Raw genomic sequence first — 60,948 nt, 5'->3', positions numbered from 1 at the left:
ACCTTATGAATTTTATAAGTGAAAATTAAGATTGATCTTAGTTTTCATTAATATTTTATGTTTATCTCTTATCTTTTTCTTTTTTAGAGGAGATTCAAATCTATATATAATAATTGTTACAATAATAATAATCCCGAACAAAATAGAAATTAATTAAATAGACAAAAAAATACCAAGAGGTTTTTGAATTAGGAATTGATTAAACACCTTTTGTATTATATACATAAAGGTATAGAACCTATATATGATTTAAAAGAAAAAGGTAAAATATATATTGAATGAGTGGATTGAAAAAGGGGGTATGTTGGTGTAGAATTTATTTTTATTTATAGGGTTTTGCAAGGAACTAAAACCATCCAAAGGGAATGGAAAGGCTAAATTATGCCAAAAATAGGAACGAAAGGAGGCAAAGCACATGAAACCCACTTGAGATGGGAAATTAAGGCATATTAATGCAAAACCAAGGCCATGTGAGTGTCGTCAATTTGTCAATTTTGCTGAGAAAATATTAGAAGAATCTGATGTGGGCTGGTTGTCGGAGAGTTGTTGTACGACCTATCCAATTCTTATATATGTATTTGCAAAATTAATTTTAAAACAATACCTGCTTCTCCTTTTTTTGGTTTTGGTTACGTAGTTTAGAATTAATATCCTAAACCCCCCATACGGCCATACCCATATATACATTTAATTACATTTTTTTTTTTTAACCAACCTTACCTTATTCTTCCAAAGGTATATGTGCATTGGGAATTGAATCTGATTTATAAAATAATTTGGAGGGGGAGAGGGGTAATTTGTTTAATACACAACTCTGATCCACTTGATTACGGCTTCAGCAATGATTGCAGTTGGAGTGGAATAATAGGGTATTGTTTAATTGTGTTGATGGGTGTAAACTTGGGCAAGAATCATTCGATCAGATTTGGTTTAGCTTTATTAGCGTATGGGCAAATTCTCAATCTCACCTACACTAAGGTTGTTTAGAGAGTTTGGGTTGGGAGATTTGTCGTTTTATTTTGCCTCAAAACTATAGGGTTTGTATAGACCTAGATCTTTATATTATTATATAGTTATTCCCTTTTTTTTAATATATGGTTTTGGTGATTCCAAAGAATGGTAACTTTTCTTTTTCTTTTTTCTTTTTTTTTCTTAACCAAGAAATTAAACCAGCAAACCTGCAATGTTACATCACACACAAGATACCAGCATAAAAGATTACTTGGAATAAAGAGTAAAAAAAAGGAAAGACAAATGCTTCCTTCCAAACCCTTAGTTGCAAGAGAGTTAATTATTGTATTAAGAGAAAACAGATAATCCCAAATGACTATCTCAAGCTTTAGTCTTTTTTGTGGAGAGAGACCTTAGAAATTACTTAACAAATTGACAACTTCTAAACAGTTAGAGACGATACAAGACAAATTGTAATCACTAGCTTCAAGAACCTTATTAATCTAACATAGCATCGTCTGGGATAATGAGCTTTGGTCCATCAAGACGGATGTGGTCTAAATGATCACGAAGACATCTAAACTCAAGCCTCTCAAATGCAACTCTAAAGGTGATATCAATGTTTGATTAATTTTTAAAAAGATACGAGAGGAAGTCACCACCTGATTAGACAAGGAAAATTAAGAGGAAGGGTTTGTGTGATGTCTTTTCCATTGGACCCCTTCTTTCATAACGACTCCCATGCATATGCTTATCATTAACTCACTGATGGACTTAATATCGACCAACTGCAAGTGGAACAACATCTTTTTTCTTGCTTTCAAAAGAATGGTAACTTTCAATGATGGGTCATTGGTAACTTTTATTTTATTTTGATGATGGAAATATTCACTACTCACTTTCTAATATCATATCATATCATATCATATCATATTTGTCTTTTGGCTTTTGTGGCTTCAAGCTGTTATTGATCAATTCCCAATATATGAAGGGAAGTTTCTGTCCACTTTTTGTATCCTCTTTGCTTTTGCTCTTTAGAGGAATTTGGAGAGTCATTTTAGAGAGTCCACGATATACATGTATTAATAGATAAATGCACCATAGACTACACCTAAATATGTGTATTTTATTTTACAAACAAATAAAAAATAGAATATATTTTTTTTAAAAGAATTGTTACATAATAAAATTTCATCGACAACTAATAAGTGCTAACAAGGAAGCATTCAAAATTTTCTTTTACTTTTTGCAAATTTAGGATGTCTATGATATGTTTGAAAGGAATAATAATAATAAGTGGATTTTTCATAATTAAATAATTTTCCACAACAATAATAAAATAAGAACTAATTCCAGAGTCCTAATAAAATAAAGTATCATTTTAAAATTGTCCTGCTGCTAACTGATGAGCTTTGATATAATACATCCATCTAAAAGGAAAAGAAAAAGAAAAAACTCAAAGTATTCCAAACACGTAACACCCTAGACACTTAACACAAAACTAATTATTTATTTGGGCTGCCCACAAGAATCTGCAATAAAATAATCAAATAAAAGTAGCAAATATTTCCCCCTTTTTTAAGAATCAAAATTGTAAAATATACATGAAAACGCCCAACTCACCTAAAACTATAACCCAATGTTTGAAAAATTACGGATTGTGTGAAATATTTTAGTAAGAAATCTAAATATTGTTTAGAAAATAAAATGAGAGAATATTCCCCCTAATTATTAAGCATAAGAAAATTAAAAAAAAAAAACAGAAAGTAATTGAGAATCTTTCCCTTTGGAAAATTGAAAGGGTATCCCATCCCACTATCCATTCCTTTGACACGCAATTGGGCATAGCCCCCTCGACCCACCTTTAATTTTTCTTTTCTTTTTTTTTTTTTTTTGACTTCGACTCCCAATTATTTACACATTTTTCTTTCGGTGCATCATAATGCATCATTATGTACCTCATTAACTTCACCATCTTCTCAAATAATTACCATTCAAATTCATAGATTTTGTTGCAACTACAACTATTATGTTTAACAGCTTCAACCAACACCTTCTTCTCATACAAACTCACAAATATATTACTTTAAGATTTCACATAAAAATTAAGATATGATTTTCGCCCTATTAAAAATATAGTCAAGAAGAGTCAATTAATTATAAAAATTTCAAGTATAATAAAATTGTAACTACCCTCATTCAAATTTTTAACACTGATTTTTTATATTATCTAAAGTCTGAATGATCAATAACCATTAATTTATTGGACAAAATGAGAAAACAAAAATTCAACCTCCAATAGTCCTTTCGTTATTTCGAACTATATCAATCAATTGGACTTTATATGTTTTTTTTTTTTATGTGCTTTGGTATCATGTACGTGAAGATGATTCAAACAAACTTTAACTTCTTTTCTTTTTCTTTCTTTTTTTAACTTATTTTGTTTGAAAGTACAACAACAACACTTAAGAAATGTATGCAACTTGGTACTTTATTCCACCAAATTCATAGGTTGGGTAATTTTCAGCCATCACCCTCTTTCATAAACATTAAAGAAAAAAAAAAACAGTGAATGTGAATGCTTTTGAGGAAATAAATAAACTTGCTTTTAAAGGGGTTTTTGAAATGTCACTTTCATTCGACATCTTAATTATTGTGTTTCTTAATAACCCTTTTTTTAATTAATTTAGTGACACTTTGATTGAAATCACATCCTTAGGTCCAATTTTCATTTGGTAGGCCTAAGTGGTACTCCCACTTTGGATGACTAATATTTATCAATTTTTCATTGTGCCTTTGAAGACAATATTTTCGTTTTATTTATTAATTCGTCTTCATTAGTTAATTAATTGTTGATTAAGCTCTTAATTTAGTGTATGCCACCATAAATGCTTGGTGGGTTAAGTCAAATCGTTAGCCCTATCCATAGTGGTAAAGGGCACTTTGTTTTGTTTTCTTTTTTCTATCCAAAAGAAAAGGGGAAGATGGATATGCCTTTTCATCCTTAGTACTTTGAGTGTTTTTCAATCTAGTTTTCTATTGTTTTCCAACTTTTAATTTAATCCTCCGAATCAGCATATTTAAAGTTTAACTATACGACACTGTAATTAATCCCACATGTTTAGCATATGTTAAAAGCCTAAATTCTATTGTTATAAAATAATTAATTGTATTATTTTAAAATTTAAAATCTTTATTTAGCTTCTGAATTTATGAAAATGGTAAAATATTCTGCATTTATTTTTAGACGTATTTAATTACTTCATCTACCAACAAAAATAACATAATTGAATAATATTAAAAGAAGAACACGAGAGGATAGATTGAAATTCTTTTAAGCAATTGCGACTTTATTGAACAGTATCTAAATTAAATGTAAAGGACCAACAAATTAAACGAGAATCTTTAATGGTTTGGTAAGAGAATTTCCAACATTTTCTAGCTTTCTTATGTTACAAAATGAAAAACTAGTTTAAATGACTGAACCCCCTTGGAAATATTTATAAATGAATAATAAAATTATATTGTAATTATTTGATTTATTTAAATATCAAAATATACCTTTAACTCATTAATGTAATCACAGAGTATTTCACACAATTATTACATCTCTAATATTGATATGCTATTAATTAAATGTTAGGAACAATATCATTTTAAGTGTTGAACTTGAAAACTTTTGATAAAATTTTAATAGAATTACATCATTGTCTAACTTAGATATAATAGTTAAAATGATCACCTGTGCTTTTGGTTTTAAATCCTCACGGCTAGGAACAGTCTTGCAGCAACTGTTTGAAGGTTTTCTTTTTCAACTATAACTTCTACTTCAAAATTGTGTTCCTGTATGAACCCCCAAACTTAAGAGTGATAAATATAAATTTAGTAGTCACTTCTCTAAGGATGATACCAAATTATGGATGATTTGAGGGGCTAAAAAAGATCGATGAACAAATTATAGAAAGCCCATCACTATTTCTAGGAAGCACATACAACAACAGAGGAAGTCAAAAAACCACAAGTGTGAGTTTTAACGAATACTTTATTATTGTATTTTCAAAGGACTGTATTATTATTGTTTTTTTTTTTTTTTTTTAATGAAATGCTTGAAAAGTTGAATCTAGTGATACTACTTTTGATGCTGATTAATATATATCATGATTAAACTTGTTGCTTTCGAACTCATTTTATTTCTTTTGTGGAGTACATTTGATGGGTCAGTTTTGTTGAGAACTACAGATTTCAAGGACACCCTTTCATCTATAAGTAAAGTTTTGACCAACACTAATAGACAATTGCAAGTCATAACACCCAGTAAGAGGAATTAGAAGACCTCATTGAAAATTTTAAAATTTATCAAAGTAAAAAGTATGAAATGGTTTACTTTGGACCTAAATCTTTTGGTTTAAAAAGATTGGACATGGTTATCTTTTCATTTGACTGCATTACTGTAGAGAAATATACATGAATACAAAACTAATGTAAGTAGCATTTTGATATTGTTTTTAAAAAACATTAGTATAAATTAAATAACAAAATATAATGGTTATCAAACAACCTCCAAATCTAACTTGTGTTAAGTTTGATTTGGTTGCATAAAGTAAAAATGAATAAAAGATTAAAGGGATATAATTAAAGAAATTGATCATCCTTTTAATTTATAGGTTGTTGAAAAGAGAAAAAACAACAACATTCAGTTGGTTCTGTGTTTAAGAATATAGCGGAGCTGATGTTTTTGGGTTTGAATCCTTGCATCCAAAGGTTTAATCTTGAAGCAATTTTTCTGAATCCCTCTTGGCCATTCAATACATCCATGTGTTCCTCTTCTGATATGCGGATTTTGCGAGTTCCTCCGACTCACTGACTCATTACACCCCCCCTTCAACTCCCCACCTTCACTCGACACTGTCCTATTCGAATACCTTCCACTACTTCCATTAACCTTCTTTTTCGAACGATCTTCAAATGGGTTCTCCACAATCTCTGTTTTTCCTTCAGAAACAAACTCATTTTCTACTGACTGATTATTATTATGATTATTAATCTCTTCACATTTCTCCTCCAATTTGCTCACATCCTTCAAATCTTCAAGCAGAGACAGAACAAGGCTCTGTGTTTTCTGCTCGTAAAACAACCCCTCGATTTCTTCAATGTCTAACGATTTAGCAGCTTCGTGAATCAATTCACCTCTCTTTATCTCCATCTCATCCAATTTCTCACTCCTTGACATCAGAAAATTCTCAAGATCGGTTATGAGTTTGTTCATTTGAATGTACTTATCTTCTAGAGCCAATTTTGCATCAATCAGCTTCATTTGAATTCTTTCTTCTCGCCATACCTCTGCCATTTGTAACATGTTTCTTTCTTCCTCTAATTCTTCACATAATTTCATTGATTCCCTTTTCAAAGATTCCACTTTTGCTTTGTCTCCCACAATTTGTTTCGCCATCTCCGTACAGACCTCCTCAAGTAACTCTCTGTTTTTCTTTTCTTTCTCGTATTCTTGCTTGTATTTCTCAACCTTCGCTTTGGCTTCCGCCAAGTCCTTTATCAAATTAGCTTTAAGAGCTTCTGTTCTGTGATGGGTTTTTCTTTCTTGGTTTAATTCCTCGAGTTTCAAGTGCCTTCGATTCTTCCATATGGCTCTATTTTCTTCTAGCTTTCCTCTTAAGTGTTCGATTTTTTTCTTCGAGTTTCGTTGCCGGGATTCTAGCTTTCGGATCCGTGTTTGGGCCAGTGCGAGCTCTTCTTTCAGATCAGAAGCGGTGGAGGCCGTCGTGAACGGTTGATCTTCGCTGCCACAGTGGCTGTAAAGTCTACCGAACTCCGCCGCCTCTGCTTCGTTTGGGGTTTCGTGGTTCCAATTTTCTGTCGCTGCCTGTCAGTAATTGAGTTTAAAATTTTAAGTACTGAAGTAAACACCAATTAATTTGTGTAATCTATGGGATTAAAGAAAAAACAAACTTATGTTATAATTGGGTTAATTGGATAAAGAATTGGTTTGATTCGATTCCATTTTGATCTTCTATCAAATCCTTTTGAAATTAATTGGTTTGTTTTATTGTAGAAGAAAATACGAATCAAAGAAATGGAAACCTGGAAATATATTTGATTTGATTCTTTTGGTTTCTTTGCATGTTTTGTGCTAGCGTTCAATCATTTTAAAGTACCCTTTTCTTTTTACTGTTTAATGGAATGGGTTAAATGAAATGTTTGTTAAAAATAAAACTGTGTACAACTCATTTACATTCATATGAGTGTAATTCATTGGATGATAACAACACCAATAATCATCTAAAAGTTGATCATCCAAATATTTATACATACATACATATATATATATATATATATATATATATATATATATATATATATATATATATATATTCTAATTTGTTACCCGTAAGGATTAAAATTAGGTTAAAAGGGTAAAAAAACTCTATTAAATGCTTGAATTTGTACAAATGTTAAAATTAAACCATAATCACACCATAATTACATGGTAGAAGTTGTAACAATTATATAAGGAAGATTTTCGTGATTTGGTTTTAAAACATTCGATGAGAACTTCTCCGTATAAAGATAGATAAAAGATTTTATTATGCATATTTTTTTTATCTATCAAATGAAATGATATGTTTCATTTAAAATCTTTAATTAAACATGGTTGGTGTTTTCTGTAAAGATAATTGATTGTCAATGTTAGTGATGATGCATAATGGAAAGAAAAGTTAAAAATGAGATTAAATAAATGTTAAAAATAAACTAAAATGTAAATGCAAAGAAAAAAAAAAAACCAATTGATCCAATCAGAGTGGCGAGTGGGTATGTAATTCCGTCGAGTATATTCCGTTCTAGTAATGAATCCATAATATAAAATCACACACACTAAAACTTTTTTCTTTGTCGATCCATATCCAAATCGAAAGTTCTGAGAGAAGAATATAATGATTAAATAAGATAAAGATAAAGTCATAATAGAGTGGCCAAAGTTTATAATTATGTAGATTAATTGGCGTGACCGAATCATGTAAAAAAATAATAATAAAGACAAGTTGGAAACAGAAATGGAAATGGGAAAGGTACCTTCATCTTCATTCCTTTATTCCAGGAATCAATACAACGACGCCTCTCATCACGACGCCCATCCCTTATTTCTCCCTATAATTTTTCAATTATTATCATTAATTCTAAAATCAACCTTCTGGGTTTCTAATTACTGCTAAAATCACAACATCTTCAAGTTCGAAATTAAATCCATCAGTTATACCTGAGACTCTCTCCGACCGCCCCCTGAAATTTCCTTGTAATGAAGCTGCCAGAGGTCTGCGGCGAGCTTTCTGGCCTGAAATTGAACTCGATTACGTCCCCGAGATCCATGGCGTTCCTCTAACTTCCACCGGAGCAGAGGAGTCGTCATCGGGACCCCGAAGTTTGACCTGCGACTGCCCCCGCGGCGGCGTGGTGACACCGGAGAGTTTTTTGTGGGTGTTAGATTCATTGCACAAAGGAAGTTTTCTTGGCCATGAGAAAAGAGCTTTGAGTTCACAGAAAACTCCAATTCACAAAAACTTTTCTTTTTTCTTTCTTTCCTTGTTTTTTTAAGAGCATAAACATAAACAGACAGAGACAGAGAAACAAAAGAAATGGAGGGGATGGAAATGCTGTCGACAGGACAATATCATTTCCCAAAGTATTTATAATTTCATTTATTTTTTAATCTGTGAATATTCAGTGGGCAAAATGACATTTTCTTTTTCACTCTTAATTAATTACAAGTATATATTAGTGGTGGTGGTGGTGGTGGTGGTGACTGACATCCATTTCTCTTAATTTAATTAATGGTATATTATATATTAAAGGGGACTAAGTGATATTTAATAAGTTCATTTAAAATGAATTTCTCATTAATATTCGAGTAGAAAGTATGTGTATGTAATATATATATATATATATAGGAAAATAGGTATAGGTTTAAGTTTTAAGTAAATTTTTTCTTTAATATTCTTCTTTCCTTTTCAACGAAAATCGTATGTGGTGTCCACCATTGATCATGTATTAAACAGTTTAATGATAAGAAAAGAAAAAAGCACCATAAATATTTGTCTACATTATTTTTGCAAATCTGTCCATCGTATTTTGATTCCTTTAACTATGCATTTTTAATTTATCAACCCCTTCAATTCTTATATTGGACTTGATACTTTAAAATTTATTATCTCATCTTAACAGACCTCTAATCATTTTCTAAAAAATTTAGTTTGAATCAATAAATTTAAAGTTTATTGAAATTAGTAATATAAACTAAAATTAAACCATTTCTAAGTCAAAATAATATTATTATAGGAATTATTTAAAAGAAAAATTAACTATTTACGATTTATAGAAAAACCATTAAAATACATAAATTTATTATAGAGTTTAAATATTTTCTCCGTTTTTGCTACTTTTCACAATTTTTCATCGCCTTTTAATCTAAAAAGATTTTGAGTATATATATTTTTTATTTACACTTAGATTTTAATCTTTTATTTGTTTATTTATTTATTTATTATTATTACTATTTGCCATTGATAATGCATCAACACTTTCCCTATCTTACATAGTTACACTATCGCCCTTTCAATTAATATTTTTCTATTTTTGAAAATGTTCATTTTGAAGGACAATTGTCATGAATAATATAAAAAATGTTTATTATACCGTTGACAAAGCATTTACGCTTTCCCTATCTTACACCATTGCACTTCAAATAAATATTTTGTTATTTTTTAAAATATTCCGTTTAAAAGGGAATTGTCATGAATAATATAAAAAAATGTTTGTTATTATTACTATTTGTTACCGATAATGCATTAATGCTTATTGAGGTATTGCACTCTCAATCAACATTTTGTTATTTTTTAAAATGTTCCTTTTTTAAAAGGAAAATTGTCATAAATAATTTAAAAATTATTTTTTAATTACTTTTTTGTGAGGTTAAGAAGGAGGAAGTCCAAAAGAGATAGGTGCAGCCTAGTGCACCTAATCATATTGTACGGTATAAAATATATATTTGTACGAGTAAAAGAGGTAGGAGCAATGGAGTTGCAAGCTAAGTTTTGCATCGAATAAAAATATATTAATCTTATTTTTTAAAATAATTTTTTTATTCGTGTATGTGTTATTAGGTGCAACTTGATCTTTATTAAATATACCAAGCTAATCATTACTTTTTACTTAAATACCTTTAAGATTGTTTTCAAACAAATCGAAACTTCTACACATATAACAAAACATCACAATTTACAACTTTATCACGACAGATAGGTACAAACATCAATTTATTACAAATAAACCAAGATATTTTGCAATATATATGTAAAACTTTTGCAGTGAATTTATCCTATAAAATAATTTTCCTACTAAGATACTATTTACATAAATGTTTCATTAATAATTCACGTGGAACAGGATCGCTGAAAATTCAAAAGCCGAAAAATATCATTAAATATGAGAGACCCAAAGCTATCTAAAAGAGATATAAATCCCATTTATTCAAAGGAAGACCTCCAATTGACTGCTCCTCTTTCAACTACAAGTGCTTCCTATCACAATAATACAATTAAACATATATATATATATATATATATATATATATATATATATATATATATATATATATTATTTCATTCTCTGTGTGAAGATCGATATATCAAATGAACACAAATTTGTTAATTATCTCAATTTAAGCATAAAAATTTGACATGACTCAAGTCAAATCTCCCTAAACAAACTCGAAATCTTTATTAAAATTAGTGATGATTTTGTATATCTACTAAATATTGAGCTGCCTCGTTTCAAGTTCAAGCAAGAAAATTTCAAACTAAAAAAGAAAAGAAAAGACTTTATATGAGACTCCCAATTTGGGAATGATTTGAGAATTGTACTGTTCCAATACAATTTATGAAGAGTGAGAACGCACCCAGCAATCTGCAAACCATAATTTCTCCATCATTTTTCCAATCTCCATTTGACATTATTATGTACTTTATTTATATACCCTCTTTACATTATTTCATGTGCTTTCATTGCAAAAATAATATGCATGTGCTTTATATATTTATTTTAATTAATAATTGGATCGTTGTATGCATTATAATTATAGGAAAAATATATATTTTAATTCGCATGATTTAAGTTTAGTATAATTTAAAAAATTTGTCTAATCGATCTAGACAATTAGTTTTTCATTGTTATATATAATAAAAGACTAATGAGACATTTTAGTTTACAAGAAAGGAGAGAAATAAAAGATCCATACAATGCGACTAATTTCATGAATTCGTCATCTAGATTTAAACCTCTCTTAGTTTGTTTATACAGAACAAACCTTTTCTATGTGTAAATAGAAAAATAGTTGAGCAATTAGAAGAAAACAATAAAAAATAGTCAAACATTCACTTAAAAAGGTCTAATTAGAATTTTCTTAAAAGGGAAAAACTTAATGATACACAAAAAAGCATAGAGCAGATGCAATGAAATGACATGAAAAATAATTACATATATATAATAAATAACATGATCATGATAACATTTAAAAAATTTCTAGAGATTACATGCAATATACAAAGCCCACAATTTGGATCATACCGGTGGGCGGATAATGTGGGTGAAATGAATAAATTTTCCAACGCTTACCCTATACCCAATCAATAACAAAACTTTGGTCTCTATGTTTTAAAAGATGAAGCAACCTATCTTATTACACAAGAAATTAAAATCTTGTATATATTTAGATTAAGAACAATAAGACCAGCAAGATGTCTAATGTTGACTTATTATGCTGAAAATTTAGAAAAGAAGATATAGACTAATCCTTACCCTCTACCTAACATTCATTATCATCATATATCTTCCCCTTCAATTTAAAACAATTATTATTCTTCACTCTGATACATGACCTAAATTTTAATCAAATTGACCTTAAATAGCCGTGAATTTAATTAATTCCAATTGAAATCGTGTTAAATTTGATGTTTTATGTAGCTACGTGCAAGAAAAATATATGATTGATATTTGTTACACATTCAAATAATATAATATAATAATTGTGGTTTGGTTAGTAATTAAGATTCCAGTTTTATATTCCATTTCACACTATAGTAGTTTGTTTAAAATCCAACATTCTAACCTTCCTTTTCCAAATGTTTTTATATATATTAATATAATATGAATTGTAACAGCTAGCTAACAATGTAATTGTGAAATTAAGATATATATTTCTAATTTAGTATATATGCTATTTCCTTACTTCATCTCTCTAATTACTTTTTTTTCATTCTTTGCATGAATACAATCTTTACTTGAAGTATATATAGATGCATATTTATGGATTGAGAGTCAATAATGAAAGCAATGAAGATATCGTAGAAAAAACCAATGCGAATAAATGCATTGATTATATAGATCTCAATTATATTCACCTGAAAGCTGCATAACAAATAACTTCCCCATCAAACCAATAATAATGGACATACTTTCATAAATAAATAATGTTCTATTAGAAAAAGAAAAAAAACACACACACACAGTAACAAACGTTTATAAATTGATATGTATTACTTCTTTGAATTCAAATTCAAATTCTCTTTTAACTCCCCGTATTGTGATAATGAAATATTTGATATATTGATTAGTTATGCTTCTTCATACAAATGGGTTTTCGATCTTTAATTGTGAAAACTAATTTGATGGATTCATCATATGTTATCTTTGATGAAGATGATATTTCCAAGCTAGTTAAATTATTTAGCCTATATATATTGATTCATTAAGTAATGTTTTGTTGTATAGCTTTCGTGTTTACTTTTTTAGTTCGTCTCCCCCACTTGGCTATACCGGACTGTTTAACTTTTTTTTTTTTTTTTTTTGAGTTAAGTTATGCTATGTCATATAACGTGATTTTTTCACAGAATATGTACGTAAATTTTTTATTGTTACAGTTAATTAATATGATAAACGATAAAAATTTGTAAGATTTGATCGATTAGATTGTAATTAATAATTAATTAATATGATAAACGATAAAAATAGAAGATGGAACCTCGATAGACAATATTATTTTAACTAAATAAAAACCAGTGCAATGGGTGGGACAGAGACCTAAAATTATTTTAGGTTAGTTAGATTAGGGAGATGGCAAGTACATAAAAGCAAAGTAATTGTGACCGTTGAGATCATCATTTATCTGTAGGTCCCACAAATAAAAAACTTCCGTATCGGAGTTTGGTCAACCACCACCTTCCCATCAAATGCCACGTGTAAAAATCTAACAGTTAATTCTATTTACAATGTCGGATCTTACCAAATCTCTACCCTCAAAACAACAATAATACAAATATCCGCCAAGAGACACAATTACAAAATTAAATTCCCACCAATCACATGGGTAACTGTTGCAAAGGTCAATACTCCACTCCGGTGACGGGATGCAGCGATCGGAGGACTCCGCCGTTGAAGAACCACCGTCAGAGAAGGCACGAAGAAGGCAGTTCTTGTTGTTCTAAAGAGACTAATTTGAGAGAGGTGAAAATAAGGATGACGAAGAAGGAGCTAGAAGAATTGGTTGGATGGTTAAACATGGCGGATTCTAGCTTCGAACATGTTATGGCTCGCCTTGTCAACGTTATCAACGATCAAAATGGTGATAATAATAATGACCAGGTTGTGAAATTGCGTCAGCAACGTTCGTGGAGGCCTTCATTGCAAAGCATTCCTGAGATAATTTAAAGTACGTATATGTAGAGTATTTTTATTGCTTCTTTTTTCTTTTTTCCTGGAAAAACATATATTCTTCGGTTTCTTCTATTTTATTTCTTTAATTTGTGGAGCTCGTTAGTGGATTATTTAAAATACTACTATTGGAAATATATGAAGGGAAATAATCGAACGGATTCTAAGATGCTGTTTATATTTAACCCATCCTGTTATTAATTATATTTAGATGGAACAGAGATTAGTGTGGGGGATCAGAATTCAGTTTAATAGAAGTGAATACATGGGTTTTTTTTTTTTTCCCCCTCTTTTATACATCTACAAACCTAGCTTTAGAACGTGTAAAAATAATGTATCAAGAAAACTTGTAGAATAGAAATAGTAATTATAAATTGAGCTCATAACCGGACTATTTATTAAGATCATTCTTTTATATACCACTCAGTCAACCATGTTGTGAAGATAAGTTATAAACCATAATAATAACATTGAAAAAAGAATTGAGTGAGGGACCATATATAGTGCATCGTGGAACTAATAATTGGAATGAAACTTGAGACCTAAAATAATGGTTTCGATAATCGCCACACACACTTATTGTGGTGGATTTAATTTTTATCTAAAATTTGAACAACTTTCTAATCTAAACAACGTAGTTTATTGAAATATTTGTGATTGGAGAATATATGGTGCAAGTATTCTTCTCAGAGGCAGAAAAAAAAAAAAAAAGAAGACAAAGGCATATGTATATTATATATAGTTACAGAATTTTAACCTCCACATTTTGGTGTGCGATTTTACTTGTGAAATAAAATTTATGTTTGTCTCATTAGATTGTGTAAAAAATCTAGACACTTCGAATACCTTGTTGGGACATTTAATACGTTTTTATATATAAATCGTAATTAATTTGTACAATTCAAGCAAAGTCCACAAATTTAGATTTGCTAAATTCTAAAGCACACATAAACCCTAGAGAGTAGAGATAAATAAAAATGTAACATTGGGCGTGTTGCTTTGCTAGTTTGCTACGGTTGACAAATTGCATTAACTAATTAAGATGATTATTAAACCAACCATAAAATATTGTATTGATTTGTTTTTTCGTTGGACATATGTTTGTTGACCTAGTCCTTTACTTTTGAAATTATAAAGCATGTCTTATGTGTGTTTTGTTAATTATGGAATGATGAATGAGTCAAATGTACTGTATTATATACAAAAATATATTTGTTTGAATGGCAATAATCCTGATTCGGCATTCCTTATATATATAAGTTAATGCAAAACTTTGATAATTATGTTGTTTCATGACTTATGACAAGACCAATGTTTATCTTTAGATCCAAAATCCAAAACATAATATGGTAAATTTTCTTTTCTTTTCTTTTCTGAAAAATGTTGGTTAATGTCTGTCTCACATGCCGCTCACGTGCCCTACAATTATTATCTCATTTGGGGTTTGACCTTTCTTTCACTACAATTTTTCTTCTTTTCTTTTTTGTTTCCATTTATAAAACAATTTACCCTTTTTTTTATGAATAATAATTATAAGAGTAATTTTATATGGAGAAAAATATATTGAGCTATAAATCCTATGTTTAAGAAAAACAGTGGTCTACAATTATTTTTATTCCAAATAATATACGATTAAATTTGATCGGAATATCTATTTTTATAAAGTAATTGCAAATATAGTTAAAAAAGAACTAAAAAAGAAAATGTAGCCTTTTTAAAGTTTTATTAAAAATCAGTGTTTGTGATCATTTTTAAAGTTTAATTATGTGATAATATAGTTGAATGATCTAGCCTTCTCATTTATTTTTAAAACAAAAGTTCATTGAATATTTGTGAAATGATCATATTCATAAATATTATTATTCATATCTACATGTGCTGTGTGTTCTTTTTTCCTTTCTTTATTTCTGTTAGGATAAATTTTCAGCATATTGAAAATTAATTAAGCAGCACATGATGATATTTTATGAAATCAGACTATACATATGAGTTTTTGCGTTTCAGGGTGGTAAAATAAATTTATGTTAATTAATAATTTTTTTTAATCATAGAAAAACCTTCAGAGAAAACCTATTAAAAAATCCAAAACTCAATTATATTTTATCTTCTGATTCCATAGTCTAACACTAGATTACGAGAAAATTTGGTGTAAACTGAAAGTTAAAAAGTTAAAATCTTCATCTTTATCCTCGCACTTTGGTAAATAAATCAAATAATTAACAATGAATATGTACTTGCATTATACACGTCAATTAAAAGCTATAATCATGGCGTTTGGAAACTCCTAAATCATTCGTGCTTTTTGATATGAAAATAATCTCACCAATCATTCTGTAATCCAATATAAACTTTTGGAAGAAATTCTTCAATCTAAGTTTGTTTGCTTGTTCCTCTTTTTCTCCTTTTACAGATGAATAATATTTGACTATTTCAATGATGGGAGAGATTTGGAATTGAAAGAAAATTGTCTTATATAAAAATGTGCTTTCTCCTCTTCGTCATAGAATAACATATTTAATTAGTAATGTCACTTGGCTACAACTACGAGAAAAGCATTTTTATTATATATAATTTTGAAAGAAAGAAAAAATACTTTTTTTATCCTCGAATTTTGGCGAATATGTTAATCAATAAACTTAACCTTAATTTATAAGGATTGACGCAACATTTAAAATAATTGAGGATCTTTTTAGAAAATCAATTGAGAGAAAAGAAAAAACAACCTTAGGTAAAATTAAAGAACTGGTATACAATATTTGGTAATGTTATTTGACAATACAAACCAAAGCAGATAATCACTTCAATTATTTTTTATATTCATACTTAATTTAGAATTTCTTATAATATAATTATTTGAAAACACATATGATTTTGATTGAACCATATTTTTTTAATCTGAATAATTTGGTAATGTGTTGTTTTCGTTTTGGAAAATTAAGCCTACCATTCTACATATCTTTCAATAATTTGGATATTTATAAAGTGAGCAAAAATTCATAAACAAAAAATGTTTTTAGAAGACAGAAACAAAAAAACCAATTTATTATCTAACAATATAGCCTAAAAGTTGTGTCTAATGGCATTTACATAATATAACAAATTTAAATGTGATAATGGATGAATTGATAAATAATTTACTTTATCAAACTACATATGATAACTTTCTATGATTTGCAATTTGGGGCCTGAAAAGGTTGGTAAGAGTATTGTTACAAATAGAAAAAGAAAATATTTATAAAATATTAAAAAGAAAAATCAATTGAACTTTTATAGATTTTACTATATTTTTGTAAATATTTTCGACATTTTACCATTTTTGAAAACAACACATTTTAAAAAATTATCGATTTTTCTAAGTTTAAAATGTCATATTATTTACTTATTTTGTAATAAATAAAAGTGTAGGAGTCCTTTCAATCGAAATCTTAGAACCAAAAAAAAATAAACATATTCTTAAAAGTTCAACGACTTAAAAATATATCTGGAAAACTCTAGACAATGCAGGGACTAAACATACGGTTTCCTAATAATCTTTCATGGACTTGAGTTTGGTTTCGTAATCTTCTGAAACCTTCGAGGTAAAACTGAAAGAGGGAAAGAAAAAGAGGAATAAAGAAAAAGAAAACCGTTCAGAACATCATACTAAACACCACCCTCCATGTGGATGCTTATAAATATTTCTTTCATATAAGAAAGCTCATTAACAAAATTAAAGCTCGAAGGAAAAAAAATCAAGTTTCCAACGATTTGACTGATGAAAACTATGGTGAATTTTCTTCAAGATGATAATAAAACAGGAAAATTGGCAAACTTAGTTTGTTTCCGGCCAAACAACGACTTGTAGTTTCTGATCTGTGTAATAACTTGCTTGTAAACACCAACCTTGAGAGTTGAAATACTTGCCATTGCACTCTTCTTCAGCTTCTTCAATCTTTTCCCAAATCTAACCTTCAGCCTTCGAATTCTAATTCTCAGATACGAAGGTTTCCCCATGGAATCTGCTCTTTCCAACACTTTGTTGATTAGAAACTGTGCTCTTCGACGAATTATCTCTTCTGGATCTTCTTTATCAACCTTACAGTAACCATTCGGCCTCTTAGTAAGAACAAAACTCATTTCTCTCTTCTCAACTTAGAAAAATCAGAGACAGTTTTCTAAACTAAGCTCAAGGTGTAGGCAGTGGGGAGAGTTTGAGTGGAGACATGGCATTTTATGAATGAATTTATGAGGAAATGTGAAAGTGTGAACTTTGGCTGTGGGGTCAATGAAGAAGGTCATCCATAAGGCATTGAAAAAGCAAGCTAGCACAGCATGTGCTTTAAATTATGGAAGAGAGACTAAGCGGCTGCTGAGCTGGCCTTCAGATCATGTGTATATGATTCACATTAAATCTTAAACCAGGAAAATAATATGCATATCTTAACTTATAACCCTTCTGTTAAAATGATCAATCATATAAACAAAGGGTAAAGGAAAGTACTTAGCTTTTGTCAGTAATATTAAAGAGATGTTAATATAAATGATCCAATAAAACACTTTCTAAAGATCCCTGAATCGACTGTCAGATGGAACTCCCTAGTCAAAATTTGCAGCATGGAACCATCCAATTGGAATATAAAACAGACCAAAATTCCACCGACACAAAAAGTATCTTTGAAAAAAAGAATAGAAGTCACAATAATAATAAAGAAAATCAAGGTCAAATGTATGGATGAGACTACATGTCGCTGGATTTAGACTGTCCATTCATAGATATGACTTGAGAGTCAACTAGCTAAGAGCTATCTTTTATTTCTTTATTACTTGAAGAATCTTATGCATTAGACGATCAAATTTTCCACCGGCTAAGGGAGCCTGTCTAAGCTAAGACTATCTTCTGTTTCTTTATTACATGTTGACAAAAACAGGGCTAAGATAGTAGCTTTTTCCCAGGAACTGATAAAATATAGACCTACCTACTTATATGAAATACTGCAGATATGGAAGCGCTCCTATTATCTTCCAGCGAGTGAGTTGATTTACCTTAGCAGTTAGAACCAAACCCATCTGGAAGTTCAAGGAACACAAGATAACAAAATCTAGAGATATCATCATTCTTACCTTTCCCCTAGTTCATTTTCCTCTGTTCAAAGTGGAAAGTTGGTGCTTACAATTTTAAGGGGTACCAGCGACAAAAGTTTTGAGTGTCCTTGGGGAGGCTTCTGGTATAATGCTCCCTAGCCTTGTTAGCAATTTCCATTTGAACAAATTATCCTTATACAGATATTGGGGCAGCAATTCGTTTCCAGGGTGGCATTGGAAATATCAAGAATAGGAACACCATTGATACCCATTTCAAAGCTGCGCCGCTTTCTCTAAATTTAGCATCCATTCAGAATTTGCAAAAAGTTCATCAAAATAAATTATACCGGAAAATTTCCTGGTTGCCATGATCATCATTAATGAGAGGCTAAAGCTTAGTGATGAAGAATTCGAAGCCTGGTCAATGGTTTGTCGAGCATTCATCCATCGGCATCTGCTCCAGCCTGGAAAAACCTTGAATTTTGTAATTGTGGAAGGGATTATTGGATTGGGCCTAGAAATTAGGCCGCTGGCCCATGTGAAACGAGGGCTCCACGATATCAATTAATGGGCTGAGCCCAAGACAAATCTCATTCCATTTTTGTGGTAAATTATAATGTAACAGTGAGATTACTCGATTTACGAAAGCGATGATTGGTTCGTGGAATACACTCGCGCTGTTATTCGCGCCAAATCGTCACCGCCACGTAAAAGAGCAGAACGGGGAATAGCAAGTTTGTTTTCTTTCGCCGTCTTTCTCCTCCAATTTTCTTCCTTTCCGACTTTGCGGATCTCTTTCCCTGCTGGGATTTCGCCGGAGAATCTCTTTCGCTCCGAGCTCCGGTTCTTCTTTCAAGCTTATAAACATTACCCCTTCTTCGTCTTCGATCTTCACCTGACGTTTTTTTCTTTATAGGGGATCATTTCTTTCTGAGATTCGATGGCTCAAGCCGTTGAAGAATGGTACAAGCAAATGCCTATTATCACCCGTTCCTATCTCACCGCTGCTATCGTTACCACAATTGGTTGTTCTCTTGATGTATGTACCTTGACTCTCCTCCATTTCTAGCTGTAGCTCGTCTAGGTTTACCTCTTTATTCTTTATAGGGATCATCTCTTAAGTTATTGTTTGAAACGGAATGTCTTTAGAATGCCTTCACTGTTTTCTCTCAGTTTCGATTTTGATTTCTATGGATTCATTAATGCTTCATTTTTGCTATCCCGGATGATTACTGATATCGATCAATATTACTTGGGGGATTTTAGTTATTAGTAAGTCTGTGGATTTAGATATTGGTTGCCTATTATGATCATCGTTGATTTTATTGACCCATGGGGTTCCTGTATAAATTTCTTTAGTTGTGGTGTCAATGTTTCCTGATACTGGGTGGTTCTAAATGGGGGCACCATGTATTGTTGTTTCAGGTTGATTTCAATCGAGATATCATAAAATTATAACGTGTGGCTTATCCCTTTAATCTTATTTCTATTTGTTAGTCATCAGTATTTTTGTTAATTTTAGAGTTTAACAGCTGATTTATTGTTTTAGCTTATCATTTGGTTTATCCAATAATTTCTCATGGACTTGATATTCTACAGATTATCTCTCCGCATCATCTTTACTTGAACCCTATCCTTGTGGCCAAGAAGTATCAGTTCTGGCGTCTCATTACCAACTTCTTGTTCTTCCGTAAAATGGGTAATTATTGAAATTCAACCTTGTCTTGGCTTTTATGAATTTCGACTAAAGTGGTGCTTTATAGGTATCGTGGAATGATTAGAACTAGTTCGGTGACGGAAAATTTCTGAACTATAGGATGTAATTTATTCACTAGAAATTTACGCTATTATTTCTATACGTCTTCACAAATATGATGAAATGACATTTATTGTTATGTTAAAATATTATACTATTTTTTATGCTACTGCCTACAACATTTTTCCTACAAACTACTATATATTTTATCTTCCTTCCAATGTGCGATAATTTTGATTGAAGCTTTTGTGTACATGGCAGTTCCGTGTTATTTATTGGTTCAAATAATTAGATGAGCGATTGCAAATGTAGGTTGCTGACTAAAGTGGTTGTCTCGTAACATCGATTATCTGTCTGAAATTATAGACAATTGACTGCTGACATGAAGAAACTCATTCATTTACTTGAGCTTTTGTTATATTAGCCCCTAAAGCTTGCATTTATTTCTTCATGAAAGCTCTAATGCAATGATGAAGCTTTATTCATGTCTTGCTCCAGAACTAGAAGTAGAAATATATCCTTCATTTGGCAGCTGTTATAAACTGTACCTTAGTTGGCACCTTTAAAGCGAAATAATTACTATTGATAGCAACCTGTAAATTTGTATCTGATGCATCATGAAAGCCAATCATTAAGTATACTAGTTTTTCATGTTCATATAATTGTTAACTGTAGAAAACCGTTTTTTTTTTTTTTTGGCTTTGTACAAATCTTCCTTATTAGTTTCCATCTGCTGGCATTCTCTGATTATAGTCATTGGTCATCAACTTTTGATATAAGAGCTCATGAAGACTTGCATTGCATGAGAATGACATTAGTGTCCTTTTCTTGTTTATTGAGGTTTTATGTTTTATGAAATTCTATTCTATATGCACATGAGATGCAATTAGCAATTGAAGCAGTGCTGACCTACGTTGTGCAAGTTTGTTGCACATGTTCTTTTTATTTCATGTGGCAAAATTTTGAAGAAGAGAGTTCCTTGTTGGCTTTTGTTGTGGCAAAATCTCTAGATTGACATCACCATGTTTTGACAACTAACCGTGAACCTTTGAAGTTTTTTCCTTGAACTCACATTTTGGTTACCACTTTTATGTCCATCATTTAGTTATAAAGAGCTGGAAAATATGGCATGTTCAATCTTTCTCGACTCTTTCGGCCTTTCCTGTTTATAGACATATTGTATGGAGATATTTCTTTTGGATAAGACTGAAGACAACTATCTGATGTTCCACTCCTAATTTCTGATGTGTCTGTTATTGCCAGATTTGGATTTTTTGTTTCACATGTTTTTTCTTGCTCGATACTGCAAACTTCTGGAAGAAAACTCTTTTAGGGGAAGGACAGCTGATTTCTTTTATATGCTCTTATTTGGGGCCACGGTGCTGACTGGAATTGTTTTGGTTGGGGGAATGATACCTTACTTGTCTGAGTCAATTGCCGAAGTTATATTCCTTAGCAACTCTCTGACGTTTATGATGGTTAGTTTCTATCTCAGATTAAATGGGAGCATTCGTTTCTTTACTTTCTTGTAATCCTACTTTTTACTTTAACAAATCTTCTTATACACAGGTTTATGTGTGGAGCAAACAAAACCCATTCATCCATATGAGCTTTTTAGGCCTCTTTACTTTCACGGCAGCTTACCTGCCATGGGTGAGTCAAACTGGGTTTCTTTGAATATTATTATTCTTTAGTCATCCTTGCGTTGACAATTGTTTAGGAATTTTTCGATCCAACATTAATTCTTTCAAGTTTAAATCTCTATTCACGATAAGCATCATCTTAAGCTTCACGATAGAGTATTAAATTTGTTAATTTTCCTTTTTCCTTCGCAGGTTCTATTAGGATTCTCTGTACTTGTCGGGGCCAGTGCTTGGGTGGATCTACTGGTATGCCGTCTGACTCTGTATTTGGAATATAATTCTTCATAGTTCCTATGTTTGATCCAACACTATTTAAGTTCGCATAATTCACTAGACTTCTTTTGCTTACGGTCCTGAATTCTAGAAATGTCTTCTTAACTTGGAGTCTCCCAAAAGTTTCCATCCGCTTTTCTATGATATAGAATTTGTAACAAGTCAACAAAGTAAATCAATTTCCCTCGCTATGATTATTCAATCAAATTGTTGGGTACTTGCGGCGAAAAATAGTGGTCAATGGCTTTTTGATTTGCAGAATTGCTTTAAATTAATGAATCCTTTTCAATAGTAATAACGATTTATTATGTGGTTCAGGGTATGGTTGCTGGCCACGCATATTATTTTCTTGAAGATGTGTACCCACGAATGACAGGTCGTCGACCATTGAAAACCCCATCCTTTATCAAGGCTTTATTTGCCGATGAAGCTGTTGTAGTGGCACGACCTGCGGATTTGAGATTTGCAGCCCCTGCTGCCGAGGATATTCATCAAGATTAGTTTGTTAGACACTTGAACAGATCTAGTGATATGGAATTTTCCATCTTTTGGGCATTCATCCACCCTAGAAAGGAGCAACCCCTGATTGCAAGAAATTGTAATTTTCTTCTGTAACATAGCATAACCAATTCTGGCTTTATTTTCTCCCCCTCTTTTTGGTATTGCGTTTGTGAGATAGTGAATTGAATCTCAATTTCATTTCATTTGCATTGGAATTTCTTGATTCAATATTATGCAAATGAACAAGCAATTTCTTCGTGATCCAATTATTCTTGGAAGATTATAAACGAATGGTTATTGATTGAAGGCATCATCTTAGCCATAGAGGTCGAGGTTGCTTTACAAATGTTGTCTATTACATTTTCGGAAACTATGTACGTGCTTGTGTTTCTAAACTTCATAATGCAAATTCTTTTCATCTCAACGTGAAATGTCCAATAGAAATTTGTTACACCTGCTGGAGTAAAATCTCCACCTCGTCCATGTCATTAAAGGCTTGGAGAGCTTATATATTTCCGTCTTCCTAAAGCGAGCTTGCTTACATCCGCAAGTTCTAAACCTAAACTTTCCGAGCAATCATAGAACTCTTCTTCATGAACTGAGCCCCGTAGGCTGCTGTCGAGGCCACTGTTGTTGACACCACTAACCAACTGCAACCCAATCGAAGGGGGAGTTAGCTTATAATGATAAGCAGAGGTATCAAGAAACTAATAGCTGACATACCTTAAGAGCGTGACGTAGAGCTCAGTCTCCTGAGTTCCAAACTCAGGTTGAAGAAGCGCACCAGCGACCAATACCAATTGGAAAACAGTATTGACCTAGCACAATCATCATCCTTCATAAAACTTCCAAAATACTGATCTCATATTATATAGATTCCCAGTAGCAGTAGCCATGTCATAGAGCAATTGTAGTATGGGAAGTCGCAATTACCTTGCTAATAAAAAGAGGCTCAACCTTTTGGGGAGAGGTACCATCAAGATTGAAAAAGTCATCCCAGCTTCTCCACTGAAAGAATGTTATAATTCATTAACCATGAAACTTGCTCCAAAAAATCAGAGCAAACATCCCATCATGAAGACGGCAGAGCAAGGAGGTTTAGGGGAACAATATTCAATTTTTTCACCTTCCAACCCAAGCTATTGGCCCTTTGATATACAGCACCACTAACAAGTAAGACATCTCTCCCAACAACAAGAGCAACAAGTCCAGCTAACCATAGAAAAAAAGATCATGATTTATACTCATAAATGAAAATTTGTTCAATCTTCAACGTGGTATCTAAACATAAAACCAACCTGGCGGCATCAATGGATTAAGTAGGAAGGAGATTTGAAACAAGAAAATTTAAATCCGATGAACAATGATCTTCTCCAGTAATAGAAAGTAGAAGAGTATCCTACACTTAAAGAACTTAACAGTCCAACAGGAATCCAGGAATCACTGAGCATTAGATTAAAGGGAGTGGAACACTTACGATGGAGAAGATCATTCTGCACCATTGCTAAAGCAACACATCCTATAAGAACCTAATCTCACAACCAGAACCAAAGTAAATAAAAGCAACCCAATTCAAGCTACACGTAAACTAATAGAGATAGGGATTACAAAACTCACCTTGTCGGCCAAAGGATCCAGATAAGAACCCACTACAGAGTTTATTCCCATTTTCCTGGCGGTATATCCATCCAGCTACGAAAGAGAAGAAAAAAGGTAATAAGAATTATACAATCCATTTACGTCTTTTTTTTTTAAATTATTCTGATTGATTCAAAAGAGGTTGCATCAGCTCAATACCCAGTCGGTTGCTCCTGATATAGCTAATCCCACCATTGCCGAAGAATACCGACCATTTGATATCATCCTGTATCAAAATCCAATCCATCATTAACATAAAAAATGTACAGCAGAAATGCTAATAAAAAAGACAACGATCAGATGAGTCGAATGGGGAAAATAGAATAAGATTCAAATTACCATCCAAGAAAAGGACCGGAAATTAACCGGCTTAATGAAATTAAATTGGGTAAATTAACGAAGCCGTGCACCCAATGATCATTTCTTTTCTCCGAATTCAACCGATCCAACAAGTGTGGTGCGGGTGAAACTGACCCAAATCTTATTCTAAGAGGAAGTTTCGTTTTGCGAAGCAAATTCAATCGAGAATTGAAAGCTTCAACTCTGCGCAAAATAATCCCGTTACCCTGAACATAAAGGGGAGTGGCGGACTGTGAAAGCTTCCATGGGGGGAAGGACAGGAAAAGAGGACCATGGAAGGGAAAAATCAATTTAGAGAGAGGAGAAAGAAGCCTCGTTGAGTGATATCCGAAGGGAGAGAGAGTTTGTGACGGACAATAAGAAAGAGGAGAGTAAGGAGCTGAGATTGTACATGTGGTGGTCGTAAGGAAGGTTTTAGAACTGGGATTCTTCTTGATTATAGTTTTAAGAGATCTGAAAATCGCCATTAGTAAAGCATTGCCTTTCTGATTTAGGCCTTTGCAATGATGATGAGGATGCCTGACTACTCCTCCGAGGGAGACGGTGGATTCCAGTCGGTCTGTCTGCAATTAGGTTTTACAGGTTTCGCATGAAGACGACGGCGAACACGTGGACTTTCTTCAGACAATGGCTGGGCTTTTTGACAGTCCCATGGGCCTTTCCAGCCCAATAATTATAAAATTAAAGATCAACTCGGCCCAATAGTCCAGGATCTGATCTAGCCTTCATAGACCAAGAAACGTAGACAATTTTGTTGGGCCTATCAAAGCCCAACAGCCTATTCTCCTAAAAGTTGGGTTGATGGCTTAAAACTTCTGTGCTTGCATAAATGAAAAAAAAAAACATAAAGAAAGATTCAGGTAAAAGTCTAAATTGCCTATAAAAAAAAAATGTTTTTTTAAGAATATATGTTTTAAAAAACATTGTTTGTAAAATGAGTTTACATCTAAACACTTACGTATTTGGTTTAACCTTTTTATAAATGTTTATATAAAAATTGTGTTTGGTTTGTCTTATACTAACAATGTTTATACTTAAGTCAAATTAGTGAAAAATAGACAGTGAAAAGGAATATAAGAAATGGATATTTGGGAGGGCTTTTTCATTAAACACCATATAAATATTTATTTTAAAGTTCGATTGAATATGTTTTTTCTAAAATGATTTATTTCATAATCTTATTTTTCTAAAAATTATTATAATTTAATGCTAAACACCTCAATTTATCTTAAAATGAATTATTTTAAAAACTAAACACTTCAAAAATCAATCCAAACACACCCTTAGTTTTGATAAGAAATTTTACTGATGTACTAAAATAAAATTTATTATCTTATTAGGATTTCATATATTTCGTAGGACAATTGTAACCTTATCATAATTATTAATTATAAATGATTTTTAAAATTAAATACAAACTTTTTTTTATTTACGTTATATTAAATTTATTATGTAATTTATTACTTCCTTACTTATACCCATAATTAATATACAATTTTAATTGCATTCAATATTACGTTATCATTTACTATAGATTTGCAATTATTATAAAAAAAAACTCTTTTAATATAAAAATACTTTATTTATTGAATTTAACTGTATAATAAATCAATTTTCATCATCACTTAAAACATCATCAATTTTCATGCGGCTTAGGAAGAAGAAGTAAAGAAGAATCAGCGAGCTTCAATGTCTTTACCATCGTCGTCATTGAGGGGATAGAAAAAGATGTAAATGTAGCAACCATCACGTAAGCCAAAATCAACGAGCGAAATTCTATCATCGGTCTGGGAGATGAGACATTCGGGATCATGGTCGAAATGAAGATCAAACGGTGAGAAGGGAAGGTTGCATTGGAGAGCATTGATTTGAGTTCTAAGATCACAAATATTACTAATAATTGATATTAGCGATATTTAGTAACAGATGATAAAGGATGATTTTCAATTTGAGAAATATAAAGAAAATAAAATTGACCTACATTGAAGCTTTACGTCCTAAATCTCATCCAATTTTGTCAAGTCACAAACTCAATCTACCTTTTTCGCGCCTTAGTCAGTGACAACCAATGGCACGAACATGACACAATTTGAACTTAATATTTGCTAGACTTATAAATACTTTTAAACTATGTTATATTTACATAATCTTTTTTTGGGTTGCCATTTTCTATAATTTCTATAATTTCCATAATTTCTCTGAATTTCTTTAACGCTTTATTTGGATAAGAATTTGGTTGTCTTTTTATCATTGATTTAGTATCTTATCTATTTACCTATATTCAAATGGACAAAAAACTATTATATTATAGAGTACAACAAATTACAATTTGTGTTTGTGAATGACATAGTAAAGCCAAAGAGAACAAAGTGATCGAAGGATGTTAGTTACATATTCTCTCTCAATTGTATTAGAAGATAGACAATACAAGATGAGATTACAAAGAATCATATCAAATCATATCAAATCAAATAACATGTTGAAGTGAAAAAAATTCGATCCTCCAACCCTTTCTTCTCACAAACATGAATTAAATAATTATTATTTTTACTGTCTACATGACATTGATAATATACATACGTATCGATGACATAATGATACCATAGTTTATTTTACTAAACTTCTTTTGCTGCTGAAGAATTATTATTCATAATTTCACCATTCGAGCTATGAATATGGTTTCCACTTGATTACAATTCATTCTAATTATATCAAATAATAACTCAAGATTTCTTTGGAGATAAATTGTATAATGACCATTAAAGGCTTATCATACTCTTAAAACACTAACACAAAACAAACTATATAATCTCTCTTGTTTAAAAAAAAATTACAATCAAAACAAAAAGCTTATTGGTTGATTCAAGCTACAAATATTACTCGAATAAAGAAGAAGAAGAAAGAAAAGATCAATGATAGTTCCAAATACAATCTTCTTTAGAACAGTGTCTAATTTCAATCAAATCAGCAACAGAATTCTTATTTCCTTTTCCAGTCAAAACATTGCAAACCTCAAAATGAAGGACAAAAACAGAGCAAAGGAAAGCAATTCAACAAAAAAGAAAAAGAAGAAGAAAAGAAAAGAAGACTCTTTTGAATTGAAGTAAGAAATAAAAAATCAAATGGGAAAGTCATCTTTGAGAATCCTGTAACCAAAACCAGGAATCCCATTAAAGCGATTGCTTTTTGAGAATTCAACAGCAGAGGAAATGTTAGGGAGAATCCCATTGTTGTTTTTTCTCTTCTTCCACTTCCAAGTCAATGACAAAAGCCAAAAGCTTCCTTTAGAATCACTTCTCCTCAAAGCATTTCCACGGATAGTGTGAGAACTGCCATGGCGTTCGAGCTCAAGGTTGGTAAAGTACTCAATCTCCTTCATCACCAGCGACCCCACAGTGCCTCGTGTGCCAATTGCAAGTGGAGCAACAGCACCACCCATTTTCTCACTGAAGCTTCTGCTTCTGCTCATTCCTTTATACATTTACTCCAAATTGAAGCGGAAAAAAAATGGCCCTTTCCTCGAGGACTTTTGTGGGTTGCTTTGAGTTTATGCCATCTCCTTCGTTTGATGAAATTTTTAACTTTACATAAAGTTGACATTATGAAGTTACTGCGTGATTGGTGGATTTTGGGAGCCAAATGGATATCATATTCTACTTGTTATTTGATGTGAAGGCATGTTTTTCCATTATAATGTCTTTCTCTAAGAACCCTTTTGACTTGTTTCGCCATGATTATTAGCACAGCCAGGCTCACAAGGGTTTGCTCTGCGTTTCTCTTTTTCTTTCTTTCATAATAACAAACCAGAAGACCAAACAGGAGCCTGCCCATTTTTATCTTGCCTTTTGCTCTTTGGTTATCATTTGAGTATTTGTGTTGTATTCATGTGAATCCCTACTCCATATTTGGCTTACAACGCATTTTGAATGAGCTTAGAAAGGACCATTAACTGGCTAGGATGAGCTTAGCATAGCATTTTGAATCGGAATGGTTAGTGCAATTTGATAAAATAAAAGATTGGAGATTCATTGCTGTTTGATTTCGATGGATGTAAGCTATTTCAGTCAATTTTATTTATAGTTGATTTGGCAGTTTCCTCTATCAATTTCAGTTGATTTGAAGCTTGAGTTGTCTTCGGCTCTAGGAAGTGGGAAAGAAATTTGTCTCAAATTGCATGTGAACCAAATTATATCTATCTATAACTTAACAAGTGTCCAGAAGAGTAAAGACTACAGGTTTAAAGAACAGAGAAGATCAATGAAGTAGAAGCCTTTTCAATTGATCAGATTTCCATTCATCAACGAGGAATGCTGAACATGAAAAGTTTGTGCTTTATCTCCTGCTGTCCGCTGTACGACTTCAGAAATTCATGTGTAATTTGTTGTCCAAGGACTAGGAAGCTACTGAGAGATGCAATACAAAACCCTGCAAAAACAGAACAGGTTTAAGGAGTATCAAAACCAAAAAGTCAGAATGATCCTCAAATTTTGAAATGCATCAATAAGTTGAGTACCGTGAGAAATGGATGCCGTGCATATCAAATGCACTTAAGATCATAGAGCCAGGTTTGTTACGTAAGAATCAAACACCTGATTCAGAATCTTCTTTATTTCATTGTCTGCAAATATAAATTCAATAGCGTCTCTTGCCAACTGAAATATTTCCTTTTTCCCAAGACCTGTCGGGGAAAAACAGGTGTCTCAGACCATTATCTTTCAATCTAATGTATACTGCATTACAATAAAGCTCTGAGTTACCAAAAGCAGAGGCTGCCAAACTGTATTCTTTTGAAACACTTGTTGAGAAAACACCAGAATCATCAGTGCAGATAACTAAAGGATGGTTTACTTTGTACAAGTCAGCTGCATTGCCAATCACAGGTTGTTACAATGGTGATTCTAACTTTTGATCACAGAAAATAAGTAGATATGCTGCAATCATAAATAATTGCATTGAGATTCTACTTTAAACGCAAAGAATAACTTAAAAGGTTACTTTTAATTTCTTAAATGAACCTTTTCAGGACACTTTACAAATGAAACTAACCAAAGTGATGAACATCTAGTGAAGAGATTGAATTGGTCCGGATGTTGGATGTCAAGCAAATTTCAACCTGAAAGGAGAGAAATTCAAATATTAAAGGTCATGCAACAATTCAAAAAAATAATTAAATATCCCTGCCGCTGAATACAAGTACGAAGGAAAATAATTAAATGTTTCATTTTGACAAAAAAAGAAAAAAGAAAACGGATGGTTTTTCTTGCAGGTTGGGTACGATAAGTTTCCTGAGTTTAATGGTAGGAGAGGAAGAAGACTTTTAAAGAAAAGTTTAAAGACATTGACATTGACATCGTCTCCCTGCCCCCTTCCACTTGATTTTGTTTGGGCTAGAACTGATTCTATTTTCTTTCTAAGAACTTGAAATGTGATTGATTTTTTCAAAATTGAAAAATATTTTCAGAACTCAAATATCATTACAAGAAATGGTCAATAATCTTTAGCAGGACTTACGGTTGCCAAAGAAAAATTCACTCTCAAACAGATGTGTTATCAAGAAGAGAAAAATCGTTGCAGAAAAGAAATACTCAATTACTGACCGGAATGTTCAAATGTTTCAGCTTTTCCCAGTTGTCTCCTTCAAAGAAACAAGCATGGCCAATCCTCTGCGGCCAAAAGTCTAGCATGGCTTGTATCTCCTTCGGATTAGGTACCTACAAGCACTAACTTCCAGGAATAAAAATTAAACTGGTCAGGGCATTTCAAGTCCCTGCTAGCATGAGTAGATGGAAAACTAGTGTACCTCGCCACAATGGAGTGTTATGGCAAGACCATTTTCTTTTGCAAATTGAAGAGCCGGCCAAAAGGTAGTCCTGCGCCATATTTCAAGAATTGTTAGATTCTATTACAACTTATACAAAATGATTTTGCAACAAATAGCCTTCGGAACATACCATTCACCCACAATTGGATTTCCTGAAAGATCAATACCAACTACTCCCACATCTTTCAATTCCAGTGCAAGTTTCACCTGCAATGAGCAGTGCAAGAAAAATGTGAACATGCCATCCATTATCAATGGTGCAAATTTGAGGTCGAGTTTGAGTTGCCAACATACAGTTTCCATGGCATCTTCAGTGGTCTCTCGCCGGTCAATGCTCAGAAGAAGTCTAACATATATTCTTTTTCTTGGAGTTACATTACAATTATTGTCTATAGACAGAGAATTCAATGGACTGTGGGTATCAACATCATGTGGCATGAAAGCAACATCAACACTGTTGATACTTTTCAGACCTTCCACAACTGCTTCCATATATGATCGTTTGCTCATTCCAATTAACTTATTTTTCTGTTCAGAATGGAAATCCATCATTTCTACACAATGCAAATTGATTTATAACCTCCACAACTAAAACTAACCCAACTACAGTTAGGAATTGAAAACAAGTGATTGAATACCTTTGGAGTTGTTCTTAATTCAATGTAAACAACATTCTCAGAAGCAAAATCTTCAATAACCTGATTAAAAGTAGAATTGAATAGAGAGTTAAAAAATACACCTACACTTGATGAAAAAATGGAAAAAGAGAAGATATTGTCATACTTCTCTAGTGATTCTTGAAATAGTTGTATGGTCCGTGGTGACCATGTGGATAAGGTCAAACAACTTGAACACTTCAACAAGAGATCGATCGCCTGAATGAAGAGATACATAAGAACCCCGTCCCTCAAGCTAAAATTGTAGACTCCATTCGATAACTATTTGGTTTTTCAGAGTTAGTTTCTGTTTTCTCAATTTCTTAACCATAGTTTGCATTTTACTAAATACATTTTTAATTCTAAGCCAATATCCGAATTTCAGAAACATGTTATTCAAAAGCCTTTTTTATTTTTTTTAGTTTTCAAAACCTGAGTAGGATTTTCAATAAATCCTTTAAAAAGTTGACAACCAAACAAAGAAACCTATGAGTAGGAGCCGTGATAAGCTTAAATTTCAAATCTCAAAAACAGAAAACCAAATAATTATCCAATATAAAACAATAAAAACTTGAGTTTAAACGTGAGTATCCAAACAGCAGAGTATTTTTGTGGACAACATGTCATGTTTGAAACTTGCTACATTTGAAACTTGCTAACATTGCATAAGATAAATTTAAAAGTCTTGAATTAGAAAGCTAATTGATCTCATTTTCTTGTACATTCCCAAAACAACTAAAACACAGAAGAACCCACGAAGGAAAAAAAAATGGCGTACTTTTGAGGATGACATGCTCGAAATCAGAAAAAACTAAAACACCCGTCTCTCCCAAGTCTCTGGCAAGCTCCCTGTAAGAAACAGACAATCTCAGAAGCAAAGAAGTGAAAAAAAACGTAGTATAAATAAAGTCAGAAGTATAGATAGGAGAGAAAATGGATATAGTAGGGGGGGGGGGGGGGGGGGAAGTGGTTACAGAAGAGTAGAATCTCTGATAGAGCCATTGAGGTGGGCATGAAGCTCTACTTTAGGAATCGACTGGCACCATTCCATCTCTGCTTCGGTTTGTTTCTTTGTGTGTCTCTACGGGTGAGCGGGTTGCTGAAGAAGAAGATTCTTACCCAACACCATTGACTCTCCCTCTTTGCTAACTACTAGTGCCGTGTGCTATCTCTCAAATCTGCGTTCCTTCGATCATTTTGGGTTGACTATTTATTTGGGCCGGGCTGCATCATCTTAACACATCTATTTTTGGGCCTGAGGATAAAGCCCAATACGAACAACTGGCCCACTTTTAATTAAATACTTACACCAAATATTACTTTTATTTTTTATATTATTACTTCATTCATTGATTTTCCATTTTGTCTTGAACTCCCCACTGTAATTCTTTAATAATTTGCTTTACCCTTTTGAATTTAAAAATAACCGTGGGAGAATGTTTGATGACCTCCAAGGCTAGTAAAAGATTTGTTCTTGATCAATCTGACCTAATAGATTTCAACTCCCACCATAAGGACATAAGAAAAAAAGTTAATGTCCCAAATTCTATTAAGTAAACTTGCAGCTTCTCAAGATCATTCCACGGTCGCAAAACAATCTACGCCACCTTACCAATATCCAACAATTTATTCGCTATAGTGTAAAAAGATTCAACAATCAAAATAACACAAACACTAGATGTACAAATTTTTTAAAAGGTTGAACAACTAAAAATTTTAAACCATATTTATCGTTCGAATTTAATCTTAAGTGAGATTTTTTTTGGTCGAAAATAAGTTATGTTTGTATTTACAACTGCAACGTTAGATATGACAAGGTACCTTTCAATTTATTGTTATTTTTCTTCATTTTGTAATTATAATATTTTGAAAATTTTCGCACCCCATGTTCCTGAGACAATTATAGGGAAAATGCAAAGATGGGGCAAGAAATATTCGAGAAATTTAATGGTTTCAACCAACCCGAGCAATATAGATATGTGGAGAAGGTCGAAGTTACTACTGTGTACATCCCTTCTCTGCTACACGTTTGCCCCTTATTGCTACAATTAAATGCTCTCATTTATTTTCTTATAAACTAATTCTTTCATTCAAAATAAATAAATAAATAAAACGAAAGGGGCACCGCATTAAAATAAATATAATTTTCTTTCTCATGTACATATTGGAAAATTATTTTTATTATTTTAATGAAGCTCTTATAACAATTAATGGGGACCTAAACTCATTTGGCAACGTTAATTAATTGTTGTTAACATATTATAATTACTATTTAATGAACAATATAAATATTTAACATCATTAGCTACTGGTTCTTTTTTTTTTTTTTTTAATTATTATTATTTAATTGAAATTTAGAAACAAAGAAGTAATAAAATAGGCTACAAATCTATCTGTATAGAGGAAGAAAAGTTTGGTAAACAACATGGTGGGCATTTCTTCAGCCTTGATTATGAATTGAATAATAAAGCTGCGAGCCCACCCATAATAATGGTACACAATTTAAAGCTCAAAAAGAAAACAGAACCAATGAAGTAGGACCCAAAGTGATTACCATCCAAAAACCAATTTATTAATATTTAATTATGCATTTTGTTGGTGTGAGAAACTGAGACAAACCTTAAAGCGTTGTTCTGGTCCACTCCTATGGTCCCGACATGTCAACAGAACCAACCTACCTCAGTATTTTGTAACAGTATGGTATAGAATTTAGTATAATTTGTTGTTTAAGGTGGTACACCAAGGTTTAATCACTTAGGTCAAACAAAAAAGGCGGTCGGTGTGAAACTATTCATTGGGTGTGGCCATCGAGTACAGCAAAGAGCTTTATTCTATCATTTTTTCTTTTGGTGAGGTTTCATGTGTTTGGTTTAACTTTTCTTTTAGACTATACAAACTTAAATTTCAAGGCTTGGACAGAGTTTGAGTAGTATATTTTGTCAAAATTCTCAATAAATTTTAAATGTTGTTTCTATGCATTCAAAATTTCTAAATATTTTAGAAAAAAATACATGAGAATATCATCACTCACAAAAATCTCTAACCTCCAAGTTCATTGTGCCAATAATACTCAAGACAAATACATGGAATAATAAATTACAGTCAAAAAGAAATTTCCACAATAAAGAAAATTTCATAAAAACAAAATGAGAAAGCAATTAAAATGTACCAAACTCACAACTAGAGAGATAATGTCCACAAGAGGACTATTAAGCCACTAAGTATGCTCATAACTACCGAAAAATCCTTAAAATAATAATGGAAAGTTATTACCTTAATGGTATAAAGTCGACATCAAATTCAAATTTAGAGTTGAATTTAATGAAAATTAGAACTTACACACAAAGTCCAAAAAAAAAAAGAAAAAAGAAAAAAGAACAAGCTTTATTAGGCAAGGACACGTACGAAAGATTTATGCAGTTTTGGGGAAATACAATAGAAATCAACGAGTAATAACTCCATTTAATAGTATACATAGATTAAAGATATTGTGACAAAATTAAACAAAGACCAAAGTTTTAGCCTTTGCCACAAATAGTGGCTCTTTCCCTTAGTACTCCTAATGTGTAACCTTTCATCGGTTTTTATAAACGAGTCCGGTCCAATAGAATAGCCTTCAGAGGATTCTTCATAATCACGGTGAAGGCAAAAGTCTCGGTCGGGTCGGGCGGGGCTCCGGGAACCGGGACCCACTTGAAAGCGTGTACCATTTTCGCCAGCATCATGTGCACGTGCAACGTGCCCAAAGTCATGGCCGGGCATATTCGCCGCCCTGCTCCGAATGGTACCATCTTGACGGCCTTAGTTCCTGTGACGTCCACGCCAACGCCGTCGCCTTCCAAAAACCTGTCCGGTCGGAATGAACCCGGTTCTTCCCATGTGTTCGGGTCATCTGACAAATGGGCCGTGTAAAACTCCACGCTGGCATCCGCCGGGATTGTGTAGCCGCCGAGCTCGGTTTCTTTGGTCGCCGCGTGAGATAGTAAGAAATGGCTTGGTGGATGACGCCGGAAAGTCTCTTTTACCACCGCCCCTAGATATGGCATTTTCTCTATGTCCCCTTCGGTAATTCGCCCATCTTTACCTGTTCCAATATTTTCCATTTAAACATTTAACTTTTTAAGTTTAGTAAATTTACTCAATTTATTTAGATCAGTAAAGAAAATTAGTAATACCTACCCTCCCATAAATTATTATAGGAAGGCAATACAATGTGGTGGGTAACTTATTATTTCCACATGTATGAGAGAGACCGTTGGTTATTATTTGAGGATATTATTTGGAAATTTTTAATTTCTCCTACTGCTATTATGAGTCAACTATATCATTCAATAATTTTTTCTCAAATCACTTATGACTATCATCAAATGTTTCAGCTCGAGAGAGAAAATGTAAAGAATAATATATATGAAATTTTAATTTGTAAAATACAATAATAGTTGTGAAATTTCCAATGCGTTATCCAAATCAAGAAAATAAAGAGAAATATTTATTTAATCACATTTCTTTATTTTCTTTGTTGACGTCTTTTTATTATTTTTTTTTCTTTTAACAAAACTATTTATTAATAATATTATTTTGTGTTTTAAGAATAAAACGAGCTAGATTTATAAAGAATAATGCATCTGAGGTAAATCCAAATATTCCTTAGTGTGTTTTTTTAGTTGACTGTATAGAACATAATAGCTATTGTTAAATTAAGTTATCAAAACTGTTTTCTTTCTATAATTAATTAATGTGTTAACTATAATAATAATTCAACTACATAAATATATACTATCAACTTAGGAGTAAAAGATTTCATCCATGCATGTATGGTAAATAAACAAATAAATAATGCAAAAAATGAAAAATGTGTAAGAACTCTTAAAAATAGAAAAGAAAACGGAAAATGGATGTGGAATTTATAATAAAGTGAAAGGCACCACCTAAGTAGATCAGTATTTTGTTTTTGGATGTGATAAATGAATTTCAACACCGAATAGTTTAGAAAAAGGTGGTAAGTAGTAATTAATTAAAGTGTGTGTTGGGATGGAATGAAAAGACAAAATTGACGCATTAATATAAAAGGGAAGTATACATATATATATATATATTGGAATATAATAATTAGGTGGAAAATAAGGTAAGGGATAGATATGAACATTACCAACAACGTTAATAATTTCATTGTATAGTCTTTCCTGAACGTCTTGATCTTGTACCAAATGAAGCAAAGCCCACTCCAACGCCGTCGCGCTCGTGTCAGTTCCAGCATTAATAACTTCCGAACAAAGCGTCACCAGTTCCTCCTCTCCCAACCTCCCTCGTCCCGGCGTTTCCAGTTCGAAAAGCGAATCAAGATACGCCGCCCCTATCGGACTAACCATCTCCGGCAACTCCTCTCTCACACTCTCATCCCCATTCCTCTCCACAAACATCCTTCTCTTCCTTATCAACGGAATCAAACACTCCAACTGTTTTCTCCTCAGCTCTTTCGCTTGCTTCAACTGCCGCCGAAACAACGGCGTCAGAATCGGCAAGAAGTCCGGAAGCTTCGGCAATGTAATCAACATCACATCCTTCAGTATACTCTCTATGACTTTAATCTCTTGTTCCGGGATTTTGGCTCCAAAGCATATGCAGATGAGAATACTACAGACTGAAAGCCGGCAGTTAGTCATAACCTCAACGAATCCCTTCTCCGAATTCTCTTTTCTTAGTCTTTCCAGATGGCTTTCTATGGCCCACTTCCGTATCCAGCTACACTGCTTGATTCTGGCAGGATTGATTAACTCAGTAACGAAGTTCCGGCGGAGGGTTCGCCAGAGAGGGCCGTACTCGGCAGAGTTGACGGCGCACTTGCCGACGCTAAAGACAAGGCGGATGGGAGAGTCTGCAGGGCGGCTGGCGAATAAGGGTCCACGTTGTACGAGAGCTTCGTGAATGAGTTCGGCACTGGACACGATGATGAGTGTACGTTGTCCCATTTGCATGGTGAAAATAGGACCATATTTTTCACGTAAATCGCGTGCTACAAAGATGAATGGACGACGCTGGAGGATGACTTGGATGAGGTTTCCGACGATCGGCCAGCCAGGTGGGCCAGGTGGAAGATTCTTGGATCCACCCCCGGTAGCAGACCAGTAGCGCCACCATAAGGAGAAGAAGAGGAAGGCAAAGAGGAGAAGAGTGGCGTCCAGTAACTCCATATCGGTAGAAGGAAAATTGTGTGATTGATAATAATACAAAAAGTAATGGGAAAGGCCGGCCGGTTTGGTTTGTATATAAAAGAAAAGGGGTGAAGGGTGAGAGGAGAAGGGCGGGTGGAGGCAGTGAATGAGTTTGGTTGAGATTAAAACAACGCATAATAAATTTGAAGAGCTACTTGGCAGGGTACGGCCTAAATACATCAAGTAGTTGCGATGATGTATTTACTTTTACAATTACCACCTCTATATCCCAAAAGAACAAAAATGAAAAAGAACGTACAGAGATCGATTTCAGCCATTAACTTTGAATTTAATCAAATTCTGCCTCAAACTTACATCTAACTTTCACAACAAACTTTGCTCTTATGCATCAAATGAATAACAAAAATATAGTTCCCTTATGGTGTTGACAAAATTTTTGAGAAATATCACATTAGAGTTAATTTTTTACGTTGAAATTTATAAGTTTTGGCTAAATAATATTTTAACAATTTTCATTACGACTCGTCATACCAAAATATTTCCAACTTAACTACACCCATTTCTTAAGAAATTGTCAGCCACAAGTGGCCCAACCACGTGATTTCACGTGACATTTTGTCTTTCTTTTCTTTTTAATATTTTATGCCGCAGGTTGGACTGAAAAAATGCGATTAATTGCATACAATTTTTTCTTTTTTGTTTTCCTCATCCAATTACTTAACATGAAAAAAGAAAATAATAGAAATTTTGTTGATAAAAACTGATCATATCATTCAGAACAAATAATGTAAAAGAAAATGTAGAAGATGAAGTTTGAAGCTGAGTGTAAGGAGTGCTGTGTGATGGAGTTTGAGGTGGATAGAGAAGAAAAGAAAAGGAGGGGGATGGTGGATGGAGAATGGTTAATAATAAATGGGAATACGAGAAGAGAAAACCTAGGATGAAGTAAGAGTTTGCTGTGATCACGCAAAAAGGCAAATATGGTAAATTGTGTGAACCGTTTTTAGTTGCTTATCATGTTTTCGCATTAATTTTTCTACATTCCAAATTCAAATTGGATTACTATACTTTGCTAATTTTAATCACTATTTTTCGGAAGTCCCCAATCCCCAACGTTAATAACACGAGTTTGGATGTGTCACATTCTTATTGCTAAATTATTGCTGAATGCTATATGTATCAAATTAAAGCTGTAAGCTCTAATTTAATTTCCTACTTCATCACCGAATTCGATTCCTCCTTATTTAATATTACCGCTAAAGTTGTTGTCAAAATGTCAGTCTTCTTTCTTACACATTGTAATAAGTTATACTTTTGATCTTTGTTCTATAACACATATATCCATCCATCTCCATACTTCAACCAATATAATACCTCATTTTTATTTGCAACTTAGGCATCTATTTTCCGTTGTTAGGTCAAACCGCGTATTTTCTTATGTAATTTCGTTGCTACATTTAAAATCCCACTTGCGCAACATGTGTTAAAGGTTCTGGTGCTTTGTAATTATAACCTCTTTTTCCCTCTTTAATTACAATAATTTGGTGTGTAATGGAATTCAACCATCAATTAAACATTTTATTTCGTTTTAATTATCTTTATGTAGACATATTTTTGTGTGGTTTATTTGTATTTCTCTAAATTCGTATATTGAATTATTAAAATTTATAACTACAATGGTTTAAATTAAAATAAACTAAAATTGGATGACTTGAATTTCATAAATACTTCCGTAAAAGTTCATGAAAAAAATGGTTTTTAACACATCTTTATTTAGATGTGGGAATTAAGCCACCTTTTCAAATAATGATATTATATAATAGAAATTTGAGTGGGAAGTAGGGAGAGGAAAACTTGTATATATTTGTAAAAAAACATATGTTACGTACAGACTTTAGTTTATGTTCTAAATATGTCTTATAACAATGTAAATTTAACAACTACATATTTTTCCATTTATATTAAACATTTATTGATTAGAAAGGTAAAAAGAATGACCCAATATAGATAAGGGGAAATTCAAATCAAAGACATTCTACAGCACATATCTTTCATTTTATTTATTGCCTTCCAAGTTCTATCCTTTTCCCAAAATAAAAAGGAAATAAAGGACACATGACCCCTCCATGTGTGTCCCTCTAGCTTTTAACCATTCCAACATGAATTCACAGCCTTATAAGCAAAATTTCTACGATTCATAATTTGCTTCCCTTCCTTCAATTTTGGTAAAACGCTATACATTTTAAACTAATAATTAATGCATATATAGAGATGGCTGTGTATATATTAATTGTCAAACAAATCAAGAACCTAATTACCTGTGTGTGAAGATCTTGTCCACTACAGTTCGTCACAAAGTAATAAATGATATTTTGTGTAATTTAGACAGATTATATGGTTGATAGTATCTGGAATTTTTTATATTTATGAATAATTTTTCTGATAATAATAATAATACTTAAAAAAAGAATACACAAAGGAAATACGTATACTCACATGTACCAGCTAAGTGGTGGTTTTGTGCATTTATGAACTTTACCTGTATCCAAAACGTTGTTGCTAAACAATATTCTATATCATAGAACCTTCGCCAACTATTTTACCTTTACAATATTCGTTAATTATGCTTGAGCTATCTTTTTGAAATCTTTTTTCTATTCAATGTTATTGTTATATGTGAATAATTTAACTAAGTGCTCTATATATTCATGTACAAATTTAAGACGTACGTGTCGTTTTATTTTTATTGGTTTCATTTCTTGTGAAATGTATAATAAATATGATCAACCAATCAAATTGATACAGACAAAATATATATACACAAAAGAAATAAAAATAATCAAAAAAGAAAATACCAATAGAAAATTTATCTAATGAATGAAGGTTTCAAGTATAGATAGGTTAACTTTTTAATAACACCAGAAGTCTTTTTGTTCTTTGCAAAGAATAACAACTGAAGTCAATATCCGGTGAGATGCAAAACTAGATATAAGATGAAAATTTATGATCATCCTCTAGAAATCGATCTATATTATAAAAAAAAAATATAGATAAATAGTTTTAAATATCGAAATGATCGAATTATTTTTAAATATCGTAAATTAAGAAAATGTAGGTTGAATAGTATTGTTTAGAATTAATACACAAATGTTAAAAAAAGAAAAGAGTAGGGTTATTGGTATTTTTTGGAGGGTGGAAAGTTGAAGAGGATGTGGGTATAGTTGTAGGAGAGAAAGGTTGGAAATGATAAAAGTTAATCATATTGTACCCAAGATAGAAAGAGAGTAACATTATTTGTGAAATAATAATAATAATAATAATAATGTTATTAATATATTATAGATAGAGAAGACAATAATAAGGTAGTAGAGTGCAGTCATGTTCTGTCAGGTTAGGTGAAATTTATTGCCATTTGTCTTCTAAATTATGGATCCACATCCTCTTCTTCTCAACCCTATACACATTGACATTAATCATAAACAAATACAAAAACACATACCTGCCGTTTTATAAATTAAACTTTGTTATGTTATATTGTGTACTAAACTAATTATGGCTTGGGGATACGTAATAATCACAATAACAAATATATGTGTATATATATATGTGTGAGAAGTGAATTATAAAGTGGGGCCAGCAGCAGGAGGCACCGACTAAGAACATTGGGGGGTGGGAGGTTGCATTAGGGGATTGGAAATATTTCCGAAATGATGGGCATATTTGTTGTTTCCAAGACAACATTTATAATCTGTATTTATTTCCTTCTTTTTTATCATTATCCTTTTAATTCCTCAAACGGAGTTGTTCATGTGCAACTTGGTGGATTTTTATGCCCATGTTGTGTACTACTAATAAAATCTAATCTATCACCACCGAAATTATATAGTAATTAATAGTCAACGACTTTACCGTAATTCTCCTGCTTCGACCTTCCACATCATGGTTTAGTTTTATATGCGCTGAGTAGGAAACACCTAAATTATTAATTGGGCCGGACCACAAGCAATCAAACTGAGCCATTTTAATGGGCCGGCCTGTGAAAATATGGTTTCTTTTTCCTTAGGTTAATGTCTTATGAAGCACAATGACTAAGAACCAAGCCTAACTAGAATCTCTCTCCACTCAATGAAAAGCCCTGTTGTTTCTCTCCCCTCAAAAGGATACATCGCACCAACAGCCCAATAAAGAAGACATTTTGCTTAGCAAAATTATCCTTCCTCCCTATCCTGTAGACCAAAAATAATTCTAGATTTACCTAGTAAGTCATTTGCAAGTGTTTTTCATTGCAACCATTAGTTTTATTTTAGACTAAAAAGTAGACACAAAATTGGATATAATTCAATAATCATCAAACTCGTAGATACTCTTCATTTGTTTGAAGTAAGATTTTGACAACGTTCAAACATTAAACATAATGGCACAAATAATAAAATGAAACAATAAATTAGAATAAACAACCAATAATTACTGTGCCTCACTATCTCAAAACTCTTCCTCTCGGCTCTTACTATATAGTATAAGTTATAAACTTACTCTCTCTATATATATTAGTCCTAAATCTCAACATACACCAACAAACCCCACCTTGTCGCCCCAACCTTACATGCAAAAGCATAAAATCCGCATCAACGTTCCCAATCAAACTGCAGCCTCCTTCCATAGCTGCTCTTTCAATTTCCAGATCTTCCAATAAAGATTGCACAGATTTAAGCCCCCATATTATCTCACAGCTTTGCCTGATCCAAACATTGAAAATATAAAACACAGATGAAACTTTACGCTTTCTTTTTATGATATGTAGTTATTGGGATTTCGGGAAGAGAGCGGGATTAAAGGTTCTCCATACCTGCGAGTAGAGGAAAGTTCCAAGGATTGCAATAGCAGCTCCAATGGCGTTCACAGGTCGGATCGGGGTGTGGAAGATGATAATGGACGACACTATTACGAATATTCTCTTCATTGTGTTTCCCACGCTGAATGTCAATGGTGATATCTGATCAAGAGACATGTAAGACACTTGATTGTACAAGTGATAGAACATACTTTGAGCTCCCAACCACCTGAATTTTACACAAACAAACAAACAATGCCGTTTATTAAGCAACAATGGGTTCAAGTTCACACATTCTATGAATACACCGCAATTTGCAGTCGTTTAGAGTTATGATATCACATCAGATCACATGTAGCAAACAAAAGGACAGTGAATTCCCATATTTTAGATAACGATGGAAATTTGAGATTTGGAGGGATTTGCAGTTACCAAATGAAATTGGGACCAATTTGAGAGAGAGCCTTTTGGAAACCTTCAGCCCACAATTTGGGTCCCTCCACGGCAATGGCGAAAGGAGTAAGAATGAGCAGAGACAACAATGAGAGACAAGCATAGTAATTCATCCCACTCACTGACTTTCCTTTCATCCCTTTCTTTGAGAATATGTTTCTAAATACAAATGCCAAGTTTGAAATCATCGCTCCCGAGAAACCTGAAACACAAACCCCAGTTTTCAATTTATATCAAAATTGAGATCCACAGTTAGTATGCACAGAAGTTTAGAGCTAAGATTCCTCACCAATTATGTTGAAATTGAGCTCAGTAATGGCGGAAAGAGCGCAGCCTCCAATGATTGGGATTAGAGATAAGTAAACAGGCAATGGAAACATCTCACCCAACAAAAACTTAGAGACCAACACACTGAAAGCCGGCTCCCCACTCTTGATTATGTGAGTGAAAGAGACTGCGACCTTGGACATGCTCACAGTTGCTGCAACATGCCCAATCGTATGTGCCACTGCGACCTAGAAAAATAATCGTACAACAAAACAGTAAATTTGATCAGTGATATACAATTCAAGTTTCGAGTGCTCTGTTCTGCAGAACCACAGAACAAACAGATCATCCAGTAAAATAATCCCATATTCCTGATTGTAATGCAGTTCTCTACATTCAAATTCTTCCAAAATAAACGCCCAGATTTGTATATCGAAGAAGATTTAGTCGCAAAATTCATCTTATGAGCTAAGGTTGAAAACAGAGCATCTCATAGTTAATATTATACGTACCGGCAATAGAGAATTCCAGAAATCCAAATCGGTTTTGGGAGCATCGACCATTCGAGTGGCCCATGAAACAAGCATCATGAGCGATCCAGCGGCGAGGGAGAGAGTAGAGGTGAGCCAAGGATAAGGGAAGGCATTAAGAACCTTCTTGTTATAGACATTGAACACAACATTCAAAGCCCACCAAGTGGCGAAATAGAGCCCAATTTTGAGTTTCTGAGTCGTCTGTTCATCAGGAAGCTCAATGTTAATTTGCAGACGTCGCGAATCGGCCTCATAAGCCCTGCACACCGTGGAACGCTCAGATGATTTTGTGGACAAAGAAAGATTTTCAACCGACGAAATGTGAATTGGTTTATTGGTTGAAAGAGATCGGTCGACATGTTTAAGAACACTGCAATCTGGGGACTGCAACGGTAGATTCGGCCTAAGAAGTGGAGATTTTCTGTTGAAATTTTCAGTGGAAGTGAAATTGGAAGATGTAAGCCTCAGCGAAGAGATCATGGTGTAACTGTGAATCTGATATAATGCAAAAGAATCAAACTCAGATGGGATTTTGCAAAATGGATGAAATCGAATTGGAAAAGAATTTGAAGAAGGAGGAAGGATGTTCTTGTTAAGGAAAAAAGTGGGGGAAGAGAGGCGGTTATATATACGATTTTGTGCACAGTGTTAAGCAAATGGAGAACCGTGGGATTTTCTAATTTTCGGAGGGACAATATGGACCGTGTGATTGATCTATTTGCTTTGCTGGCCTATTTGTGAATTTTCGTTTACGGAACCGACCGCTCCTAATTTTTGTAATTTTTTTTTTCTTTCTAATATAATAGGATGAAAATAATAAAATTTTGTAATCTGCTATTTTCTAAACTTACAATAAAATTTAAATTTCCAATATAATCCCCTTCATTCTCTTCACTTAAAGCTAGCATTGTGTTTATAATTTATCCTATATATTATGAATAATATTAATCTATTTTGTTCCAAATAATTTGGGCTTAGAAGATTAATGGCGGTAAAATTTTAAAAATAAAAAATGAAATAGATAAGCGACATAGTATTGTTTTTATGTTATTAAGGTAAAAAAGAATGAGTATTGAATACACCCACTTCTCTAAACAAATAATAATGATAAAAGAAAATGGTGATAAAACAAGGGAGTAGGGGTCAGGGAGAGTGAAATTTGCAAAAGCGGCCCCAAGTTTGGATTTTTATGGTTAGATTGATGGGTGTGGCGTTTGGTGAGAAGGAAGAGACCAAAACAATATAAGTAGAAGTTGGGGTTTGAATTGGCCACTGTGTCTTCAACATTCACCAATTACACACTTAATTTCCCCTTTACCAAATTTGATTAAAACTCAATTCATTTCACAACAAAAACAAATTCCATCCCCAACATGTTTTTCAATTTTAATTAATCGACGGCCCTCCTCCACTTCGTGGAACCCCTCCTCTTTGATATTTCCATTTTCTGGACCCCCCACACAAATCTTTATATATTTCAAAATTAGACAAACCCCATGCAAAAATATTTAAACAAAAAGAAAAATCACAATGGAGTGTCGTTTTCATATATTGGCTGTGTGTTTATTTTCCTGCCCAACAGAGAAGAGTTGAAGAGAAGCCAATATTGAATGAAGAGATTGAAAATTGGGAGTGATTCTTCACCGTAAGTTCCTAAAGTAAGATTCCACATTCAATGATACAAAACGACAACATTGTGGGTTCAATTCACCTCAAAAAAATCTTAACGACCCAGACATAATGCCACATGAACCATTGAAAACCTGCATTGTTCATGTGGGAGGCCCTCTTTCTTTTCAGTCATTTTTTGTTAACTATTGCGCCCCATCATTTCTTTCCAACCAAACCAAATGCTTCAAACTATACTTGGTTTGATGCCAGATCCTTATCACTAATTCAATCTATAAAGTGTTTATATATATAAACAAACATTTTAAAATAGTAGCACTCATAAATTGTGTTTTTTGATGGATGAGTGCCCGAGTCCAAGCCCGCCCGTCCGACCAGACGGCAACAGCGACGCGCGTGTGTGACAGGGTTATGCTATCACCACTAAACTTGGTTTGTAGTCCTCTTGAAAGATAGGAGTTTATATTTCCTCATCCTACTTCAAGATTTATCCATGTGGGACAAACTTGATGGTTTTGCTATTTGGGCCAAGCCCAATAAGTCATTTCCAACAAATATAGACTAAATTCAAAAAAACTTAAAAGGCAAAATGATCTTTTTTAAAAGTTGATTTATTTGTATAAGTACATGATTTAACACAAATTGATTTGAAGTGAAATAATTGAGGGGTGGAAGAAGAGGATGAGAGTTGTGTTCTGTACATAATTTGGTGGAAAGCAGAGCTATTGTGAAACATTGAAGGGACCAACGGTTCTGTACTCCCTCTCACTTGGGTCCCCCAAAAACCAACATTAACGGTTGACATTTTTTTTTAGTGATTGAGGTTTTTATTTTATTATTATTGTTTTCTAAAAATATATATATACTTTAAAGAAACTTTGAAGGGTGCGTGGTTCGACAGAATATTTTAATTTACTTCATCCAATACAAAATAAATAAACAATCAAATAATATATATCAAAGTATATGAACTAAATTTTGTTAATTCTAAATCATATTTATAACTATTATAAGTGTACCGATTTACAATTTTACATAAATCATATCAAACTTATAATCTTATCAACTTATTTAAGGAAAAACATGGAAATTTTTACACATTGATGCAGAAAAAAAAAGTTAGAGAGTTTATTTTTTTCTTAGAGATCGTGATGATGTACTTACAGAGAAATTCTTACCAAAGTCATCTTTTATCCAAGTTTTCCCATCACATTAAGTTGTCTTTTGAGTTGAATGGGTCAAGTCTTTCATTTAGTATGCCTATTTCTTGAATTTTTTAGACTAAACCTCTCGGCTTCATACTCATACTTTTACTTAAGAGGGAGATGGTTGATTTGGTGTGTCCAAGTAGGCATGGTGCCGTCCACTCATCAAATAGAGAAAGTTGGCTTGGAAGTAAGTCGGGTTTTTCCTGGCTCAAAGTCCAATTAACCCTTTTGTCAAGCCCACTTCAGTCTCCTGCCCCCATTGCTTTCTCTTATATATTCGTCAATCGCTTTTATTTTTTATTCTAAAATCCACCCATAACATTCTTAATACATTACTCATACATCAAATTCAACCAACCATTTTATCTATCTTATATTTAAAAAAGTCTACATATGGTCACATTCACCATCAAACTTCATGTCAATAAATTATTCTTATTTTTTAAGAATTGAGTACTAAATTGTGTTTGGGTTGATTTTATTTTTTCTTTTGAAGAAAGAAAATTAATTATACAAAATCTTCACTGTTTTTGTTTGGAATTTTTCAAATATATAGCAAATTTTATTGGATATGAATACGACTCCTAGACATTGATAGATTTTTAAGTATTTTCTAAATATTTTCAGTAGGTTTATTAATTTGCAGTAGTTTTCTTTTTTTTTTTTACATATAAATCTCACTTTTATTTGGAGTTATTTACTACTTTTAGATTCTTCAATAAAATTTCATTTTCAATAAATTTAAATTAGATTTTATTTATACATCTATTTTAAACAATTATTTAATAATTGTAAATTATAAAACAAAGAATATTAAGTTTCATTTTAGTTATTACATCTAAAATGTCATAATTTATTATCTAGTTACCAAACTAAGTATAAGGTTAAAATTTATCCAAAATAATTAAGCGCTTCATATAAAAGTAAAATTTACAATTATTTTAAAAAACTATGATAATTTCGAACAAAGCATTAATGACAAACAAATGTCCGTACAAATTAGTAAAGTAACTATTTTGTCTATAACGAATTAAAATAGTACTTAAACACGATTAAAATAATTGAACATATATAATCAATCAAGAGATTTAATTTAGTTGAATTAAGTAGATCCAAGACATAAATACTAACGAGAGATAGACATAGGAATGTTGGTTAACTTAGATGTTCAATAGAACTAAAAAGTTTACAATCAGTCTCTCTTAATACTATTATTATTCACCAACCTAATGACAAATTCAAAAACAGTATTAACCATTCAAAACCAAAGAGAAAAATTACACAAAAACCTCCATAATTCTAATCTAATAATATCTAAAAAAGCACCAACAGAAACTAAAGTTGAAGAAAAATGTTCTTATTCTAGTTGAAGGTTTGAGTAAATAAAGTCAATGCCCGAACCTCCTCAATTTCTCTCGTTCTCCACATTCTGTCTTTAAAAGCACCGCCACGTTTCAAGGTGCGTTCTTGACTAATTCTCATCTCCTCCTCTTCCTCTACTGCATGCAAAAATTCAATATTTATTATTACTAACTGGGAGAATTATACATGAAATCAATAAGTGTACAATTAATTTGAGGAAGTATATATGGTTACCGTTGTTGAAAAAGGGGGGCGTTTTTGAATCATGGGCTTTCACGCATCACAGCGGCTCTGATTCTCTCAACCGTGCATTTGATGAGACTGTTAACGGTGGCTACTGATCCAATTGAAAGTCTTGCCGTTGGAACTGAATCAACCAGGATTTGAAATGCAACCGTGATGAGTGACCCTCCCGATCCCAGCTCTAGAATTCCGCCGCCGTTGTTTCCTCCTCCGCCGGGTCCGTCTGGAAGTATGGCGAATCCCGACGGTAGAAGCGCCACGTAATCAGGATCGCAACCACTTAGCACGACGTTCATTGCCACGGTGTCCACCGGAGCATAAATAACGTACGATCCCGTTGAGTCCGTGCAGCTTTCTTGTAGTATCAGCATATTGCTCTGGCTCGAATTCGCACTCTACAAAAAAAACATCAAATTTTAGAATTTTCATTAATTTATTGTGTTAACTAATAATTGTTACTAAATGTTTTTGGAAAAAGAATAATTTACTGACATTGACACGAAGCAAGGAGACACAATTCCCTGAGTGACGGCCGTTGGCTATGTGCGCCATTTCCTGAACTAATCCACCATTTGACAGAATATCCCACTGAAAAAATATTGCAAATATTTCAATACTTTGTTTACTTAACGATTGTTAAGATGTTTATATGTATGTTATGTACGTACGTACCTCGCTCCGAGATTTCTCTTTTCGAAGAAAATCAAAAACAACCTTAGGTGAAACCGGAATCCAAAAAGACGTGGCGGCGCTCAACACAACACCCGGTGGTCGTCCTGGTTCGTCGGTGCTCTTCCTCGTCACAACACGTACTTCATCGCCAGCTGCAGCGGGTAATGCCGTCCAAGCGTGTACACTGGACGCACCAACACCGGCGCAGAAGCTCGTCACCATTCTCTCTGCTAGCTTCAGCATACTCTTCCTCCCTTCAATACTTGAGATCACTGGATTTAAATTATATCAAATTAGTGGGAATCATGGGGGAAAAACCGGGGGAAACAGAAGAATGAAGAAAGTAAAGTAGTACCGCGTAAATCGCCGGTGGGAATGGTGGTGGCGATTGAAGTAGCGAAACGCTCAGATTGGCGATCTAAGGTAGCAACCCATCGCTTAGCCCCGAAAGCGAGGCCGGAATTAACAAGAGTCCGGTACATTGTGGGGACGCCGGTTTCGTCGACCTCTACATGTTCGACCCAAGTGATCTGAAGAATAAATCAATCCAAAGTTAAACAAAGATCAGAATTGAGATGATGTTGAATGAAAGGGTTGTCAAAGAGAGAATGAGTTTTGTAACCTTGGAATAACCATTGGGTAATTCTTGAATTAAGCAACCAGAGGGTTTCCTTCGGGTATTTGGGATGGGAGAAGGGCGCAAGGTGTCTAAGGAAACATCAGCCACTGCCCATGAACCATCAGTTTGTTGTTTGCAGTATCTTACGAAATAGTTTTCACGAGTTGGAACAAGTGGCGATGGGACTTGAAATTCAGCGCTCATCTGTTCGATCGTTTAATACAAAACCCATCAATTTTTATAACAAACTTTCGATTATATTTTTATTTTATTCATATACATCGTCGTCTAAGTTTTTGAATTCTTTTCAAAATCAACCAAATCAAAGTCAATTTTTTTCAAAAGATATATTTTTTTTTCAAATTAACTATGAATTCAAATGTCTATATAGAAAATATAAAAAACCCACAAGTAAAAAATGTGTTTATACTTTACATTGATTACAATTATTTAGTCCTTTGAAGTTTAATGTGTGATGAATTGGCTCCCTTTGTTTTTAGATTTGTAATGATTAAGTAATCTTTTTGTGAAATTTTTATATTATTTATTATGTACCATAGGTGGGGGAGTGAGATAGGGTTTAGTTTGAGTACCACATGCAAGGCCCCATTGAAGTTTCCAGATAAGCCAGGCGAAAGAATTTCCACAGTGGATGCTCTCGAAACAATGCCGCAAAACACAGTCGACCATTGCGTCTAAAAAACACAAACACAAACAAAATTATTAATATCAATACTAATTTACGCATAACTAATAGTTATTCAAAGAAAAATGGAATTAAACGTACAGCATCCATAAAAATATCCACCAACTTCATATGGTTCATGAACACAACAGCTGAAACTCGTGAAGCTTCGGTTCTAAACCCCATGGGCTTTCCCACAATTCCCCCTCCGAAACTCCTCAAATACTCCGCTTCATTAAGAACCACTTCCCCTGATGACTTCCCATCTCCCGCAACCCACAATGGCTCCCCTCCCTGAGCCATTCTCCTCAATTCCTCCATCCCCGATACCGCCAGCTCCACGATCACCGGCTTCTCACCTTCCGAAGGCCTCGATATCGACCGGAAAAAGTCCGCTGCTCCATACATTTCCCCTACGAATCCCGACGACTGTGGACCGAAGTTTGTGATGCCCAAGTCTAAAGATCGCGTTGGAGCATTTGTTGGAAGCTGGTAGTATGGCTTTGTGCATTTTGAGCCATATCCACTCATTCGCTCGATCTGTCTCGTATATTATCATCAATGGAATCTCAAAATGAGCATGTAAATTGAAACACTCCCAAACAAAAATTAGGGTAGTTTTGTTGATGATTTTAGAATTCATGATTTTGATCCAACCGGTTTATGGATTGTTTGGAAGTGAAATTGAGACAGTCAAAATCCTTTTTTCTTTGCCAAAATCACTTTTTTCTTAAAACAATGGTATTTGGTACTAAGCTAAAATTGTTTTAAATCTAAAATCATTTCATGTGTTAGTTCATAAGGTGATTCTTTTGTGTTAACCATTATAAATAAAGTAAATCTATATGTTGATATTGTGATGTGTGTTAATTAAATATCCTCATACTTCAACAAATAATGATCAAAACTTCAAAAAAAAAAAAAAAATTTAGAGTCAACAATTCAAGAAAATCTCTTATCTTTTTGTAATGATGTGTAATTTATAGCACTTACAAAAATAAATTGACAGTGTAACAAAATTTAATATGTTTTTTTTGGGTGGAAGCAAAAAGTAAAGTACGAAAATATTTAATGGACTAAAATGTGAATTAAAAATTTATGACAAGAGGCGGAAAAGGACACAGTGATATAAATTCACAACAATCATAAAAATCTCTATTTCCTAATTTCGGGTAATTATGATCTTACCCACAGCCACTGCAGTACTCCTCACTGCCAATTATTATCACATTTAATTTTGTGAAAATAGAAAGTCTGATTTTAATATAATTATTATTTCATTCTTTCTCTCTAAAAAATTTTATATTTTATATCCACTTTTAACCCTAATTTCTCTTTCCCTAAATTCAAAACCTTATCTTTAATTTTACTTTTTTAAATATTAAATTTACTTTTTTTATGTTAACTACCAATGTTGTAATATTCTACATTTTTACACTCACATCTCCTGTCTAATAATGATAACTTTGACTCTTCAAGTCAACTAAGTTCAAATAATTACGTTGTAAAAAAAAAAATTAATTGAAGTTCACAGGAGATTATTGCAAACTAATCTAATCAAGAGTTGAAAATGTATAAATAATGAAGCTTAAGGACTAAATTTTATAATATTTTGAAATCAAGAGAGAAAATAAAAACCGAACCTAAAACCTATCAACTTCAAATATATATATATATATATATATATATTATTTCCTTATTTTATTGTTGAACAATATGTGAAATAAGAGTTGAATTGTGACCACTCATCACACCCACCTATACAGACACAATGCAATGCTTGACTACTTTTTTTAAAAAAAGAAAAAAGAAAAAAAAAAAGAAGGGAAATAAAGGAAAATTACAAGAATAGATTTGGTGAAATGGAATAAATACGTAAATATGGTAGTCGTTGGAGAGGTATGTGTTGAGAAAAATATGAAACTGGAATGGGCCAAACAATAAACTCGCCGTATATGTTAATTGTGAATAATAAATTTAGTATTGAATGTGTGGTTGCTTGCAATGCTATAGTTTTTTCTCCACTCGTATCTATCCAAAAAGATCTTATAAGTATCTGTTACAATTAAAAATGTCTGGGTTCAGTCATAAAATAACTACGAACTACATACCAACCCAAACCAGATATCCATGTCATTTTCTTTTTCTTTCAAAAAAGAAACAAAGAAAGAAAGAAAGTTATTGAACACTAATCTGAATATGGTGGATTGTTACTTTTTTAGCTTACTTCTTGCAGTATAGCTATTTATAACCTATTTTAAGTTATTAAAAAAAAAAAGTATGTATATATATATATATTGAAATAAAGAAAAAAGAGAAATAGTAGTAATAGTAATAAGAGTATGACCTCATCTCGCAAGCGGGAATTCTCAATGCGTAAATGTTGGTCGTCAAAGGACATTTCGCCGAGTGCAGTGGAGGAAGATCCGCAGTTAGGGCAAGTTGAATGAGCGAATGCTTCTCTATAACGTATATTCTCAGCACGAAGTTTCTCATTTTCGGCCTTCAGTATTGCGTTTTCATGTCTCTCGTGTTGAGCCTTCTCTCGTTCAAATTAACACAACCACAGTTAAACATTCCCATTTCCAAGTTTTGGGTCATAAGGTCACAGATTTGAGTTTTTTTTTTTCTCTTTTAATTTACTTCCTAAGTTTCAACATTTACTTTTTAAAACTTAGATTTTTATTAAATATTCACGATTCATCTAATTTACTTTAATTATAGAGTGAATTTTTTAATTTAATTTTAATAGAAATGAACAAGAATGAAACTTAATTAATAGACGCTTACTTAACATTTAAGATGAAAAAAGAGTGTTTACTGAAAAACTCATATTAAAAAATATAGATCTCTATATTAGAAACCAAATTGAGACAAATCTCAAGTGTAAAGTTATAACATTTTCAATCTTTAGAAACTAAATCCAAAAGTTTAGGAAGTATAGAAAAATGTGTGATTCCTCCAAAATAAAATATTAAATAGATTTGTATGGTCACCTTCATTTGTGTGCGTTTGTTTTGAAACCAAAACTTGACTTGCAATGGCTCCAACCCCAGCTCACGACTCAGCTCCATTCTCTGCTTATCATCTGGGTGAGGACATTCCTTAAAGAATCTGACAAATGAAACAAAAAAATAACATTGAGATTTTTATCCGTTTAACTGAAGGAAAAAAAGGAAAAAAAAAAAAAAGGATAGGTGTAGTCCAGACGACTTACGCTTCCATTTCTTGGATTTGATGTTGTGTATGACGATTGTAACGTTTCTTTTTAGAACGTTGTTGTTGTTGGTCAATTCCACAAGCAGATTCCAAGATTTCTGCACCTGATTTGTTGTCAAAATCATCGTCTCTCATATTTTCCAACTCTTCAAGCATATGATGGTGAGTAGTATCAAACATATCTGGATCGAACATCTTCACTTCCTGAGTTTGGCTTCTTTATTATTTGATATGAAATCCCTACCAATCAGAAGAACTTCAATTCATTATTATTACAATAAATAATACCTCCTTTCCAAGCCTTCACCCAAAAAACACAACAACAAAAGCATGCACGCACTTCTTCGTCAGTGAGAAACTAAAAAACACAACATTGATTTTTCATCGTGTATGTTAATCATTTGTAAGTTTTGTGTCCGATCATTTTGTACGAAAATGGTGCCTGAATCAGTACCTAGTTTGTAAGGAACCGCAGTCCTATATATTTCTTTTTCTTTTTCTTTTCTTTTTCTTTTTATTTGGGGGGTAGTCTACATTGAAAACAAAGTCCTTCAACAAAATTAATACAATTGCAAACTAATCAACGTCATGGGAAACTGTGCCTCTTAATTACAAATCATATCAACATCCATAACATTATTTATTATCCACCGTATTTAAAGCTCCACTCATCTTCATATCATACTAATTACGTAGTAGAAAAAGAGTTTTACAAATTAGTAAGAGAAGTTCAAGAAATACTATTTTTAGTACTTTAGCTTAAAATGCATTCTTCCCTAATAGAATATAAATAAAAATATATTGCCAATATATTAATATTATAAATATAACAAAATTAATTTCATTTCATACATGTCTATTTAAGTCTACGGTCGCTAGCCTCTTGTTAAGATAGAAAGTAAATTTGAAAACGACACACTTTCTTTTTATATATATATATATATATATAAAAGTTTACGCAAAGATGATGAGTAGTATATCACATACAAATAATTTTTAAAAATACATAAGAACAAAAACATTGCATGTGATAAACATTAATTGAACAACTATAGGGTGAGCTACACAAGAATGAGTGCAATCACATTTGTGTTAAATGTACTCATTGATCTCTTTATAACAGAATAGTAATAAAATTTGATGATGGAGATGAATAAATAGAAATGATAAAGAGAAGTAAGTTTTTGGGTAGGAAAGAAAATATTAAACAATGAAGAAAACAAAGAAGAAGAAAGAAGTTTACCTGGTTGGATTGGCGCAGAAAAATAGGAAAAGAAGGGTTAAGGGAAAGGGAGAATCATAGTGGAATAGAATAAAGAACCAAAAGAAAAAAGAAGAAAGAGTGGATTTTTATGAAAGGGATTGGGGTTTGGGATTATAAAGAAATGAATAAAAATAATAAGGTGGGATAGGAATGTTTGGAAGTGAGGAGAAGGGTTGTAAGTTAATAGGCAGAGGGACTGAAGGGATGAAAGAAGAAAGAAACACAAAAGGGAAAAATGGATAGGAAACGATAAGAAAACGTAAGTCTGACTGTGAATTTGGGAAGAAAGAATAATAATATAAGAGAGATATGGGAAAGAAAAAAAGAAGTTGGAGGTAATTTTTAGTTATAGAAGAAAGAGCATCGCCGGAATGAGACCAGGTTGTATAAGTAATCATCAAACAAACCTCTGTACTGTGTGTGTGTGCGGGCTCAGACAAAAAGCTGATACCCACATTGCTAATAACCATCAACAAACCCAACCACACAACCTTTTCATAAATATTGCATTAATTCAACCCTATTACTTTTAAAATATACATAACATACATACATACGTGTATATAAGTCGCAGTACGTAGTGTATATAGGCGTATTTTAATTTTCTAATGATTATATGAGAATTTTGAACACCGAAACATATGTTGTCGAACTTTGTTTGGAAGAAATAACATGTCACATCATGAAAATGAAGTTACTTGAATATCCAAATCAGTAATGATTTTTTGTGTATAAATGAATGTTCCATAACTTTGGCTAGAAAATAAAAAAATTAATGTAGAACTAATTTTTTTCTTTTTAACAGCTGTTTCACCTTTTAGAATGAAAATACTTTATTCAAAACCAATTATCATCTTTGGACAACATTTCAATACTCTTAGTTAAGTTATCAATTAAGTCTATAACAAACCTTTACAAATAATTGCAATATAGTAATTACCTATCGTTATTAAACTCATACCAAATCAATTGTCTCAATTTTGCTATATATGTACGTTTTTTTTTTAATTGTGCTAGATTCATTAATATGTTAGAAATGTGGAAGGGATTTTCTTTAATGTAATGTTGACCTAATCTTGTTAAGATAATACCTAAGTAAGTTAATGTTAACTTATTTCTCGCATCAAACTAATGAGTTTGTTTGTTTTTGTTTTTCCTTGACATAATGAGGTAATAATACAAATGAATTGTCTTTTTCTTTTTTCTCTGTGTGTATGAAGATTGAAAGGTATTTATCTACAACCTTAAAATCAAAGGAAAAGGAATGGTTGTATTTATTTGCAATACAGTAGTGAATAAGTGGAGAGCAAAGGGGGCCTAGAGTGACAATACCATTTCCATATGTTATCTGCTAGGGGGTGGGGATACCCAAATTGCATGAAAGGTAATTTTCCCACATTTTTCATTCAAATCAAAACACAGTTGGGTTTTCCTTTTCCATTTAATTCTACGAAATAAAAAGAGCAAAAAATTGAATTTTGAATTACGATTATCATGTGTAGAAGGAAAAGGATAAAGAGATAAAAAAAAAAAAAAAAAAAGAATAAAGAATTGAATAAATAGAGTTTTGTTTCGGGGCCATATAATAAAGAAAAAGTATGAAATAGCAATAAATAGGGGAAAAGGAGGGGGCAGAGGAAGAGATATAGATGAGAGAAGAGAAATGGTGAGATAAAAAAATGAAATTAAGAAAAAGAGAGAAGAAAAGGGGTGTGTGAGTTGGAAATGTGAGGACAGAATAAAGCAAGGTTGGTGAGATTTGCAGAGAGGGTATTAAGAAGGAGGAAATTGCATTTAATGGTCACTGAAGAAAGGATTTATGGAATAAATAAAAAGAGAGAGAAAGAAAAGGGTTTTAAATTTGGGGTATGGTGAAAAGAATTACTGCTTACTTTACTACCCTCAACTTCTCTCACAATGTCCAGTGTAAATTTGCTGCTAGACCCACATTAAATATTTACTTGCAAATAAACCCTCCCCCCCCCCCCACACTCACCTCATTTATATTAATCCTTCCCCATCCCCTCTTTCTCTTCACCACGAAAACGGCCTCTCAATTCGGATATGCTTTAACAACTACTACTCTCTTTTCCGCATTCAATTCCTCTTTTCTTTTCTTTTCTTTTCTTTTCTAAATTCTAATTTAAGTCACTCATCAACACACACTAAAATGTTTCTAATCCTACCACACCCCATCAAACCATTTCTTCATTCCAATCTTTCCTTCAACAATAATTTTACTCTTATAAAAATTAATTTTACTTTTTAATACAACCATCCCAAACATGACATCAAACTTAAAGCTATATTCATTTACACAAACAAACAAACAAAAGAAAAAAAAAAAAATTGATCATCACAATAAGATTCGGATGATTCAAACCTAAACTTTTTAGCCAAACTTACAGATTGGATAAACTATGTGTATGGTCAAGTGAAGCCCTGTATGATAATGGTATATTATATGTTATTGTGGGGGATATTTTTAATCATAAATAGATAGATTGTTGATTATTACTACTATTATTATTATTGATGCAAAAAAGACGTGGGGCTTTGGAAATTAGTTATGTATTTGATCATCAAATATATATATGTTGAACAGGAAATTTTGACCAATTAAATCACGCCACGTCATCACAGCAAAATTGAGATAATTATAATTTGATTGGATTTAGGTAGTCAAGTTTTCTCATACCCAACCTAGTTCAAGGCCCTAAAAAAATTGGGCCAAAGAAATAATGGACCCGAGCTTGCGCAAATAAGTGGGTCGAGTTCGAGCCCACCAAGCAAATGGATCCAAGCCCAAACCGATCGAGCAAATGGGTCCGAGCCTAAGCCTGTCAAGAAAACAGGTCCAAGCTCAAGCCCAACAAGCAGATGGGTCCAAGCCCAAACCCAACAAGCAGATGGGCCCAGGCCTAAGCCCGCCCAACAAGCAAATCGGCCCAAGCCCACCTAAAGCCCATCGAGATTCTCTATAAATAGAGACCTTCTCATTCATCTTGGGGAGACCTTTGATTGAAGAGAAGAATCGAAGCTCTGAAGAATTGAAGACAAAAACTTCTGAAGCCTCTCAAGACGTGCAAGTTATCATCAACCTCGAAATCAACCTTCTGAAAAATCGAAGACTTGGAAGATCAAACTTTCCTTGAATTCCAGAAGATTGAAGCTCGAACTGACTTGTAGTTACAACTTCTTGAAGATCGAAGACCACGAAGTTTTAAATCTTACTTTTTGTATCCAAGAGAAAGAATCAAAGGAGTAAATATTAGAGATTGTATCCGCAATACATAAATCAATACAAAGTTCGATTCCACGAATTAAATTTCTCCTGAAATCTCGTGTGAACAATTTGGCACGCCCAGTGGGACAATCTCTACCTTTCATCTCTTTCTCTTTTCGAAGAACATCCAAAGAAAATCATGACATCTCAAGGCAACACTTCCAAAGCTCTCAGTGACATCGGCAAACGGCCAAACACCCGTAGCCGCTCAAGGGAGATTCAGTCATCTGAAGATATGCCTCCTTTTGAAGTTGCAAAGAATATTTGGGAGCAAATCTCTAAGCCACCAAAAGGTGGAATTGTAATCAAAGAGAATCCTACGGTTGATGAACACAACTCGTTGTCTGAGTGCTCAAACGAGGAGGTTCCACAGCCAAATATAATGTCAGTTATGGTAACTAACGTGGATACAAGTGAAAATAGAATGGCAGAGCTTGAAAAGAAGGTGAACATGCTCATGAAGGTGGTGGAAGAAAGGGATTATGAGATTGCATTTCTAAAGAATCACATTGAAAGTTGTGATGCTGCTGAATCAAGTCATAAACATACTGTCAAGAATACTGACAAAGGGAAGGCAGTTATGCAAGAAAGTCAACCACAAAATTCGACCTCAATTGCATCGTTGTCTGTTCAACAATTACAGGAGATGATTGCAAGCTCCATCAAAACGCAATATGGTGGACCTGCTCAAACTTTCTCCTTGTACTCCAAACCATATACGAAGAGGATCGACAATCTCAGAATGCCGAATGGATACCAACCTCCCAAGTTCCAACAGTTTGATGGAATAGGCAACCCAAAACAACATGTTGCTCACTTCATCGAAACATGTGAAACTGCTGGTACGCGAGGAGATTTATTGGTCAAACAGTTCGTTCGAACTCTCAAAGGAAATGCCTTCGACTGGTACATCGATCTGGAACCTGAATCCATTGATAATTGGGAGCAACTTGAGAGGGACTTTCTCAACCGTTTCTATAGCACTCGACGTATCGTCAGCATGATGGAGTTGACAAACACAAGACAACAAAAGGGAGAACTAGTCATCGACTACATCAACCGATGGAGAGCTCTGAGTCTTGACTGTAAGGATCGACTCACCGAACTGTCTGCAGTGGAGATGTGCACCCAAGGCATGCATTGGGGACTTCTTTATATTTTACAGGGAATAAAACCTCGCACGTTTGAAGAGTTGGCGACTCGTGCCCATGATATGGAATTGAGTATCGCCAATAGAGGAGCAAAAGATTTCTTGATTCCAAAATCGAGGAGTGACAAGAATGAACTTGATGACACTAAAAAGATTGCAAATAGTGTCATAAAAGAGTCAATGGTTGTTCATGCAACTCCTTTGAAATCTTCCTCTAAACGAAAAGAAACAAAAATTGAAAGAAAGCATGATGGCAATGAAAAGCGACAGTCAACTCTTAAAGAAAGACAGGAAAAAGTTTATCCATTTCCTGACTCTGATGTTGCGGACATGTTAGAGCAGCTGCTAGAGAACCAACTTATTCAGCTGCCAGAATGCAAACGACCAGAACAAGCAGGAAAAGTAGATGATCCTAACTACTGCAAGTATCATCGGGTCATTAGTCACCCTGTTGAAAAGTGTTTTGTGTTGAAAGAGCTAATTCTAAAGTTGGCTCGTGAAAAGAAGATCGAGCTAGATATTGATGAAGTAGCTCAGACGAATCATGTTGCGATCGAGATGACTTCAAATGTTCCGCCATTAACACAATTTGATGATCAAAGAAAAAGCTTGATTTAATTTGGGACTTCTGCACCTATACTTGTTCTATTCCAACAAAGGATCGTGGCGATAAACTCCCAAAATAAAGAAGCGCATGGTAAAGATGATGGCGAAGGATGGATAACAGTCACTCGTCAAAAAGGGAGACAACCAAATTCCATTCAAAAGCAGTCGCGATTCCATCAAAAGTATGCAAAAGGAAGCATCTCCTATAAAAAGAAAGGAAGAAGGAACAAGAAGATGTGGAATCCTAAGCCCATAAAAGGAAAAGATGAGGACTTCCTCCAACTTCGACGATCGATAACTTTGGCAGAATTCCTCCCAAGAAGTTTCCTTGAGGATCATCCAGAAGAAATACTTGAAGTCACTGCATGTCATGTTGCCAGCATAGTAGAAGTCGACAACAATTATGGATCTTCTAAAGAAGTCAACAATTCAAATGAAATTAATCAAAGGACCTCTGTCTTTGATCGTATCAAGCCTTCAACTACTCGATCTTCAGTCTTTCAAAGATTGAGTATGGCCACGAAAGAAGAGGAAAACCAATGTCCAACGTTTATTTACACTCGAACTTCAACTTTCAAAAGGTTGAGTATCTCCACATCGAAGAAAGATCGACCTTCAACATCTGCTTTTAATCGTCTAAAGATGACAAATGATCAACAACAAAGAGAGATGAAATCTTCGAAGGCAAAACCATTTCGTGAAGAAAATGATGACGATAAGATTCACAGTTGTGCCCCGTCACGCATGAAGAGGAAGTTGTTTGTTGACATAAATACAGAAGGTTCCTTGACTGTGAAACCAAGATTTATTATCTTCACCAATCCTACAAACGAAGGAGATGAACAAATTCTTGTTGAAAATAAAAGCTGTTAAATATGCAAAGCTCCTTATTGCAAGAGCCTAAACTGCATGGTGCTCCTAGCCCACAAGAAATTAAAAGGTGAATGGCAAAAAAAAAAAAAAAAAAAATTGAACTACGTTATGACTTGATCCCTATGTTATAAAAAGGGTACGTAGGCAGCTTAAAATTCACTTTAAGTTCAGTCGCACGTAAAAAAAAAATATTATTCTTCATTGTGATGATGTAAGCGCATAGTAAATGATGCGTAAATAGTATAAAATGAAATTTAGGAGCAGTCACACCAGAATAAGAACATTCTCATCACCATTCAACAAATTCTTGTATTTACAAGAATACAACTAAAGAAAAAAAAAAGAATGGGGGCAAAGGGGGCAAAGTTAAAGCCTCCACTTGAAGTTCTTAAATTCTTCGCGTGTAGCGTTCAGGCTCTTTTGAACCGTAGCTAGCGCCTC

The 60,948-nt window shown here is 33.0% G+C and overlaps 10 protein-coding genes across 13 annotated transcripts; 2 read left to right on the top strand and 8 right to left on the bottom strand.

The window, feature by feature from the left end:
- Nucleotides 1-5,558: 5,558 nt before the first annotated feature.
- On the bottom strand, nucleotides 5,559-8,627 carry LOC103484605 (uncharacterized). Its single transcript, XM_008441758.3, has 3 exons — nucleotides 8,222-8,627; nucleotides 8,038-8,112; nucleotides 5,559-6,829 (listed from the first exon to the last, which is right to left on the bottom strand). Exons 1-3 carry the CDS (start codon nucleotides 8,450-8,452, stop codon nucleotides 5,645-5,647), a joined length of 1,491 nt encoding a protein of 496 aa, XP_008439980.1. The 5' UTR covers nucleotides 8,453-8,627; the 3' UTR covers nucleotides 5,559-5,644.
- Nucleotides 8,628-13,377: 4,750 nt separating this feature from the next.
- LOC103485326 (uncharacterized) lies at nucleotides 13,378-13,722 on the top strand. The gene has a single exon (XM_008442878.1). The coding sequence runs from the start codon at nucleotides 13,378-13,380 to the stop codon at nucleotides 13,720-13,722; it is 345 nt and encodes a 114-aa protein (XP_008441100.1).
- A 3,640-nt stretch (nucleotides 13,723-17,362) lies between these two features.
- LOC103484604 (uncharacterized) lies at nucleotides 17,363-17,991 on the bottom strand. Its single transcript, XM_008441757.3, has one exon. It carries the CDS (start codon nucleotides 17,839-17,841, stop codon nucleotides 17,503-17,505), a length of 339 nt encoding a protein of 112 aa, XP_008439979.1. The 5' UTR covers nucleotides 17,842-17,991; the 3' UTR covers nucleotides 17,363-17,502.
- A 1,479-nt stretch (nucleotides 17,992-19,470) lies between these two features.
- LOC103484602 (derlin-2.2) lies at nucleotides 19,471-23,225 on the top strand. Of its 2 annotated transcripts, XM_008441755.3 has the most exons (7): nucleotides 19,471-19,629; nucleotides 19,703-19,825; nucleotides 20,386-20,485; nucleotides 21,806-22,020; nucleotides 22,112-22,195; nucleotides 22,378-22,431; nucleotides 22,777-23,225. In XM_008441755.3, exons 2-7 carry the CDS (start codon nucleotides 19,727-19,729, stop codon nucleotides 22,957-22,959), a joined length of 735 nt encoding a protein of 244 aa, XP_008439977.1. In that variant the 5' UTR covers nucleotides 19,471-19,629; nucleotides 19,703-19,726; the 3' UTR covers nucleotides 22,960-23,225. The 2 variants fall into 2 exon arrangements, with proteins under 2 accessions (XP_008439977.1, XP_050944600.1); XM_051088643.1 differs by having other exon boundaries at nucleotides 19,509-19,825.
- A 14-nt stretch (nucleotides 23,226-23,239) lies between these two features.
- Nucleotides 23,240-25,553, bottom strand: LOC103484603 (cardiolipin synthase (CMP-forming), mitochondrial). The gene is made up of 8 exons (XM_008441756.3): nucleotides 24,937-25,553; nucleotides 24,757-24,823; nucleotides 24,577-24,651; nucleotides 24,437-24,488; nucleotides 24,086-24,171; nucleotides 23,893-23,967; nucleotides 23,683-23,777; nucleotides 23,240-23,609 (listed from the first exon to the last, which is right to left on the bottom strand). Exons 1-8 carry the CDS (start codon nucleotides 25,422-25,424, stop codon nucleotides 23,519-23,521), a joined length of 1,029 nt encoding a protein of 342 aa, XP_008439978.1. The 5' UTR covers nucleotides 25,425-25,553; the 3' UTR covers nucleotides 23,240-23,518.
- A 2,522-nt stretch (nucleotides 25,554-28,075) lies between these two features.
- Nucleotides 28,076-28,438, bottom strand: LOC103485325 (uncharacterized). The gene has a single exon (XM_008442876.1). The coding sequence runs from the start codon at nucleotides 28,436-28,438 to the stop codon at nucleotides 28,076-28,078; it is 363 nt and encodes a 120-aa protein (XP_008441098.1).
- Nucleotides 28,439-29,105: 667 nt separating this feature from the next.
- On the bottom strand, nucleotides 29,106-32,608 carry LOC103484601 (N6-mAMP deaminase). 3 transcript variants are annotated; one of them, XM_008441751.3, is made up of 12 exons: nucleotides 32,409-32,605; nucleotides 32,213-32,283; nucleotides 31,562-31,653; nucleotides 31,417-31,476; nucleotides 31,073-31,306; nucleotides 30,909-30,985; nucleotides 30,758-30,827; nucleotides 30,555-30,668; nucleotides 30,004-30,070; nucleotides 29,715-29,819; nucleotides 29,471-29,635; nucleotides 29,106-29,382 (listed from the first exon to the last, which is right to left on the bottom strand). In XM_008441751.3, the coding sequence occupies exons 1-11, from the start codon at nucleotides 32,483-32,485 to the stop codon at nucleotides 29,511-29,513; spliced, it is 1,092 nt and encodes a 363-aa protein (XP_008439973.1). In that variant the 5' UTR covers nucleotides 32,486-32,605; the 3' UTR covers nucleotides 29,106-29,382; nucleotides 29,471-29,510. The 3 variants fall into 3 exon arrangements, with proteins under 3 accessions (XP_008439973.1, XP_050944599.1, XP_008439974.1); XM_051088642.1 differs by having other exon boundaries at nucleotides 30,909-31,306; nucleotides 32,409-32,607; XM_008441752.2 differs by lacking the exons at nucleotides 29,106-29,382; nucleotides 29,471-29,635 and having other exon boundaries at nucleotides 29,745-29,888; nucleotides 32,409-32,608.
- A 2,189-nt stretch (nucleotides 32,609-34,797) lies between these two features.
- Nucleotides 34,798-37,755, bottom strand: LOC103484599 (cytochrome P450 77A1). Its single transcript, XM_008441750.3, has 2 exons — nucleotides 36,584-37,755; nucleotides 34,798-35,518 (listed from the first exon to the last, which is right to left on the bottom strand). Exons 1-2 carry the CDS (start codon nucleotides 37,623-37,625, stop codon nucleotides 35,019-35,021), a joined length of 1,542 nt encoding a protein of 513 aa, XP_008439972.1. The 5' UTR covers nucleotides 37,626-37,755; the 3' UTR covers nucleotides 34,798-35,018.
- Nucleotides 37,756-41,941: 4,186 nt separating this feature from the next.
- On the bottom strand, nucleotides 41,942-44,322 carry LOC103484598 (glucose-6-phosphate/phosphate translocator 2, chloroplastic). Its single transcript, XM_008441749.3, has 5 exons — nucleotides 43,671-44,322; nucleotides 43,181-43,406; nucleotides 42,871-43,093; nucleotides 42,454-42,667; nucleotides 41,942-42,343 (listed from the first exon to the last, which is right to left on the bottom strand). The coding sequence occupies exons 1-5, from the start codon at nucleotides 44,169-44,171 to the stop codon at nucleotides 42,332-42,334; spliced, it is 1,176 nt and encodes a 391-aa protein (XP_008439971.2). The 5' UTR covers nucleotides 44,172-44,322; the 3' UTR covers nucleotides 41,942-42,331.
- A 3,345-nt stretch (nucleotides 44,323-47,667) lies between these two features.
- On the bottom strand, nucleotides 47,668-55,008 carry LOC103484597 (homeobox-leucine zipper protein PROTODERMAL FACTOR 2). Its single transcript, XM_008441746.3, has 12 exons — nucleotides 54,572-55,008; nucleotides 53,327-53,568; nucleotides 53,106-53,223; nucleotides 52,457-52,648; nucleotides 50,212-50,649; nucleotides 50,018-50,119; nucleotides 49,428-49,628; nucleotides 49,161-49,335; nucleotides 48,806-49,077; nucleotides 48,626-48,721; nucleotides 48,125-48,528; nucleotides 47,668-48,027 (listed from the first exon to the last, which is right to left on the bottom strand). Exons 2-11 carry the CDS (start codon nucleotides 53,521-53,523, stop codon nucleotides 48,154-48,156), a joined length of 2,166 nt encoding a protein of 721 aa, XP_008439968.1. The 5' UTR covers nucleotides 53,524-53,568; nucleotides 54,572-55,008; the 3' UTR covers nucleotides 47,668-48,027; nucleotides 48,125-48,153.
- Nucleotides 55,009-60,948: the final 5,940 nt, after the last annotated feature.

Source organism: Cucumis melo, chromosome 8 (assembly GCF_025177605.1).
Source record: "Cucumis melo cultivar AY chromosome 8, USDA_Cmelo_AY_1.0, whole genome shotgun sequence".
Taxonomy (NCBI): Eukaryota; Viridiplantae; Streptophyta; class Magnoliopsida; order Cucurbitales; family Cucurbitaceae; genus Cucumis; species Cucumis melo.
The sequence above is the reverse complement of the archived record's forward strand: the minus strand, read 5'-3'. Positions and strand labels throughout refer to the sequence as shown.

Excerpts from the sequence above, each read along its gene's own strand:
- LOC103484601 (XM_051088642.1), bottom strand. The coding sequence starts at position 32,485 with ATGGAATGGTGCCAGTCGATTCCTAAAGTAGAGCTTCATGCCCACCTC. Across the intron at positions 31,654-32,212 it reads CGAGCATGTCATCCTCAAAA|GCGATCGATCTCTTGTTGAA; the intron begins GTACGCCATTTT and ends CTCTTCATTCAG. Across the intron at positions 29,820-30,003 it reads ACTAGATGTTCATCACTTTG|CTGACTTGTACAAAGTAAAC; the intron begins GTTAGTTTCATT and ends TTGGCAATGCAG.
- LOC103485325 (XM_008442876.1), bottom strand. The coding sequence starts at position 28,438 with ATGTATAAAGGAATGAGCAGAAGCAGAAGCTTCAGTGAGAAAATGGGT.
- LOC103485326 (XM_008442878.1), top strand. The coding sequence starts at position 13,378 with ATGGGTAACTGTTGCAAAGGTCAATACTCCACTCCGGTGACGGGATGC.
- LOC103484603 (XM_008441756.3), bottom strand. The coding sequence starts at position 25,424 with ATGGCGATTTTCAGATCTCTTAAAACTATAATCAAGAAGAATCCCAGT. Across the intron at positions 24,489-24,576 it reads TGGATCCTTTGGCCGACAAG|GTTCTTATAGGATGTGTTGC; the intron begins GTGAGTTTTGTA and ends TTGTGAGATTAG. Across the intron at positions 23,968-24,085 it reads CCAATAGCTTGGGTTGGAAG|TGGAGAAGCTGGGATGACTT; the intron begins GTGAAAAAATTG and ends ACATTCTTTCAG.
- LOC103484605 (XM_008441758.3), bottom strand. The coding sequence starts at position 8,452 with ATGAATCTAACACCCACAAAAAACTCTCCGGTGTCACCACGCCGCCGC. Across the intron at positions 8,113-8,221 it reads GCGGTCGGAGAGAGTCTCAG|GGAGAAATAAGGGATGGGCG; the intron begins GTATAACTGATG and ends GAAAAATTATAG. Across the intron at positions 6,830-8,037 it reads ATAAAGGAATGAAGATGAAG|GCAGCGACAGAAAATTGGAA; the intron begins GTACCTTTCCCA and ends AATTACTGACAG.
- LOC103484599 (XM_008441750.3), bottom strand. The coding sequence starts at position 37,625 with ATGGAGTTACTGGACGCCACTCTTCTCCTCTTTGCCTTCCTCTTCTTC. Across the intron at positions 35,519-36,583 it reads TGAAATTATTAACGTTGTTG|GTAAAGATGGGCGAATTACC; the intron begins GTAATGTTCATA and ends ATATTGGAACAG.
- LOC103484602 (XM_008441755.3), top strand. The coding sequence starts at position 19,727 with ATGGCTCAAGCCGTTGAAGAATGGTACAAGCAAATGCCTATTATCACC. Across the intron at positions 20,486-21,805 it reads CTTGTTCTTCCGTAAAATGG|ATTTGGATTTTTTGTTTCAC; the intron begins GTAATTATTGAA and ends TGTTATTGCCAG. Across the intron at positions 22,021-22,111 it reads ACTCTCTGACGTTTATGATG|GTTTATGTGTGGAGCAAACA; the intron begins GTTAGTTTCTAT and ends TCTTATACACAG.
- LOC103484597 (XM_008441746.3), bottom strand. The coding sequence starts at position 53,523 with ATGTTCGATCCAGATATGTTTGATACTACTCACCATCATATGCTTGAA. Across the intron at positions 49,629-50,017 it reads TCAATGGGGCCTTGCATGTG|ATGAGCGCTGAATTTCAAGT; the intron begins GTACTCAAACTA and ends ACGATCGAACAG. Across the intron at positions 48,722-48,805 it reads AAGAGAAATCTCGGAGCGAG|TGGGATATTCTGTCAAATGG; the intron begins GTACGTACGTAC and ends ATATTTTTTCAG.
- LOC103484604 (XM_008441757.3), bottom strand. The coding sequence starts at position 17,841 with ATGAGTTTTGTTCTTACTAAGAGGCCGAATGGTTACTGTAAGGTTGAT.
- LOC103484598 (XM_008441749.3), bottom strand. The coding sequence starts at position 44,171 with ATGATCTCTTCGCTGAGGCTTACATCTTCCAATTTCACTTCCACTGAA. Across the intron at positions 43,407-43,670 it reads TCTGGAATTCTCTATTGCCG|GTCGCAGTGGCACATACGAT; the intron begins GTACGTATAATA and ends TTATTTTTCTAG. Across the intron at positions 42,668-42,870 it reads ATTGGTCCCAATTTCATTTG|GTGGTTGGGAGCTCAAAGTA; the intron begins GTAACTGCAAAT and ends TGTAAAATTCAG.